Raw genomic sequence first — 72,089 nt, 5'->3', positions numbered from 1 at the left:
AGTGACCCCGTGACCTAGTTTTTGACCGGCATGACCCATATTCAAACTTGACCTATACATCATCAAGATACAACTTGTGACCAAGTTTGGTGAAGATCGGATGACATTTCGGGACAGACCGACCGACCGACAGACCGACAAAGTGACTCCTATATAGCCCCTATTACCAATGGTAATGGGGTATAATGGAGAATGTTTTTATGAAGATAGGATACATTCAGCAGTCTTTTGTAAAACTGTATTTCTGAATGCGGTTTTCTGTTACGTAACTTAGCAACCACTCACAACAAATATATATTTATAAATCAGTTATATAGTAAATTATCAGGAGAATGAAGATAATCATTCAAACTGCATGGACAAAACATCGTTCAGTTGGTACGCATAATGTATCTGTGTTTGGTTTAAAATACTTTACATTAACAATATCATAAAATAAAATATCTTTGTCAATACAGATTCGATAGGCATTTGATAGGAACAATTTAGGAACAAAAGAGCAACCGTTAAGTCTCACCACGCAGCTAAAAACTCTCCATCCGTATCCTTGGGTTTGTGGTACCCCACCAGATCGGAACTTGGCGCTGCTCTGGTGACATGGAATATCTCCTCTACAAATTATGAAAAAATATAATGTTCTACCATGCAAACCTGTGAAATACATTGTGTTTATAAAATGTGTTACGAATGTTAACAATTTATTGTATACAGGTGTTTTACATAATTATTTTATATAATGTTATGACACACATGTAACATTTTCGGTAATCACGTTGCAGTAAAACGAATCATTTCTGTCGTCAGTTGTCAAACGAAAGTACGGTTGATAATCAGATGCATTAATTTTCTCTTTCTGTGATATTGTTTTAGTATGTTGATGCTGCATTAGCAAATATAAGTGTATATGAAGTGAAAACGCCAAAAATAAACAACGGTTGCGATAGACATCTATAAACATAGCATATACTGTTAGATGCGCATAATATGACTTTAATAATCTCCAAAACATCGAGATTACTTTACGTGAAAATGTTAAATACATGTAGTTATTAAAAAGTGGTAGGGCGTCAGAAAAAATCTTACTTACATGTATGACATGCTTAATTAAAAACGGAACAACATTTGTAATTTGCATGCACTAAGGCATGCTGATATGATATATCCAAGGTTCATTATGTCGAAGTTTTTTCATAATTATTCCGTAACTTCAAAAACAAAACAAAATCACGTCAAACAGATCACTAGCTTTACAGATAGTTACAAGAAAAATGTAAACATAATCTTCAGCCACTGATTGATAAATGCAATTCAAATGCAATAAGTGACACACCTGCAACATTTTTGGTAATCACCACGTCTTCGTCTACCTGCTTTATGCGATGGAGGTCCTGAAGTGTCTGTAAGAGTATTTATTTTTTATTTTCTAGATACCGCCAATTCACAAAACAACGATGTGCGTGTTAACTTGCAAATTTACATGTTTTTTTTTGTATTTGTCACACGAACATGCTAATTTTTCCGATTGCGGAAGTATATGCTGTTATAAAAAAACAACATATAGACGTTAATCTAAAAAGCGTTTTTCAATTATGAAATCGAACCTGCATTGAAGAAAGCTTAAAATGTACTGGTAAATATAATTACTCGAGACCAAAAGCATCAGAGAAAACTCGATTGAGCTAATTATTAACTTAACCTTTATTTTTTCTGTCAATTGGTATGTATTTGCATCCCGTCTCTTATCTTTACTTGAATAAGTCTAAAATAAATATAAAAAATCAATTATTACATTGGTAGAATTATCGTTGTAGAGGTACTTTTGTTGATTTCCAATTGTATTCAAATCGTATGGTAGATGAAAATGGTTAAATAATGTTATTTTTAAAATTCCACATTAATGTTAAAAAAGATGTTAAAATGTTTTTTTAAACGTATTCGTACCCAAAACCCACTTCTGCAGAGCATGCAAGAAAACTTCTCCCCACGTTTAAGGATGACCAGGTCATCTTCTACGCAGTAGGGTTTGAAATGGAAATCTCTTCCCCAAGTACCACACTGCAATTGTTTAAGCGACATTATACTTATTTTGAATATCATAACTTTTGCACACCGTTTCGCTTTTAAATCAATAGCATGTCGTTAAAACAACCAATATCTAGATTATATCACATACCATAACTATTCGGTAAATGATGTTTTTTTTTTTATAAATATATACATAAAATATATTTTGGATGTATAATTGTAACCTTTTGCTCCGCTTCATCTACTGCAAAGCCACATTTCGGACACGTATCAATAAGGAAGTCTGAAATGTTATTTAAACATACAATGTATATCATGCCTCTTGCAAAAAGTTTCGCTTTCAAATAAATAAAATATGCCGTTAAACATTGTATATATATATATATATATATATATATATATATATATATATATATATATATATATATATATATAGAGAGAGAGAGAATACTAGGTCGGTGCCGAATAAAGCAAAGTTTATTTTGCGAGGCTTAGAAAATCTGAACCACGAGCCTCGGCGAGTGGTTCAGATTTTCGTGCCGAGCAAGATAAACTTTGCTTTATTCGGCACCGACCTAGTATTCGATTTATCCCATCAATTTTCTTAGTCGTAAATTATTTCTTTAAAAATAGAATAGGAAAATCGAACTAGACGGAAAATCCCAAAGATATTTTAAGCAAACATTGTTTCATAATTTAAATCGTGTCGAGCCTCATACATTACAAAAAGATCAGTAACTAACCTGTTTTTCTGTTTATCATACCTCTTCGTCCCCGATTTTTAAGAAATATTGAAAAAAAAGACACTAAACAACTGCATCTTTAGCGTGAAACAACTTGCATTGTGTCGTATGACGTGTTAATAATGACGTCACGATTACGCGCACTTAATATTTGTAAATAATGTTTATTTGCTTTTTGAGTTGCACTTTGTGTTAAAAATATTTACATCTTGGTATCAAATTGTTTGTTTTGTTGAATCTGATTCGATTTTACTAAAAATGATTACTTTTTAGTTGATTCCGAGTAATATGAACATTCTTCGCCGCGCGTGACAGCTTTATTTAAGCACTGCTGAAAAAGAGGAAAATTTATTCCACAGTGGTTTATTTCGACAATGCACGTCTGATGATGGGATAAATATATATATTGCAACTTATATCCCTTTATATATCTATAGGGATAACAGCCGCAGAATATATTGGAAATAAAACACTATTGAAATCGAAAAGAAACAGAGACTAACGTTTAAAGGACAGTAACTGCGTCGCTACCGATAATCGCATAGCAGCAAGATCCTCGTTTGTGATCCGTTCCATCTCAGTGAAGCGGCCCTTGAAATGACATACCGCAAACTGAAAAACATGTAGAATAGTGATAAGGCTTCGATTTTGCTCCTCCGTGCTCTCGCAGCAGTACTTTGTAAATTCGTGTTTTATTATCATAAATGTTAAAATAGTCAACAGTTATTTTGTCAATACCTGACGTTAGACATCCAGTTATTAATAAGCGGCTTAAGCATATCGACAATCAGGCATTTTTTCTTATCTGTTATAATCATAATAAACATTTTAAGAATGTTATAAGTATATTATAACCCAATTAATTATTGTACCATGGTTAGCATAAAAGTGTTAATTATATTGTGATACATATGTATATTTCCATTAGGCAATACACTCCGCAGTTGAACGAGTCTCTCTGTGATGCGTGTTTCATATTCCGTGCGCGCCATTGCAATCTAATGTCAGCTTACGATGCGTTTCTGCATCGGGCGATAAAACCACTGAAATTCAACTGCAGCGATTAAAATTACTGCATTAAAAATCAAGATGTGCACAACAAGGATAGCGCTTAGTTTCTACAATAATACTTTCGTAAAAAAGTTGAAACGAAAACCAACATTTAATAGTACATCGGGTTTACTTCAACAGACCCAGCCAGCCTGATTGAATCGATCTCACGCGCTTCTGCCTCCGCCATAGGATTGTAGTAGAAAACTTCTTTTTTCTTTAAATCTAGAATCTATTAAAAACGAAATACGAATATAATATATTGTGTCATATGGTATAAACATTTTTTTTTACAATTTTTTTTCGAACATCGATTAAAATACATAAGGACAGAACATTCAACTCCAGATTTTAATGGTGGATGAAATTCCTTAATGGATTGATAAATAATAACACAGAAACAACAAAAACAAGGGAAAAAATTGTAACAAAACCAGGTTTTCAATTTGAAAAAAAAAGTCTGATAAAGGGAGACAAGTCAAACTGAACTGATTGTTTAAAATTAACCCCCTTTGTTTCAAAATAAATCTGTTTTTAGTCGTGGTGACCTTGAAATTTGAGATAATGACGTAATTCTTTCGTGCGACACACCATCCAATGATGGTGAACACATGTGCCAAATGATTTTAAAATCTCACGATGAATGACATAGTCATGGCTCGGACAAGCTCATTTATGGTCAGTTTTTACCTTTAAACTCAATGTGTGACCTTGACCTTCGAAATTTCGATGTTATTCTTTCGCGCGACACACCGTCTAATGATGGTGAACTAATGAGCCATATGATTTTAAAATCTCACAATGAACGACAAAGTTATGGCCCGGACAAGCCTGTTCCGCCCGCCCGCCAGCCCACCAGCCCGCCCGCCGACATTCGCCGATCTAATAACCAGTTTTCTCCTTCGGGAAACCTGATTAATAATAAATCGTTAAAGGACATTTGTTTCTTGTTGCATTTTATAGCTATTTATTCACGAGTGATCATAGAGATTAACAATTTTGCGAGTGACCCAGTCACGATTGAAGATATGTATTCACTATGATAACGAGAGGAATAAAAGTGATAATCTACCACGAACACAATAATTGGTAAATAAATAAATCTTATAGGCGAATGTTTAACTAGACAATTCATAGGCTGATCTTAATCTGAGTAACGTGCGTCCAAAAACTAGGTCACCAGGCCAAATCTTAGCGAACAATTTACAAGTTAAAAGTCTACAGGTCTTGATAAAACTATCTAATAATGTTGAGAAAATGAAGTTCATATTTGAAGGTCATGTCTTTAAAAGTGAGCAATAGTAAAAAATAACGGTCTTTTCTTACCACAAGCGTATAATGAGAGCGGCGATAATATGCCCCAATGGCATGAACTTTCTGCGTATATAATCGCCCTCTGTAATCAAACTCGTTGCGAAAAAAAAACGGATGAAAATTTCCATTATTATACGGTTGTTAGCCATTATGTTATTTTAGTGAATCAATACAATATCATAATGAAAGCTTAAAAAAAATTCTTGGAAGTTTTACTTTAAGGCACCTTCAACTGCATGGTTAACAATCAATTCTACTCCAATATACTGATAATGTCATTTGAAAAAAAAACAAGGGACAACATTGTCACAAAACCAGGTTTTCATTGTGGAAAAAAAAATCTGATAAAGGGAAAAAACTCAAACTGAACTTTTGAAATGAACAAACAAAATTAACCCCCTTTGTAAGTTTGTTTTAAAAATAAATCTATTTTTAGTCGTGGCGACCTTGACATTGGAGATATTGACGTGATTCTTTCGTGCGACACACCGTCCCATGATGGTGAACAAATGTGCCAAATGATTTTAAAATCTCACAATGAATGACATAGTTATGGCCAGGACTAGCTCATTTATGGCCATTTTTGACCTTTGAACTCAAAGTGTGACCTTGACCTTGGAGATATCGACGTAATTATTTCGCGCGACACACCGTCCAATGATGGTGAACAAATGTGCCAAATGATTTTAAAATCTGACAATGAACGACATAGTTATGGCCCGGACAAGCTTGTTCCGCCCGCCCGCCAGCCCGCCAGCCAGCCAGCCCGCCCGCATTCGCCAATCTAATAACCAGTTTTTTTCCTTCGGAAAACCTGGTTAATAAGTGAATAAAAATAATTATTATTTTGTTTATATCAAACACATTCAATGGTTCGCGTTATATGTAGAAAGTCAAAATATGTTTGGAATTGAGTTTTGGTTGTCAACGATCACAATTACTTTACTTTCATTAGAATGTGTATAAAGTCATTTCACTCACTGCTCTACACAATATACAATAAATTGCTACTGTACCGCGAATGTTGGTCTGTGAGTCTCTGCACCTATTATTAGGGTTTCCATCGTGGAGCTCATCAAGTGCAGGACTTTTCCTTTGCCTATGTCAAGAGCGGCCAGTCCATGCAGGACTTTTCCTATGCCTATGCCAAGAGCGACCAGTTCATGCAGGACTTTTCCTATGCCTATGCCAAGAGCGGCCAGTTCATGCAGGACTTTTCCTATGTCTATGCCAAGAGCGGCCAGTTCATGCAGGACTTTTCCTATGCCTATGCCAAGAGCGGTCAGTTCATGCACAAGGAGCTTCAGGTAAGCATCAATGACCTCAAACGAAAAACATGATATTAAGAAACTTAATATTGACGTTATCAAAAACTACAATAGTCCTATATATTCAACTTTTTCCATTGTAAGTTATTCCGTTTTCATTAATAGTCGAGAAGACAGAGACGTCGTGTTAGTAAAAGTTTAATTTATAAAGAAAACAAGAGCTGTCTCCATCGGAAGACATATGCCCCCCAAAAAAACCTTTTTCGAAACTTAAACGCAGATTTCGAAACCTTAACCCGGACCCTAAGTTCAAGTTCAAGGTCAAAGGGGTCAAAATTTGTGTGCGTATGGAAAGGTCTTGTCCATATACACATGCATACCAAATATGAAGGTTACATCCGAAGCGACATAGAAGTTATGAGCATTTTTCGAAACCTAAACGCAAAAGTGCGACGGACAGACAGACAGACGGACGGACAGTGCCATTTCTATATGCCACCCTACCGGGGGCATACAAGAAGTTAAGTTTCGATATAGGACACTTACAATCCAACATGCACAACTTCATAACACAAGGAAAAATTGTTTTTCGATGATTCAAGGGCCGTATCTCAGGAGTGTCTTAGTCAATTTGACTGATTATCGAACTTGACCTAGATCTTATGACCTTACACATTTTCATGTAGTAAGGCGGAGATCCTATGTGCTCGAGCTATTGAGCGGAAACGAGAAAAAACAAAAATTTTCGATGATTCAAGGGCCGTAACTCAGGAGTGTTTTGGTCAATTTGGAAGATTATCGAACTTGACCTAGATGTTATTGCCTTACACATTTTTATGAAGTGCGGCGAAGATCCTGTGACAATTGCTCGAGTTATTGAGCGGAAACGAGAAAAAAACGCATTTTTTTATGATTCAAGGGCCGTAACTCAGGAGTGTCTGGTTCGATTTGGCCGAGTATCGAACTTGACCTAGATGTTTTTGCCTTACACATTTTCATGAAGTGTGGCGAAGATCCAATGACATTTGCTAGATTTATTGAGTGGAAACGAGAAAAAAAACAATTTTACGATGATTCAAGGGCCGTAACTCAATAGTGTCTAAGTAAATTCGGCCGATTATCGACCTTGACCAAGATGTTATTGCCCTACACATGTTCATGAAGTTTGGTGAAGATCTGATGACAAATGCTCGAGTTATTTAGCGGAAATAAGAAAAAGAAAAAAATTACGATGAATCAAGGGCCGTAATTCAAAAAGTATCTGGGTCAATCTGGGCGATTATCGAACTTGACCTAGATTTTATTGCCTTACACATTTTCATGAAGTTTAGTGAAGATCTGATGACTATTGCTTTACTTATTGAGCGGTAACTAATCCGGACGGACTAACTGACTAACTAACTGACGGTGCGATTTTAATATGCCCCCAGAACCTATGTTCTGGGGGCATAAAAAGCCAATCAGTGATCCACTAAGCCATATTACTACAGAAGCCTCGCAGATATACTTCATTCATTTATTAAATCGCATACTGTCAACCTTTCACCATCTTTATTTGCTTTATTTATGTTTTAAGCCACGTATTTCTATGTTTCCCAATTTTTAATTTTAATTGCTCTTTTTGCTCGCATGTTAATTACTTTATTACAGGTTTATTTTACGACACCATAAAGTATTGCATATTTTCAACCTCAGCTTGTCTTTGTAATTGTTTACTGTAGATGGTATTCTTGTGCTGCCTTTGTTTTTGGTAATTCTTTACTGTGTTTGATATTCTTCTGATACTTATGGTTCTTCAATATTGAAAATTTTGAAAACAATACCTTCCACAACAACTGTGTCTTTTGACATCTCTGTGCCAACATGCTATGAGCGTCTTCTGTAAGAAACAAAACAGCTCAAGTTTACCTGTAAGGAAATTGCTATCTGGTAAAAATAATATGTGCCTCTGTTGATATGGTGAACATTTCGTGTACCCACAATAATGACCGCTGAAGCAGCAAAAGATCATGTAAATCTAAATTAAATTTTGTTTTAAACTGTCGATTCTTATTATATTTTAATTCCTTTTATATTTTTACTTTTAACATTACATTTCAATATTTCTTGGTTACGACTTGGAAAATATAAATTATCTGTATTTATGCCAAACCTTTTAGTTATGTTAATATTAGGGGTGTCAACGAATATCCGAATATTCGGTCCCGGACCGAATATTCGGATACTATTTTCCGAATCGAATATTCGGAAGAAAAAAAATCGAGTAATTTCAAAGATTTTGTATTCGTGAAATTTACTTCAAACATTGTTAAAAAAGTTGTTCCTCGTGTCATAAGGTTTAGTCCGGTAGGCGCGATAATGCGTCGCTATGGTGATGACAGTATACCGGTAACAAATCCCGCTAATTGCCTAACAAGTACAGTCACGTTGTGTCAAAATTATGATAGGTGCGAATCGCAACGGCAATCAAAACACCGACCTGCACTTGATCCAATGACTCAAATTACATTTAAATGATCGAAGATTAAATGAGTTAAGGAAGTGCCGACTTGGTGTAAAAAAAAACAAGATTGTATGGTTATAATCACGTTGTTCAATAAAAAACGCTTTTTGAAAATAACTTACTCAACCTCTTATGAGTATTTGCGTATCGTATGGTCCAAACTTTAATTAATTACTCAATATTCAATCAGGTATTATACTTAAAGAAATGTGCTTGGTATTTCGCCCTTATATCATTTGCTTATGAAAATGGAGCCAAACGCTAAATCTCTTGACTGGTGGAAACGTCACGAGAGCGAATTTCCGAAAGTCGCTTATGTTTTAAGAAGTGTTCTTTCTGTACCTGCAACTTCTGAGCCACCTGAGCGCATATTCTCAACCACTCGATTGCTCATCAATAAACTAAGAAATAGACTCGCCAGTGATTTTGTCGACGCAATCGTGTTTTTAAATAAGAACAATGTTCATGTGCCCAGTGACGCCGATCCGTGTGACTTTTAAATGTGGCAACGGTGTTTTGTTTGCACGTGTTCGCTATGTACATAATACGTTTAAGTTCAGATTAAATTATTTATAGATCTGTTTTGTACTCATGTAAATATTATGTTTCTCGTTCTATTGTTGATGTACCATATTAAAGCACGTGTTCACTATGTAAATACTACGTGTAAGTTCGGCTTAAATTATTTATCGATCGAACTGTTTTGTCATGTAATTGTTTTGTCGTCATGTAAATACAACAGTTTAAAAACAGTTTTCGTCATTCAAATTTAAAAATAAGCGACGGCAATGCTGTGTCAATATTTATTCACTTCAGGTGAACTTCCGGTAAAAACGAAAGTAGAATTCATGGAGTATTGGTACGGTACAATCTCTTGCACGACGGTTACATTACATTCACCTCTGTGTTGGGCTCAGAACGGACTAGGTTACGCATGCGCAATTAATTTCCTTCTATATTACATATAAAATAGTTGAAGTTCGATATCAATTTTTACCATGATCAAGCAATGACCCACTATATCATCATACATCATTGGAAAGATAAATGCATAATCTTTTGAAAAAATGGATGTCATTAAATTCTATACATTGTAACTCAAAATATTCACCTTAGAATAGGCAAACCGGTTTTGACAGCTGTGCAGGCGACCATTTTGGGCCAAATAGTATGACCTACTTTCAAAGCCGGGAACCATCAACAGAAAAAGTAGAGCACAAAAATGGCTTGTTTTCTTATTGCTTACAAATATACCTTCAAATTGATACCAAAACATTCCATTTGCAATGTATTTTCCAAATCCTATGCAGCATGCACTGAACAATGTGTGCTAAGTATCAAACTGACTGCATGTAACCCTAAAAACAGGAGTTCCGGTTTGGGGTTATGTGACCACTATTGTTATGAAAGCGTGTCATTCATGTCATGATCATACCAAGCGTTAATCATCGAGGTTACAGTATACTAAACAATCTCTTGCACGACGGTTACATTGCATTCACTGCATTAAAGAAAACCATCTCATACCATGATATCTTATATCAGTCTTAATTCATTATTATAAAATTGATATGGTTTTTTGTTGTTAAGAAACCAACATACATACACACGTCGAAGCAATTCCTAACGTCACTCAATAAACATTACAATAAACATTTCTTTCCTAAAACATCGAACACAAACTGTAGTGGTTGAAGGCCAAAAATCAAACTCAGCCCCAGTCATGTCAGGTGTACCCCAAGGGTCCGTACTGGGGCCCTGCTTATTTCTAGCCTACATTAACGACCTTCCAGACTCCTTAAAAAGTAGGGCACGGCTCTTTGCCGATGATACAGTGGTCTACCTCACCATTAATAAAGAAAATGATTGTTACACACTCCAAAATGACCTACACAAACTAGAAAAATGGGAAGATAACTGGTCCATGGAATTTAATCCTGATAAGTGTGAAGTAATAAGAATAACTAAAAAGAAAAAGATAATTAATTTACCTTATAAACTTCATAATATAGAACTTAAAACAACATAAAAAGCAAAATATCTCGGACTAACCATAAGCAATGCTCTCAACTGGAAAACGCATATAAATAACATAACATCTAAAGCTACTAACACATTAAAATTTATCAAGAGAAATGTCAAAACAAATAACAAACAAATAAAAGAAACAGCATACAAAACATATGTCAGACCGCAACTGGAATATTGTTCCTCAATTTGGCATCCATGGCAGAAAAATCTAACATATCAAATAGAAAGAGTGCAAAGATCAGCAGCCCGTTATGTGTTAAATGACTACAATTACACCCATAGCGTTTCACATATGATAAAGACACTAAAATGGCAAACTCTAGAACAGAGAGGAATAAACTCATCCTTGACACTACTTTATAAAATTGAACACCATCTAATCTATGTAGACCACCAACATCTTACAACAACAAGACATTTAAACTTCTTGGTACCCTTCTCTAGAACAACTTATCATCAAAATTCTTTTTTCCCAAGGACAATCAGGTATTGGAATGGCCTGCCATACAACGTTAAGAGCAGCACCAGCTTCAGTCAGTTTACTGCAGGCCTGGCCGCTGTCCCGAAATACATATAAGTATCTTGTTTTTATACTTGTATCAGTAGTCAATGTAATAACTTTACATTGTTCGTCACCATTATATTTTGTATGTCAATTAACATCACTTCCATGTACATACTGTATACATATTTTTAACACGTGACTTTTAACATTCTCTGTCCCCCGACAGACGCCTTCCTGTCATAGTCAGTAATTGACTGTAGGAAGTATCGAGTAGAAGTAGAAGAAGATTATGTTCAATTATTTACATATGTTAAGTGCGTGGAATGATTCCATCTGCGTAAATGGGCAATAAAATAGTTCCAAAGAGTTGCATTAAAACTCGCAAGTATTTGCACGATTTATCGTACATTTAAGTCATATTTCTTAATTTAATGCATGCGATCTTAAATATCCAATCAAATATACATTGAATGCGTTTGTTCGGTTTTAGCTATTTTATAGACAAAATGGCGTGCTGAGCCTTTTGCAGAGTTGTATGTGAGAGCAAGGAACGACAACTCTGCGTGGAGATTGGGTACGGTAAACAAAGTTGTTTTTTCCAACAGATGTTGACCGAATATCCGAATATTCGTTCGGAAGGATGACCGAATATTGGAATACCCAAATCTGTATTCGTTGCCATCCCTAGTTAATATATTATAATAAAATATATGCACCATACTATTTTGTTATCCTGTATATCAGCAGTTTAATATACGTAGACTTAAGCTTTTAACACGTTAACATAAGGAATCATCCGTATTACCGAAATGAAATCGCACGTTTTTTTTGCGCCTAAGTTTCAGTGACCTTAGTATTTTTTCGGCGTAAGCTGTATTAAGCCAGCTTTTCACCTTAGCCTGACCTTTGTTAGCGTCCAATAGAATTCAAATAAAACTTCCCGCGGCCAAGTACAGATGAAGTATGACTGTTTCAACTATGTGTTATGTAGACCACCTTAAAAACATGCGTCAATTTATCTGAATGTGAAACCTTTATAAAAAAACAATTATTTAGTAATTATTAATTAATTTGGTTGTAATTATGAATAGTATTATTGTAAGTAGAAATATTATTTCAAGGCGAATGACTTAAGCTTGAAATTACTAAATGTTATAGCAAGACTATAATTTACCGTGAGCCCGTTGCAAACCTTTATTACCTGGAAAATGAAATTCCATTGCACCGATCTTTTGTTCATCATTGTCGTTTATGTAGTTGGCTGGGTTCCACTCTGGATTTGCATTTTGAATCATTGCAATGGCCTCCGTAATCATTGCAGTACTTTCATTTTCGGTGATAAAGGCTGTAACAATCTGATGGTCGACATTCGTTTTTAACGCAATGAAAAAAAGCGGCAGTGCAAACCTAGATGTTTTATAGGTTGAGTCGAGGAGTACCATTGTATTTCCATATCTGCATCTCCGGCGTTTGGTACACCTTTAAAAATGACTGGAACACATACAATCAATAGAAGCTCCGCAGGTCAAAAATAAAATAAATATGATATATTCATCGAGAAAATATTGTCTGAAAGTCAAAAAGGCTCCTCAGGTCATAATTAACATTCATATGTTGTTAAATGGTAAGATTAAACAAGACTATTGCCAAGCAATACATGTCCCCTACAGGCTCCACCATTGTCATTTAAAAATAATAATAAATATATTTGTATCCATAGCAACCAGATTTTTTGACATAGGAACAAAATGAAATTACGTGCATAATGTCCATATTGCCACCTATCCATGTTTCAAGTTTCATAAAAAAATATGAAGAACTTTTAAAGTTATCGCAGGATCCAGAAAACTACCATTTTCAGCAGTATTTCTAGTCTTTTTGTTGCCATAGCAACCACAATTTTTGACGTTAGAGCAAAATGAAAAGACGTGCATAATGTCCAAACTGCCATCTATCAATGTTTCAAGTTTCATGAAGAAATATGAAGAACTTTTAAAGTTATCGCAGGATCCAGAAAAGTGTGACAGACAGACGGTGAAACCGGTAAGGGACAAAAAAGTAAAATCGCTGGGTTGAGCTATTATTGTTGTCAGATGTCCGAGTTAAAAAAATAATCTGAAATCGCTGGTTCAGCCATTATTGATGTTAAACATGCATGTGAAAGGGCTTTATCGCTGCTTGAGCGATTTTTGATAACAAATGTCATAATTAAACCGTGTGAAATCACTGGTTTAGCGATTATTGGTTTTAAATGACCGAGTTAAAAATGTGACATCGCTGGTTGAGCGATTACACATATTAACAAGTCTTGTCGAGTATGTGCAGCATTTTGCCAGTCGTGTGCCTACTACCCGCAAACATTCAATATGTCAAGCAGGCAATATATTGTCTATTTTACATTTTAATTTCATTTGTCTGGTCATGTAACTTTCATGTGTTTATTGTTAATTGTATCCGCCTGCCACAGTGCGGAAAATTTAGTTTTCAGGGGGAATGTATGGGCTTGCGTACTTATTCACGAACATCCATCTCTCCAAGCTAAGCTTAGCGACAATTACTCAACACATTTGCTGTAGTGTACTCATGGCTACATGAGAGGCATCGTTACAGTTCTTCCTGGTAATTCAAGGTCTAACTTAAAGGTAGAAGCGAAACCACAGGGAAAATCGCTTGAGTGTTAAAATGTCATGTTTATGAAAAGGTCAAATGACCTTGGTCGATTATTAGTATTATAAAGACAGGTGAACATATATTATATTCTGTAATGAATAAACGATTACTGTCAATGGTTTAGCGAATATTTATGAAGCAAATATAGTCTAACAAGTGAAAACTCATTTTATCAAGGTATTAACTGATTTTTTGTTTGCCACCTGTAATTCCTTAAAAATGTGAACCAGTATATTATATGATTACAAGGGCCACATCGCCACATTGTGTCACATACTTAAAAAGTCCCAGAAATTGCAAGCAGATCAAGCTTAGAAGTTGAAGATATTGGTGTTAACAAATTTCCTTTAAAAAATAAGAAGGGGCACTGAGCTTGCATGCAATACAACATTTGAAACATGTATTCAATTTCCTTAAAACTCATCTTTAAAAATGCTGAATCTGTTAAATAATAGCAGTGTTTTGCAAAAAAAGGTTCTTTATCAACATATATGAAAAATTGATACTCAATAGTTGAAGTTATGTTCAAACGTATGAATGTTAAATGCCCGTAGCGTAGCTGAGATATAGCCCTTAAAAGTAACATCATACAACAAGATGTGTTTGTGAAACACAATGTCCCCCTATATGATGTTTGACCTTGAAGGCTGACCTTGACCTTGTGAAGGATGACCTTGACCTTTCACCACTCAAAATGTGCAGCTCCATGAGATACACATGCATGCCAAAATATCAAGTTGCTATCTTCAATATTGCAAAAGTATTCATAAAATAAGCGATTTGGGCCACATATATTTGACCTCTGACCTTGAAGGATGACCTTGACCTTAACCTTTAACCACTCAAAATGTGCAGCTCCATGAGATGCACATGCATGCCAAATATCAAGTTGCTATATTCAATATTGCAAAAATATTTATAAAATAAGCGATTTGGGCCACATATATTTGACCTCTGACCTTGAAGGATGACCTTGACCTTGACCTTTCACCACTCAAAACGTGCAGCTCCATAAGATACACATGCATGCCAAATATCAAGTTGCTATCTTCAATATTGCAAAAGTACTCATAAAATGAGCGATTTTGGCCACATATATTTGACCTCAGACCTTGAAGGATGACCTTGACCTTGACCTTTTACCATCCTAAATGTGCAGCTCCATGAGATACACATGCATGCCAGATATCAAGTTGCTATCTTGAATATTGAAATACTGCAAAAGTGTACATTAAATTAGCGATATTGACCCATATATTTGACCTTTTACATCGAAGGATGACCTTGACCTTGAGCTTTCACCACTTAAAATGTGCAAATCCATGAGATACATATGCATGCCAAATATCAAGTTGCTATCTTCAATATTGCAAAAGTTATTGCAAATGTTAAAGTTGGCGCAAACAGACAGACAGACAGACAGACCAACCAACCAACTGACAGGGCAAAAACAATATGTCCCCCACTACTATAGTGGGGGACATAAAAATAGCAAAGGGCAATAACTTGTATTTAAGAAAGTGTAGGGTTCTGGTTCTAGTGCAAGTCAATGCTCCTCATTGATATATATATACACCCATGAAGTTTCATGTTTAAATCGTGTATTATATCTGAGGTATAGCCCTGAAATTTTACATCATACACTAAAAACAAAGGGTAAAAACTTTTATTTAAGAAAGTGTATGGTTATGCTTCTTGTGCATGACACTTATCCTCCTTGATATATATACACCCATGAAGTTGCATGTTGCTATCTTAAAAAGTTTCTGAACAATGGCTCTTAAAAGTTTGTGACACACGGACTGACAACGGAGAAAAATAAAAAACACCAGAAATGCAGGCGTCTTTTTTCCTTCAAACTTTTTTTTGCATCTCTATTATCCTGTATATATTGACAATTTCGTGGATTGTAAAACAATACCAAAAGTATTGTTTCAAATGAGTGACATACATATAACAAAATCTGAAAAACAAACCCTACAGATTCAGCATCTTTAAAACAAAACTCTTAACTCTCAGAGCAAAAACAATATGGCCCCCACTATAGTGGTGGGGGACATAAAAACATAACCCATTCATAATTTTCAAACAACCAACACAACTGGCACTGGAACTGTAAAATTCTTCTAAAATTCCTCACTTTCCCCATTTGCAATTGTTTGTTTTCGCCTTACATAAACAAGTGCATCTGAACGGGCATCTTTGGTTTCATTAAGCTAAATATATAATGTATCGTCATGGAATAAGCCAAACTATGAGCATATTGTTGATGTACAAAACAGAATATTTCAATAACATGCACATCATTATAAAGCATTCTTAATTATTTACTAATCACACAATATCATCAAGGTTAAGACCATGCTCGCAATCCAAAAAAAATGTTTCTTGAAGTGAGTGAAATTGCAAAACTTTTCAGCTGTGAAGAGAGGAAAACATCCTACATGTGCGTCTTTGGATTGGCAGAACATTTAAACAAAAACTTACCATGTCCAATGTGAAGGGTCATTTTGTGCTCCTGTTTGATGAATCGTTGAACAAGAAAATGCAGGAAAAACAGATGGATATCCACATTCGGTATTGGGAGTCAAACCAGCAAGCTGGTGTGACAAGATACTTTGGTTCATAGTTCAAGGGTGAATTCCCCTCTAGTCAATAAATTTGAAATGAAGACATTTTGATCATTAATATGAATAGAAAACATCTAAATATAAATATAAATATAAATTCAAAAGAATATAAATGAAAAACAAAAAGGAAGACCTTATTAACTTAATACTGGACAAGTACAGTAAAGTCACTAAACCTTTTTATAATAAAACACAATTTCTGAGGCCATCTGTAGAAAAAACATAAGTGTACTGCTACCTAATCAAAACATGGCCTTCAGTTTGTTTTTTTGGCTTTACTGTAATTTTTGGGAGGTGGGGGTCTCCTTTTTGCCTATTCATAAAATGCAGTGTGATGTGTTTCCACATCTTATGATGCATTAAATATTATGAAGTGAAACTCCAGCTGCTGGAGCAGTATTGCATTCTCATTATATACAATTAGTTGGTCCTTTATTTAAGGAAAGTGACCATTTGCCTAAACAGTACAAAACAGCACAATACAAAACAACATAAACACATAAGAATAAAGTTGGGGTCACCATCTTGGAACGGTCAATGCTAAGCATTGGGTGTTTAAAACATATTCTCAATGTCATGGGTAGAGGCAGAACGAACAAACAGTTTAGTCATGTTGGCCTTAGTTCAGAAAGATTCCTCTGTGAACCTAAAACTTTTGGCATCTTATAGATATTGGTTCATACTGACTCAGACCAGGACTACACACCATGCACAGTGCCTTCAAATTGGTGAAAGTAAGACTGGTTGGAATGTGTGTGAAATTGTTCGAGCTACGTATGACTTGTTTAGAGACTCGCCTTCACGTAGGGAGAATTACATGTCTTGTGGTGATGGATCCAGCCACATGATGCCGTTGAAATGTTTCTCATAGATGTTTGGAAAATGTTCCTGTTTGCAAAAATAACCTTGGGCCATGTTCTTTTAGCCCTTCATTGTAAAGTATGTAGAGAAGGTGAAAGCCAAAGAGTTCAACAAACCCAACTGTAAGTCATTTCAGGTGGTAATAAATGATGCGAGTGATTGTATTTTTTACTTTTGACCTTAAAGAATGACCTTGATCTTTCACAACTCAAAATGTGCAGCTTCGGATACACATGCATGCCAAATATCAAGTTGCTATCTTCAATATTGCAAAAGTTATCGCAAAACTTAAACCAAGGTTAAAGTTTTGGGACAGAATTACAGACAGGCTAAAAACAATATGCCCCCGATCATTTGATCAGGGGGCATAAACATGTTTCAAAGGCTCCGATAATCAATTCATGGACTTCAGAATGGACTGTAAAAACTTTATTATTGAGGTATTGAAGAAATTGTTTGAGAAATCACCACTGAAATACTCACTTGTGAGGCAGTTTGCCTGCTTTCATCCAAGAGAAATGGTAGCTGATAAGTCTAAAGTGCTACTCCCAGCTAAAAAAACTGTTGAAATTATTGCTTTCTTTTTAAAGATTGAAATGTGAAGAAGCTTAGATTATTCTGCAAATGAATGAAAAGTATTTGGGGTCTCACAAGTTTAGTGGATTTAAGCCGTTCGGTGACACAGGTGAAAGAGTTCACACTTTCTTAATGAACACAATGGACGAGTTAAATATGCAGCTAAAGAAAGTTCTGAAACTCTTATTCCTTCTTTCCCATGGGCAAGCAACCGTTGAGAGAGTTTTTTCAATGAACAAGGAAATTAAAGTCGACAACATGCAACAACAATCTAAAGTAGCCCGGAGGTTTATTTGTGGCTGTGTTAATAGTGTAGGAGGTATGATGCCAATAACAAATCAACTTCTTGTTAGCGCAGCATCAGCAAGGCAGAAATATGAATTGTATATGGAAAAGGAAGTCAGGCAAGAACAGGCTGAACAGCTGAGAAAAAGTAAGCATTGATGGACAATGAAGAAGTGTACAAAAAGCAGAAGAAACAAATGGAAACAGACATAGAACACCTTAAGAACTCTCCAGACAAATTGGTTGAAAAGGCAAAAAGGAAAGGAAAAATGCAGTTTGTCTGTGAAGCAAATTTATTCGGACGTACAGCAAAAGAGAAAAAAGTTGCACTTGACACATTGTCAAACAAATTAGATGACATTGTGAAGACGCTGCAATATGTTTAAATGAATGTAGACTTTGAGTCTGAACATATACCCTATTGAATCTATAACAGATTTTACATGTACATGTTGAAGAAAATTACTTAATAAGTATACTTTTTACAAGCTTCAATTCATAATGGCATTTAATATTATGATTGAACTAAACTTAATTAAAGGCAGTTGTGAGATTCTGTACGTTTGTAGATTTCTATGTTTTCTTTAGAATTAATTTGTAGCAGATATATGTCTTTAAAGCTTTGTAGCAGCTATATTATATCACGGGAATATCTGTTATGAACATTTAGAATACATATTCAATACAAATAAGAGGTTTTATTTTGGTATGTGTAGTGCCTTTGGTCAATTACTTTATCATAATGAAATATCTTACTTTTGATTAAACAGTTGCTATTGCAGCAGCTAGGGTAGTGCAGGATGTTGTAAGTCACATAGAATGTTAAGCAAGGAGAGACCAATTTAGCGAAAATGTTGTTAGTTTTGGAGACAGAATAATATAGTTTTCAGTAGGTCGGACTTTTGCCTTGAAAAGTGCTTGAATTTCATTAGAGAAAAGAGATGTTTGTTAGAAACAATGCCTCCTATTGCACCGCTTTGAAGCCATATATTTGACCGTTTACCTGGAAGGATCACCTTGACCTTTCATCACTCATAATGTGCAGTTACATGAGATACACATGCATGCCAAATATCAAGTTTCTATCTTCAATATTGCAAAAGTTATAAGCAATGTTAAAGTTTTAAGACGGACGAACAGTTAAAATGCTATATGCCACTCTACCGGGGCATAAAAATCTGTATGAACCCTATTAAACTAGAGTATGAAAGTATATCGGTGTCTTTAGCAACCTGCACTCACATTTTCTTACTAAAAATATTCAATTTATTTCAAAGGGACCATGATAACATCAAAGAAGTTAGGGCAGGCGAGTTTCATGGATTCCCTGTGCAGCAGAATGGCCGCCAGTCAACTGGTCATATTGCTCAGCTTAAAGAATCTATTCTCTGGCACATGGCCAGGTATCCGGACTCTCCAATCCTTAACTGCACTGCTGTCACAAGTTTGAACAAGAGAGATCTTTGTCAGAAACACAATACACCCGTATGCGCCGCTTTGGATATTTTTTTACCTTTGACCTTGAAGGATGACATTGACCTTGACCTTTCACCACTCAAAATGTGCAGCTCCATGAGATACATGCATGCCAATTATCAAGATTGAAGATCGAAGATCGGTATTGAAAAAGTAATGACCAAGGTTAAAGTTTTGATTAAAGTTTTGGGACACACACACAGACACATACAATGACAGACAGGCCAAAAACAATATACAATCGATCATTCGATTAGTGGGCATCAAAACTGGTCAACAGACCAGAGGAGAGATTCATGGTTTTCACAATGCATTTGGAAGTATATTTTTGTCTTTTTAATGTTCAGTTATGTTTATTTATTGGCAGATTTTGCATGTTTTAATGTTATGTTTTTAGATAATGTTTAATGCTGCTTTCAGATTACAACATTGTGTTGACAGTATTATTCCATTTCCTGGTAACATAACGAAAACGTACATAGTTTTGGAGAATGCTGATGCAGAGGTGGACTAGATTGACGGTGAATGGCAACTTCTAAAGAATCTTGTTTTGCAGAAAGTGCAGCAATGCTTTAAATTACAATTCAATATTAATTTACACACATATTTCATGTAAGCATTTTTACAATAATTAATTATTCATTCTTGTTGCACTTGTCTTTTTTTACCTAGGTTTTGAGGAAAGCTTAATTATGGATATGACTTGGAAAGTCATTCATTGCCTAGAGGGCATGGGCAACTGTCTGTGTCTGATTATTCTTCTGCGATCACTCCCTCCTACATCCGTGAAAAACGAGAGCTCATTTTCAATTATAAAGCTAACGAAAGGAAAGAGGAGGCCGAGAATGAAGACTTCAACTCTCAATGACCTCTAAACAGTCAGCCTTTTGTCGCCTGCTGTTAATGCCTTTGACCCTGGGAAAAGTATTGAACACTTCCTGGTCAAATTTTTATCTTGCTTAACCGATTAGTATAAGTCTACTTATAACATAATCATTGAAAAAAAATCTTGTCAATTATATATAAATGTTTTAAATGTAAATACAGTGAAATATTTTAAAATTGAAACAATTAGCGTTTTGGGCCAAAACGTCAAAAGCAATAGGTTGTTTATTGGAGAATAAAAAACCCTGAAAGTAATGCACTTTTGGGGCAAAACTTATCACTTATAAGTGCATGTTCATTGAAGCTTTAACTACTAATACTTTCAGGCTTCTTCCCAAAAACCAAGGCGTATAGATGAGTATAAAAAGACAAAATGAAAGCAATCTGTCAAAAATCCAGTCATCATCGTGGAATCTGATACAGAGGATGAGGTTCAGTCCGACACCGAGGCACTTTTGCAAGTTTTTAATAATTGGTAATGTTATTTTTTTACATGTAAGTTTGAAAGCTTAGTGACAGTTTTTATATGATGTACTTTCAAGCAAATACTTTCATTTTAACAGGTGGATTAGGATGCGCTGGTGAACCAGGTAATATCCAAGGAATTCCGGACTGAAGACACGGAATTCTGGACTGCAGATCAAGTCGAAGATGACGAGGAGGATACAGAGTACTCTGCCATCGACAGACTGCTTTTCATGTATGGCAGAGAATAAATTGGAACGAATTGTTATTTGCAATCCTTATCAATTACACCCTACCTGCAATAAAAACTATCCAGAACTGTCCAAAATATAAACTTCTTTTAAAAACATGTGATAAACAGTTAGGGATAGTAAACTTTGGTTGAGGCTAGTGAAAATTCCATCTGGTTACCCGAACGGGCTAGTGGTTTCAAGAGGGAAATTCGCATACTACACATACATAAGTTATAGTTAATTTATTTCATTTCATATTATGTTTAATCTAATGTTTTCATTTATTGATTAATAAATGGCCAGTGACAAATTGGCACAAGGTACAACTAATTTAAACAGTAATTTGTGCTAATTGGTCGCTAGCCATTAATTAAATACCAAGTCTGGTGGTTGAAGGGATTTCTATATTTCACCTCATTGTATTTGTTATAAATCAAGAAAGGCTCTATTTAAATTTATCATAAGAACTATGATTTGCAGCTATATGCACTGCATGTAATAATTTAACCCAGGAATACATATTTGTTATCCTTCTCTATAAGACTCCGCTTCAACCGTTTCCTATTTTTTTCTCCTTCAAATTTAAACTGCAAGCCATTTGTTCATACATTAAACAAAGATCTATAATTACATATAATATATCAATGCATTAAACAATACACTTAAAATGTTTGTTAATTCAGGTCATATTTTCACTCAGGGCACTTGACAATAGCTTTTGAAGAAATATTGATGATTGAATATATAAAAATAGATCAAACAACATTACATACACTGCACAGTAAAGTTAAAAAGAAATCACCAGAAAACTACAAGTACATATAATTTCAAATAATAGGCATATCGTCGGCTGTCCTAAAATCGCTAGTACGTAAGATTGCAGCCATCTTTGTTTTCTTCTTGGTCTCGCGAGATGTCACGGCAGGTGCGTGATTTTGACGTGATCTCATTTGCATATACTACAACACTTGCAGACGTGAATATTTTCCGGACAAAATGCGGTTTAAACAGGTATTTATTGTTGTCACAAGATGTTTATCCTAAAACAGATGTATTTTTTATGCTAAAAATATCCCCATGGAAACAAGCCCACATTTGTACTCAAAAGTGTTCACATTGTTTACATTTGCCTTAATGAATGAAGGTCACGTGACTTCATCAGAATTTTCGTAGTAAGGCCAAGCAAATTTAAATAAGTGTTTTTCAGTGCCTTGGTTGTTATCTTCTAAATTAATTTTTATTAAATTTCTTTTGCTTTTTTACAGAAAAAAACACAGCCTATTCACAGCAAACACAGATTATACTCTCCCTCTTCGATGACAGCTGCTTTCAGAAGTTTAAAGGAAGATGGTATGCCATTGTTGAAGGCCTCCAGGGTGTATCATGTTCCTGAGACCACGCTAAGAGACAGGGTTCTATTGAAAATTGACCCAGATACATGTGTTATGGGGAAAGTTCCTATGTTTGACCAGTTCCAGGAGGCTAAAATTGTTGAACATTTCAAGAATATGGCAGCTCTGATATGGATACACGCAACAGGAGTGTGTGGATGCTGCAAGTATATATGGTGTCCAGCTTGGTATACGCACCAAGGATAATACCTTGACCATGAGTTGGATGAGGGGGTTTATGAAGAGATGGCCAGAAATCCAATTTACAAAGGCGAGGGGTTGGAGTTCGCTATAACAAATATGTCAAATGAGAGCACGGTGAATGTGTTTTTTGATAATCTTGACAAGTGTCTTCGAAAATATGATATACTGGACAAACCAAACTTGATTTACAATGCTGATGAAAAAGGTGTAACCATCGATCACAAGCCTCCACATGTCATCTCTAGTGAAGACTTTAAGCCGCAAGCAGTAACGTCAGGAAAGGGTCAACAGTTACTATTATAGGCTGTGAAAGTGAAAGTGGAGCATCGATTCCGCCGTTCTTTGTATTCTCTGGACAGAGGATGAATCCTGACCTTTTAAAACGTAAAACTCCTGGTGCTGATGCAGCCATGTCAGACAGCAGGTGGTCGAATCTTGACGTTTTCACTCGCTATCTTACTGAACACTTCATCATATGTGTCCCCAGTAGAGAAACACATCCACTGATCCTTCGTCTGGTTGGGCACAGATCACACGTTTCTTTAACACTTTCAGAATGGGCGAAGAAGCAAAACATTTTGTGTATTATGCCAGCTCACACGAGTCACTTATGTCAACCACTAGAAGTTGTGTGTTTTGGTCACTTCCAGAAGATGTACAACGCACAAGGTCACAGGGAAACCAGCGCAGCTATTACGCGTTACAACATTTGTGATATCTCCTGAAAGGTCTATGCTAAGGCGTTAAATGTTACTAACCTGCAAACCGGTCTGTAGATCTGCCATAGTCATTAGCACTTTTTTTATGGAATTCCATAGAAAATGTTATGGAATTCTACGGAAATCGATGGAAATCCATGGAATTTGATGGAATTCCATCCACTTGCCAATTTTCCATCTGAAGCTGTTATGGAATTCCACGGAATCTCGACTAAAATTCCATGCATTTCCACGGAATGTATGGAAAACACCATGGGAAGTTGGACTTAGCCATTTTTTTCAACGGAAATCGTTATGGATAATAACTTACACATTTTCTTGGATGGAAATCAATGGAAAATAACTTAGAAAATTTTCACTGGTTGTCTGAAATGTATTTGTAGTTTAATACATGTATGAATTTATTTGCATCATGTATTTTGTATTTCAAAGAAAATGCAATAAAGATAATTATAAATTTGTTCTAGAAAATGGAACAGTTCTGGAACTGTTCCATATTTGTGTTCTAAAACGTATGTTCTGGCATTGTTCCAAAACAGTTCTTTTAGAATAAATCCAGAACATTTGTGGAAAATGGCTTAGTACTGAAACTGTTCCAATAATTTCAAGAACCTTTTTAGAACATTTCAAGGACAAAATATGGTCGAGAAATTTCTAAAAATGTTTTAAAATGTAGTTCTAGAACAAATCTAGAACGCTTTATAAACCAGTAAGTTCTACAAAAGTTCTAATGGGGAATAAGAACACATATAGAACACCTTACACTTACAAATAGCCAAATAGACTTCATAGTAGCGACATCAGCAGAAGAAGTAGTAGTAGTAGTTGTAGATGTAGTAGCTGTATTAGTAGTAGTAGTTGTTGTTGTTGTAGTAGGTGTTGTTGTAGTAATTGATGTAGTAGCAGTAGTGTTTTTTATATCAGTAGAGGTTGTGGTGGTAGTAGTAGTAGTAGAAGTAGTAGCATTAACAGTTTCTGTAGCAATAGTAGTAGCAATAGAAGTAACAGTAGTAGCAGTTGTTGCAGTAGTAGCAGTTGTTGCTGCTGTTGCTGATGTTGTTGTTGCTGCTGTTGCTGCTGTTATTGTTGCTGTTGTTGTTGGTGGTGGTGTTGTTGATGCTGTAGTAATTAAAGTAGTAGTTCTGCAGAAGTAGGAGTAGTTGTTACTTTCAAAGCAATTTCTACAAGTTTAAATTCCTTAACCCTGTCCAAGTGGTATACACACTGTTTTTTCTCAATATCAAACTCAGCCAGTCCAGGTTGTCACATAACAATCTATCTGATAAGCCCAGCGTGTGTTGTGCATCAGATTTTGGGTATGTTTGCTGAAAATCTATTGGTTATATAATATAACAGCCTTTTCTAATTGGCTGAATTCAAATACAGAAAGTTTACCTGTTAGATTGAAACATGAAACATGGTGGACAATGTACGGGTTTAACTTGTTAAAATAAAGTTAAAGACATTTAACAAACAGAAGAGTTCATTAGTTTTCCCATTAAAAACACTTTCTTAAAATACGTATGTATTTATATCATTTGGAAAGTGACATGAACTATTGCTAAAGAGTGATGCATACAGTGTTTGAGCAGTCTGTCTAGGAATAGAACAACAACTGAAGGTTTGTGATTTTTATTATTTCTAAATATTCCTTTAAATTTAATCTTCTTATGACATTATTGTAGACCTTTTTATGTGATATTTGAGGTTTTAGTATGGCAAATATTAGTTTAAAAGCAGCTGTCACCCAAATTTTCACTTAGTGGAGTTTGCAGGTTGAAAAAGGAATTAATAAGACCTATGTGGAGAAATTAATAACATTCAATGTAGTATCGGAATTTTATCATGCAAGGTTATGGAACTGAGGCTAAGGAAGTTTTGTACTGTGCATGTTGAGCACTCAAGGCTCATTAATGGTGTTAATGTTTATTATTATCCCCCGCCATAGGCGGAGGGATATTGTTTTCGCTTTGGCTGTCCGTCCTTCCTTCCTTCCGTCTGTCCGTTCTTACGAATCGGGGCTTGTGAGACTTTGTGTAAGTATGTTTAGTCATTATGTGACTTTTGGTGTTTTTGAGACTAGTCTCATAAACCGATTTTTTGGTGTGTATATTTGTGCACTATGTGACTTTCTAAAGTCATCTAAGGAAAGGTCACATAAATTGACGGATATATTAAGTCCAATGTCCATGCCCTGTCCATGCCCTGTCTGTTTGACAAATTATACGGTTGTTTACCTTTGTCCAGATAGCGCGCATTCTATTGTCGGAATTTGCCGAGTGTGTTCCGATTGACACGGTTCCGGTCTGCTCGGTTTTTCGGGTTGGAACCGGTTTTTCGCACATGCGCGATCGTGATTTCCTTTCCTTTCGCGCCTTTCCGAAAGATATTGAGTGATTAAACACATACGGTAAGTCCATTTATAGTATACAAATGTTTTTCGTTGACTTTAATTTATGAGGCACATATTTTTGTGGCTTTTTTCCGTTCGTATTTTTGTGGCTTTTTTTCCGTTCTAAAGTACTCTACGTATTTGAATAAAAAGTTACTAGTTTTCGCGATATTGACACGTGTGTTGCAACGGGGAAAATATCAGTTTCAAGCATGGAAATTGACAATATATTGTTAATTGTTGTCGTCATATTTCTTTTTATGATATTGTTGGCTCTTATAATCATCGCAGTTGTTGTTCTGTCAATAACTCGGAGATGGGACAAATTATTTCATCGCTGGAACCAAGATTTGTGTTAAGAGTAAACATCGGGCGCCGGTAAACAGCTGTAACTAAATATGTGCACGATTTTTGTTCAAAACTCTATTTCATTTCGTACTATGTTAGCTGAAATACTTTCAGCTCCACTGTCTTGTCATTTGATAATAGAAGAAAGTGATGATATAATGATTTTAACCACAGGATTTAAATTTTTTTCACTTGCTGCGGCAGAAGAATTTGTGGACAAATGCAAAAGTAAACGTATTAAGTTTTATGTGTGTTTCGACTGGTGGTAAAGGGATATAACTATATTGCAATCGCCAGCTGACCTTATGGTAAACGCAGCATTTTATTTAAGTTTGAACTATTTTGGTTTATAAATCCAACCTAGTCCAACTTGTTGACGTCTTATGGTAAACGCAGCATTTTATTTAAGTTTGAACTATTTTGGTTTATAAATCAAACCTAGTCCAACTTGTTGACGCTCTCAAATATTAAGCTACTTTTTATATGGGTAATATTTGGAGCGTACAACGGGCGAACGATTCAAAATGTGGTGGAAAGTTTTCCTTCTTTGTCTATATTGATGCGCAAGGAAATTGGTGCGCAACATTCAAGCCCCGATATCAGACCAGTTAATATCAACGGATTACAATAATATTTACATACCTGTGTAGATAATTCATTTCTCGATAATGTTCCGTAAGAATTATGTAATGACTCTTTCAATTTTGCACGCCTGACCAATTTAAATCAACACACTACTCACATTTTTCATTCGACTCGCTGTGTCCGCTGTATACCGCAGGTAGATTTTAATCGATAACGCCGCCTATTACACCGTAATGCCTTCTTCTGATTGGTTGATATTTCAATATTTTATAACATGGCGAGAGGTCAGTGATTGTATTGCGATTTAAGCAGAAGTTTAACTGAAACAACTTATGCCTTTTAACTTCAATTCCAAGATATTTGAGGTAAAAATGGATTTCTGAACTAAAACTGTATGAGTTGGTAATGTTATTTTGCAATTTTAAGCATATTGATGAAAATTTAAACTTTATGATATCCACCACAAATTGAATCGTTCGCCGTTAAGATGTTCCAAAGAATTTAGGCCGTATAAAAAGTATCTCTAAATTCTTTGCAACGTCTTATAAATAAGACTAAAATCCGACCCATTTGATATAGCATGTGTCAGAATTTTTCATTGTTGATGAAATTTGACTTGTTTTCACCGTTTTCTTTCGTTATAACTTCTTTAAAGCCTTTGAAAACCATAACCAGTTTTAATAAAGAATATGTTTTTTGATTTTCTGAGAAAAAGACCATGTTTATGACAGAAAATCGGACCGTTTTGAACTAAAAGTTGTGTACATTCTACTCCTATAAATATACTGTCCATACATCGACCTTATCGTTTAATGTCAATTTGCAATAGCATCGTTCTGACAGAAGGCATGTGGGAAGCTTAAGTGGTTACAAATTCATGTAACCGCAAATAATTATCGTGCAAGAGTAATTCTTTATAAAATATGAACATTATTTTACTAATGCAATAGAACAAGGTTATTAAAAACTTGCCATTAATACTTTTTCAAATCCGAAAACACTATCACTGTTAAAAATCATATATGATCATATGTAGCATAAAGTCGGTTATTTTGACAGTCGTCAAATTCCAACACAATTTTCATAAATCATTTGCAGTAACTGCACTTTTCCCGGCACTTTTAGATTATGTAACGATTTCGTCACTTAATTATGACGTTTGTTAATATATGACGTCACAGTATCATCTTGTTCAAGCAACATATAAAAACAGTCATGTTTCTGCATCTTTCTCGCTACTGATTGATACCCATTTATGTACAAGAATGACATTTATCATTCCCATTTTGATACTGATTCTTTCAAATCTATATGCATTTATATACAAGCAAATTTCTGATTCCATTACCCATATCTATACTTAGATGCTCAAAACCATACCCATATTTATAATTTTAGTCGAAAAACACACCCCAAAAAATCGGCACACCCCTGTATACCGTATATAGGAAGTTAACCCCTGGGTCTGGTGTGCACCTAATTACGTTCAGAGTTATTCGTTATTCAAAGATTGAAGGGAGGTATATAGAAGTTGGCTTTAGATTGTCCGTGTTAAGTTTCCAAATTATAAATTGGCGTCTGATATTATTTTACACTTATACTTGATTTCAACAATAACTCACTTGATGATCAGTACAGTTACACACGTTATGGACATGACAGTTACATAGATTATTAAAATTAAAGTCACACAATTTATGGACATGACAGTCACTTAGGTTATGGACGTTAAAGTCACACGTCACACCTGCGTTATGGACATGATAGTTGGCCAGTTTAATAAAATTAAAGTCACACAATTAATGGACATAATAGTCACTTAGGTTATGGACGTTAAAGTCACACACGTTATGGACATGGCAGTTTAATAAAATTAAAGTCACACAATTTATGGACATGACAGTCACACAACTTACGGACATTACAGTTACTTAGATTATTAACATTAAAGTCACAAAATTTATGGACATTACAGTCACCTAGGTTATGGACGTTAAAGTCATACAAGTTATAGACATAACAGTTACTTAGTTTAATAAAATTTAAGTCACACAATTTATGGACATGGTAGTCACTTAGATTATGGACAATTAAGTCACACAACTTATGGACATTACAGTGACTCAACTTACGGTCATTACAGTTACTTAAATTATTAACATTAAAGTCACACAATTTATGGACTATTAAGTCACACAACTAACGGACATTACAGTGACACAACTTACGGTCATTACAGTTACTTAGATTATTAACATTAAAGTCACACAATTTATGGACATGACAGTCCCTTAGGTTATGGACAATTAAGTCACACAACTTACGGACATTACAGTGACACATCTTACGGTCATTACAGTTACTTAGATTATTAACATTAAAGTCACACAATTTATGGACATGACAGTCACTTAGGTTATGGACGTTTAAGTCACACAAATTATGGACATGCCAGTTACATAGTTTAATAAAATTAAAGTCCCACAATTTATGGTCATGACAGCCACTTAGGTTATGGACAAGTAAGTCACCCAACTTACGGACATTACAGTCACACAAGTTAGGGACATATCAGTTACTAAGTTTATTAATATTAAAGTCACACAATTTATGGTCATGACAGTCCCTTAGGTTATGGACAATTAAGTCACACAACTTACGGATATTACAGTGACACAACTTACGGTCATTACAGTTACTTATATTATTAACATTAAAGTCACACAATTTATGGACATGAAAGTCACTTAGGTTATGGACGTTAAAGTCACACAAATTATGGACATGCCAGTTACATAGTTTAATAAAATTAAAGTTCCACAATTTATGGACATGACAGCCACTTAGGTTATTGGCAATTAAGTCACACAACTTACCGACATTACAGTGACACAGCTTACGGTCATTACAGTTACTTAGATTATTAACATTAAAGTCACACAATTTATGGACATGACAGTCACATAGGTTATTGACAATTAAGTCACACAACTTACGGACATTACAGTGACACAACTTACGGTCATTACAGTTACTTAAATTACTAACATTAAAGTCACACAATTTATGGACATGACAGTCACATAGGTTATGGACAATTAAGTCACACAACTTATGGACATTACAGTGACACAACTTACGGTCATTACAGTTACTTAGATTTTTAACATTAAAGTAGTCTTGCACAGACAAGTTACTTTAAAGTATAATCAGGGTGTTTACTAGACTCAACCTCAAGGGTCATTGATCCTTTGACCAAAATGTTTAAGGGTCAAATTAAAAAATTGAAGGGTCAAATTCAAATATGGGAATTCAGTAGTTTCAAAACAAATTGACATGTTGACATTTTACTCGTTAATTTAATATATTTTAATAACAATTGAATATACCGGTAACACAGAATATGTTGTCCCGTGTTTTTTTTCCACCATTTTGGGAATGGGTCGGGTCCTTGTGGATTTTGGAAAACTTGCGGCATTTTGACTAAAATTGGGCAATTTGTATTTTTGTTGTTTGCGAAAAATGCTTCAAAATTGACCATTCAAGTGTTTTCAGTATTATATTTACTAAGGTTGAACTTATATGGATGGGAGCTGAACAAAATATTGAGATCTAAAAGATTTTTTATTTGTTTAGAACCTTTCATCAGGAATTTAAAGCTCCCATTTAGGAAAAAATTATACTTTTTTCAATTGGGAATTGGGAATTGGGCCGATTACTGTATACTACTGCGTATTAGGCGCAGCCATGTACAACACGCATCCGTTTTTAAATGTCAAAAAGGAGGGAAAAAAATATTTTTTGAAGACATGAAATCGGGCTGAAAATGGACCCAATTTTACTTTTGCGCAATCAGTTAATCCGCGTCACTGGAAAGCTTTATTTTGTATTCTAATAAGAAGCGTTTATATGAACCGGAGCATGGGTTGCATACCACTATGATTATATGCGGTGTAGTTTTCTGGAAAAAAATAGCGGCTATTATGATAATTTACGATTAGATATGAATTTTTAGCATTTTAACAGCCAGGAAAGCGTTGTATCAATGTATTACGCGCACCAACTTTTTAATTTGAAATTTAAAGGTAAAATACTGCGCGTTATACAAAGGAACGTATGGTACCGAACGCGATTTTGAATGAAAACAACACTGTTGTCGATCCCACCAAGCCCATTCAATTAGCAATAGTTTATATTTAGCAATTTCAACTGATTACCTTTTGAAGAATTTCAACACATTATCTTGTATATATTTTATTTAACAGGCGTACAAAAGGGCAGGTAACTTTTCAAAAATATCTTCAGGGATTTTAAATTTTAATTGAAGCAGAATTCTGCATTTTGATGCATGCAAATTGCAATTTTGCGTATTTTTTTACTCCCAACAAAAAATAGCCTTGAATCATTTTGACACATTTGTTTTCCATAAAATGCAACATTAAAAAGGCGTGAGAAATAGTTTTATTTCTTACACCAATGCTTTTTTATGCCCCCTTCGAAGAAGAGGGGGTATATTGTTTTTGGCCTGTCTGTCATTCTGTCCCAAAACTTTAACCTTGGTCATAACTTTTGCAATATTGAAGATATTTGGCATCCATGTGTATCTCATGGAGCTGCACATTTTGAGTGGTGAAAGGTCAAGGTCATCCTTCAAGGTCGAAGGTCAAATATATGGGGGGCATAGTGTTTCTCAAACACATCACTTGCTTGAAAATATTTTATCAAATATTATGATACCGTAAATAAGCTATTACAAAACATTAAACATTGTTTTCAAAATCTACTGAAGTCCCTGTACCTTGTCACGTTCAGAGATATACTTGCAATGAATGAACTGTATTGGAGCAGCCTCCCGGGACTGCCCAAAAAACTAAAATGGCCTGTGAAGGTTACAGACTGGGGTGGGGGTGGGGACATTATAACGGTCTACTGCCGAAGTGATGATGCAGTGTAAGTATTAACTATTTTTCGATTTTTGATTCTTTGAGGTTTTTTTTAGAATTATGTATTAAAACCACAATTATTTTAACATTTGAGTATCTAGAAAACACAATTGTATACAGTTACCATAAACCCCCTGTTTACACAATTGAGTTAACAACACTAACTTTGTTTTAGAAAAAACTAAAATATAGCCCCAAAATGCACATGTGTGTTTGTCAGTTGTATTTGTACAATATTGCCTTTAAGTATCCAAAAATAGGTATTCTAGTGGATTTTTTAATGGCAGTACACAGTCCTTTTTAAAAGATATCCTGTAAATTAAATTTAGTTTCGTTGCTCCCTGTTTTAAAATTAATTTGGTTTGTCCATCTTTAACATTCTGTTTGCAATAACCGGACCTAAAGTTTGAAAAGGGTAGGTTGGTGGTTTATTTTTTATGATTAATTTGTATCCACTTTCAAAGAAAAAATATGGAGGCTAGCTATTGTCATGACACACTAAAATTCATGTTGTCACAGTTATGCACTTTTCATATGTTTTTGTTAAGGTCCATATCTCAAATACCATCAATGATATTAATCTAAAACTTCCTATGCTTGTTCACTATAATGTGGGACCCACAATTAGTGTTGTTATTGTTCTTCCTCCTTTTTTACTAAGAACTTTCATTGTATGTTAACCTTTTTATTGAGGTACGTATATGGCAGACACAGTCACTGATATTTACTTTAAACTTCCTATACGTGTTCACTATCATGTGGGGACTACAAATCCCAAGGGCAGGTAACCTTAAAATTTTTTTAATTATTGTTATGCTCCTTTTTCAACTTAGCCATTTCATTGAATGTTTACCTTTTTGTTAAATATCAGGAGCCCAAACAAATCCCAAGAGACCCTTTTAAAATGGGCTGGTTGGTTTATTGCAAAATTATTTTCAGCTCACCTGAGTCAAAGCTAAAGGCGAGCTATTCTGATAGCTAGGTGTCTTTTCTTTGTCTGTCAACAATTACCCTATGACCACTCCTCTAGAGGTCACATTTATAGCCTGAACTTAATGGAACTTTGTCAGAATGCTGGCCTTGATAATCTAGGTCAAGTTCAAAACTTGCCCATTCTTCAATAAGGTATTTGAGCAAATACTCTGTTCCTATCCCTGTATGATATTTAGTTTTAGAGTGAAGAAGTCGCAACTAGTTCCATTTGAAAACTCAATCTTGAAGGAAAAGGGGATTAGTAAGTTGAAAAGAATTGTTCCTGTTATTGCAGTTTCATTTTTAATCGTTTTTTGCAGTTAAGGTCTGGACAATTCTTAAAATGTTCACTTGTCATGCCAGTTTATTTTGCATTAATTCATTTAACCATTGACCTGTAAAAATCTTGCTTGTCCTGACAAGCAGACAAGTGGAATTTTGCAGATCTCCAGTTTTACGCAGAGTCTTTTAGGTTCATTTGAGCATAGCTCTATGGATCCTTGGACTTCTGGTGGCATCCATGGTATGTCAACAATTTGACAGGCTTGTAGGGGAATGAAATGTTTGAGAGCAAATTCTGAGACATTTATAAAAAAAAATGAGTCAAATGCTAATATTCTGGCTAAATTGGGATTTATTCTTAATTGTTAACTAACATGCAGGTGAATGCCAGAAAAAACCTTGAATTGTAGACAAGAGTACATTTTTGACCCAATCCATTATTGTCCTCAAACTTGCTGAAATTTTGAAAATGTAAGTGTTTGTAAAATCTAGGCCATATTTGAAATGGTGTCAAAAAGGTCACAAGGGTAAGTCATAAACAAACTTTTGAACATCAAACTTGCTCAGAATGTCATCTTATAAATTTCAACCAAAGTCAATCGATAAACATAGTCTCTGAATTATCAATATGTAAGAAACTGAGATGCATAATTTAATGTAATGGAATTTTGTATCTTGGGAACTGAATACAAAATGTTGGTTAGAATCGTTTCCATGTTTCATTGTTCAGCTTTTGTTTGGTTACTTTGTTGTGTTTTTGCCATTGTTGCTTTGTTTACAGAACAGGTACATATTTTGTCTCATTAATTTTTCAAATGTTTCATTTTCAGCTTTGAGACATTAGTTTAAAATGACTCAGTGTTAAATGAAACAATGTCTCATTACTGTCTATTATATAATTTATACATCAGAAGAAAATCTATTTTTTTGTCCATAATAAAGTGGCTTTCCAGTCACATAATCTTAAATACTTATTTAAAGACACATTATTATGGACAGTGTTAATATTTGTGAAGCTGCAACGAGTTTAAAAAGATAAATAAATGTGATAGCCTTTTTGACCATATAAATATAGTGGCTTTCTAGTCACATAATCTTGGACATGCAATTTAAGACACATTATTATGGAGTATCCAAATTTGTGTGGCTGCAAAAAATGATGTTTATTTTAAAGTCACATGAATTAGTTTCAACATCCATAATATAGGGGCTTTCTAGTCACATTATCTTGGTCATGTAGTTAAAGACACATTATTATAGACAGTGACTGTGTCCAAATTTGTGTGGCTGCAAAACCATTTTTAACAGATCTATAAATATTTTCATATGATAGCTTTTGTGTCCATGATAAGTTGCTTTCTAGTCACATTATCTTGGACATGCAATTAAAGACACATTATTATAGACAGTGTCCAAATTTGTGTGGCTGCAAAAACATTTTTAAAAGATTAAAATGTATTCATATGATAGCTTTTGTGCTTATGATAAAGTTACTTTATAGTCACATCATCTAGCCAATAAAATATAAAGAAGTGAAACTCCACCTGCTGGAGCAGTATTGAAATCTTATTACAAACAATTAGTTTGTCCTTTATTTATGGCAAGTGACCGATTGCCGAAACAGTACAAAACAGCACAATACAGCACGAGACACATTATTAGTATAAATGTGTGTGGCTGCGAAAATAAACGATTAAAAAATGTTTTTATAGAGTCACATCAATTAGTTTCTGCGTCCTTTACATCGGGACTTTGTAGTCACATAATCTTGGACATGTAATTGAAGATTCTTTGGTATGGAATGTGGCTAAATTTGTGCAGAAGAGTTGAAAAAACAGTACAAGTATATATTCATATTATATATGTTAATTAAAGACCATGTAATGGACAGTGCACGGAAGTTGTGCTTTTCAAAAAGAAAGACGTACAGCAAAACTTGCTTAAGGAACTTTGATGTAGCAAAAACAGGTTTATTCCAAACAGCAAAATATATGACTTCTGTCTACATGTAAGCAATTTTGAACCACCAGCCACAATCAATTATGCATTAATAGAAACAGATTAAACTACATGTAGTCACTTGTCCAACAATATAAATCATGAAATTTTAAAGCCCTAATTACGTATCACTAGCCCTGGGCTGTGGGGCTGGGGTTAGCATGAAGACTGGTCATTACCAGTAAAATCCAGCTAAAGTCAAAGGGGTAGGGAAAGATCTAGAGCAAAATAGGAGGGTGCTGCACCCTGCCCCACTTTGTTTACACCCTCCTGCCCCTCTGGGATGGTCAACAAGGACATTATGAATATCTTTTCAAACGTTATTTCATTTTGCCTAATCTTCAATAACAAATTAAGCAGATGAGCTAAAAACCCTTAATTGCATGCATTTGACTAATGGATACCATGGATATAGCTGATAACAAGCAAATCCCATTGTCTGATCAAAATTTCAAACCTGCTCCTTTTTATATTAAAGCAGTATGTACCTTTTGGGATTCTAGATCTTTCCCTAAAGGGTGTTTCACTTATCACTGAACCCTTTAATGTGCTTTTTCCTTAAAAAATGATATGATTATTTTGACTGCAACAGGCAGGTCATCTAATAAATTGATATATACATGTAATTCTCTTTTCAGTTGCTCTTAAAAATAGAAAGGGAACGCTACAGGCATTTAAAGATGACATCAAATGGGCACAAGATGACATCAAATGGGCACAAGGCACGTATAAATATTAAGCTTTTTATTAATGCGTCTTCAACAAGTTCTTTAAAGGATATTGACCCTTGTGGCTGAAGGGCTGCCTTCTATGATAGAAGCATCAGAATCAAGTCACCATTTATCCTTGCCATGATCGTAAAAGGCGACTAAAAGGATTTTACAATTTGGAGTCAAGGCATCTCGTAGCTCCAGCACGTGAGGTTGTTTTGACCCTTGGTGTTGCTTTCAAAATTTGTAACAACCAAGATAACCCTAATCATCTTTCATTTTAGGTGCCGTAAAACCATACATACAAACTTGTCAAAAAATGAATATGAAAAATAGGCCCTTTCTACATGTAGGTCAGGTCCATGCCCCCTGTCCCTTTTAGGGTCTGGTTCAATCACTGCAATAAGTGTGCACAAACTAAATTTGCAAACTTCTTTCCTTTTAAGTAATTAAAAAAAATAATTAGGAAACTAGAAGAGAGCTGCAGTGACTCTTGTGTAAACAGTGTAGTACATTTTATACATTTTACATAAGCCCTGTTCAGTGGTTTTAACCAGGTTTTCTGAAGGAAAAAACTGGTTATTAGATTGGTGAATGTCTGCGGGCGGAACAAAGTTTGTCCGGACCATAACTATGTCATTTATCGTTAGATTTTAAAATGACTTGGTACATTTGTTCACCATCATTGGATGGTGTGTCATGTGAAAGAAGTATGTCGATATCTCCAAGGTCAAGGTCACACTTGGAGTTCAAAGGTAAAAAAAGGCCATAAATGAGCTTGTCCGGGCCATTACTATGTCGTTCATTGTGAGATTTTAAAATCATTTGGCATATTTGTTCACCATCATTGGACGGTGTGTCATGCGAAAGAAGTACGTCGATATCTCCAAGGTCAAGGTCACACTTTGAGTTCAAATGTCAAAAATGGCCATAAATGATCTTGTCCGGGCCATAACTATGTCATTCATTGTGAGATTTTAAAATGACTGTACATTGATTTTCTTAACACTCATTGGACGGCGTGTCATGTGGAAGAATTCAAGAGTGCAAAGGTCAAAATGGCCATACATGATGATGGCATAATAATTCTTAAAAATCGCCATAATTCGCTTCTCTTGTTTTGTGAAGACAGCATGCAAAATATTCCGTGTCAATGCCGCATGTGGGATATACGTCACGTTTGTGACAAAGCTCTAGTTTAAACTAAACTTCGACACCAGTAAAAATTAGTCAGCAGAGAAGCTGTTTCAAATTGAAAACCTGGTTTTGTGACAATTTTGTCCCTTGTTAAATTTGCATTAACAGGGGTTTTACTGCCTATTTTGGGCAAAGGAGTCGGACCAAATTGGAAAAAAAATTATTGACAAAATTGTCCATTTTGGGAATTTTTGCTTCGATGAAACGGCTCATTTTGGGAAAACATTGTGAATGTATCATGCTTAAATAAGTCAGTGGTTAAACAAATAAATTTGTTTTTATTTGTTATTTTGTCTTCTTTATATATACACATGCAATATTGGGCATGTTCAAAGTTTATTTGTCATATTTGAATGTATTTGATGAAGATTGAACTTTTTCTGAGTCGCTAAAGGCTTTATTACGTCGCGGATGAAGGGAAGTCACTCTTTCGATATAAATTATGTTTACTTTTTACGATTTTGAAGAAAAAAAAAATTGGGGGGAATTGGGAAATATGTAATCAAGATCCAGTTGGGAATGGGTCCGTTTGCTTTTGGGAATGCCTCCGTTTCCCGGAGGCGCAGACAGTGCAGAAAAACCCCTGATTAACATGCAGGAATTTCACAAATAAAAATAAATTCAGGCTAGTATGCTTCAAACAAAGTGAAATGATTGGGTAATTATGAATCTTTCCACCTTATTAATTTATTGTCACTTGCAGATATGTCCATCAGATAGTACCTGAAGTCACTATAACATGTCCTTTAAGAATTCTAATAAACTTGTGCCCAAAATCATTGGTCTTACATATGCTTGCCCTTGAAGGTTCAGGAAATGAGGAACGTCCCTGTAAGAGTATCCCTGAACGTGAACTCCACTCTGAATCAGAGTTTGAGCCTGAGCCGGAACAAGAGCAAGACCCTGCATCAGACCATGTATCCAACTCTGGCAGTAAGTAAAAACTTCTTTAAGTAATCAAGAAACTGAGATCTGAAGTGACTGTGTTAATAGTTTAGTTGAAACTTACATCCTTATGGTCTCAACATCATAATCACTTGCAGATTTGTCAATCTGTTGGTACCTGAAGTCACCATACCATGTCCATTATGAAGTCTCATAAACTTGTGTCCAAAATCATGGGTCTTACATATGCTTGCCCTTGCAGGTTCGGAAAATGAGGGACCTCCTTGTAAGAGTATACCTGAACGTGAACTCCACTCTGAATCAGAGTTTGAGTCTGAGCCGGAACAAAAGCAAGACCCTGCATCAGACCATGTATCAAACTGTGGCAGTAAGTAAAAACTTCTTTAAGTAATCAAGAAACTGAGATCTGAAGTGACTGTGTTAATAGTTTAGTTGAAACTTACATCCCTATCGTCTGAACATCATAATCACTTGCAGATATGTCAATCTGTTGGGACCTGAAGTCACCATAACATGTCCATTATGAAGTCTCATAAACTTGTGTCCAAAATCATGGGTCTTACATATGCTTGCCCTTGCAGGTTCGGAAAATGAGGGACCTCCTTGTAAGAGTATCCCTGAACGTGAACTCAACTCTGAATCAGAGTTTGAGCCTGAGCCGGAACAAGAGCAAGACCCTGCATCAGACCATGTATCCAACTCTGGCAGTAAGTTAAACCTTCTTTAAGTAAACAAGAAACTGAGATCTGAAGTGACTGTGTTAATAGTTATGCCCCCCTTCGAAGAAGAGGGGATATATTGTTTTGCTGGATGTCGGTCGGTCTGCCGGTAGACCAGATCGTTTTCGATCAATTACTTGGGAACAGATTGACCGATTGCAGTGATTTTTTTTGTCCAATTGGGAAAAGTACCGGTCCAATAGGGAAAAATGAGTTGTGAAAACCTCAAAATTGGGGAAAATCGAATCGTGAAAACCTCAATTTGGGAAATTGATTTTTTGCTCCCAAATACTTTAAAATTGATAACTAAGTGTTTTCAAGCTGTCAATATTATATTTACCTAGGTTCAAGTCATAGAGCTGCATAGGGAAAGTAACAAAATGTTGCATTTTCCAAAAAAAAATAACACAATTTTTTTTTTTTTTTTTTTTTTTTTTACCTTTAATTGGGAATTTATTGGACAGCAAGTGGGAATTTTGTAGTTTTTTCGTAATTGGGAAAGTGCCGTTTACCGGTTCTTTATAAAGAAGGAAACAAATCGCTGGATTGTCTTGATACCTTCCATGTGCATTGGCCTTGGACAGTAGATGACCCCTATTGTACCTATCTGGGTCTTCGCTGTTTGCCTAGGCCTTTTTTGTAGACGCAAGGCATAAATGGGTTAAATTGAACTCGTATGCGTGACAATTTCAGAACACATTTTAATTATTTAATGACTTCAGGTTAAAAGACGGACACTTATTGAACATCCTTGCAATATTAGCTTGTCATTCATATATTATTGCTACAGTCCAAGGTCACTGTAACAATAAGTGTGAAAATCGTTTCCAATCATTAACTCGTTTATGAATTGACCGATTGACTTGATACTTCACAAGTGTATTGGCCTTGGACAGTAGATAGTTTTACTAGGTCAAAAGGTCACTGTCACAATAAGTGTGAAAATTGTTTCTGATCAATTACTGTCAACGAATTGACCGATTAACTTGATATTTCGCATAGGCATCGGGCTTGGACAGTAGATGACCCCTTTTAAAATTTAGGTCACTAGTTCAAAGGTAAAGGTCACTGTGACACAAAAAATCCTGTGTCAAGGCCCTGTTTGGGAGGGCAGAAGGTTCCGACCATCTGTTGGTACCTGAAGTCACCGTAACATGTCCATAATAAAGTCTCATAAACTTGTGTCCAAAACATTGGTCTCACGTATGTTTTCCCTTGAAGGTTCAGCAAGCGAGGAACATAGTGACATGGAGCAGGGCAGCGATAATAGTGATGATGATGCAGGATACTCTAAATCTAAGAAAAGGGGGGAGGTAACAGATAATGACATTTTGAGGGACTCTGAATACCCAGAAATATATATCAGAAAGCAATTAAAGAAAGCAAACTCAGTAAGTGGACAAGCATATAAGAAGAAACATTCCAGAGTTTACAACAACTACCATGCATGTTACTATTGTAAAGAGTTGTTCTTGCACATTCCTGTTCACATGAAAACACACAGGAATATATCGGAAGTCAGACATGAACTAAAGAAAACCCAGCCAGACTTTTCATCCCTCAGAAAGTTGGGTGATGACCAACACAACAGGGATGTTGTTAATCAGAAAAAGGGAGAGCTGATTATTGCACGAAAATCTAATGAGAAAACATTGGACATCACCAAGTATGGGCCATGTGTGAATTGTAGAGAATGGATGCTTTTATCGGGATTGAAGAAGCATTTCAGAACATGTGCAAAGGGAGAGAAAAGAGGGATGGGAAAGAAAGATCTTGTGATCACCGCTCAAATATTAGCTGGTCATGTTGTAGGAAAACCGTCCAAAATGATGTTGGATGAAGTTTATAGAATCATGAAGGACGATGAATGCTCTAGGACTGCCAAAAATGACGTTCTCATTCTAAGTCTTGGGGAAAGTTGGCTGCGTCGAAACATAGACAACAATGAAAAGAGAAAGTACTACGCCAGCGGACGTATGAGGCTTTGTGCCAGATTGCTGATTGCCCTTAAAGCTCAACAACTGCAAACTAAATCAGAGGAGAATGAAGTCACTTGTGAGACTATGTGGGACTTCCTAATGCCTTCAAAGTTTCATGACTTTGTAACTGCTTCTCTAGCTGTTGGTATGCCGCATATGGATGATATGGAGGATTTGAGAGCGCCTTCAAATGCAATCAAGCTCAAATATGACATTAGAAGACTTCTAAATGCAAAGTATGCATATCTGCTGAGCGCAAGTGATGTGGTTTCCAATGAAATAAAACAATGTAAACGCTTCCTGAAAATAATGGAAATTGAATGGGGTGAAAGGGTTACAAAGTAGCAAGAACAGTTCTCCAGACAAGAAGACTGACAGAAACAAAGGAGGTACCAGCCCCTGATGATGTGGAGAAATTAACAAGACATCTTGTAAATGAACTTGAGAACACGAAAATGACCCCAGAGAATTATGCGAGAATAGTCCAACTCTGCCAGACCAGACTTCTGTTGTTTAACAAGCGGCGCTCTGGAGAACTAGAGGTCTTGAAGTAAGTTTATAAAATTAATAACCCATAAAGCATATTTTTGAGTTTAAGGTTACATAGGGTTGATGATGGGATAAGTTTTTCAGATGATGGTATGTGATCATTTTTATTTTTTAGCTTTACTTTTCAACGAAAAAGTCTTTGTAATTTTTCATTTGATCATCTGCATGGTGTGTGGATGTTGGCTTAGTGTTTCAAAAGAGTCATTTTCCAATACTATTACTTTTTCCAAAATTAATAGTGTTTTGCGCAACCTGGATCTGAAAATGTTTTTCTCCGAGATGAATATTACACAACAATTAAAATAGTTGAGTATGCTGTAAGAGATACCTTTTGTTCACTCAGCTTGGACAAAAATAACTCTTTTGTAGCCTCCAAAGCTACCTACAGAGAAGCAGCAGTCTAAGCGACTTGGATGAGTCCATCTCAAAAGACCTTACGGAAGTTGAGAAACACCTTCTCAAAACCCAAGATCTTGTGATGATCAGAGGAAAGGTAAAATGTAAACCTTTTGTATCAACATGGAAATATGTAATACCAGCCTTTGAAGTTCCATTGCAACGTATGAGGCAGTGCTTGAAAGACTTACACTTAACTATGAAAACACACCACATTTCATTTTGCATTTTTGTGTATCTATATTTTTACCTGCTCATTCTGTGCTACAAATATATGTACTATGCAAACACTATAGATATGCTATTTTGTTTAGTCCAATGACAGCCTATTTACATTTTTTCTTGAAATTTTGTTATTTCTTGGCCAAACTTTATAATGTAGGCATTCAATAAAAATGCCTTGGAAAGACAATTCTGATGACCAATACATTTTCCATTATGATTCTCCTTCAAATCCTTTGGTGTGACCCCAATTGATAATCTTTCAGAGAATATGCCTATGAGTGGTCATGTCAGTAAGCAATAAGAAAGAAAGTTGAACACATGTACTTGAGTCCTTTTTTGTCCTGTTTAATTACTCTGCTTCTATGTTATATTTTATACTTCAGCGGGGGGCAGCCGTGCCAGTCATAGTACCACAGGATGCCAATAAACCACTGGAATTTATCACAAATGCGGAAGTTAGAGAGGCTGCAGGGGTGCAGAGATGCAACAAATACCTGTTTGCAAACAGAGGTAAGGACGACTTGGGTCAAAAGTAGGTCCTGTAGCTCAGTTTGTAGAGCATCAGATAACCAATTCAGGGGTCGTGAGTTCGTTCCTCAGCTACATGCTTATGTGGTGATTTGGTAACGAAATAATTTCTAAGGCCATTCACCCCCTACCTCTGAAAATGTAGGGCAGCTGTCTGTTTCTGGCATGTGTATGTGCAAGTTGTACTGGTTAACTGCTTAGATGGGCTAAGCTAGCACAGGAATCTTGTGCGATGACATTAACTGACCACCGTAATATGACAAATACAGTTAAAAATGACGTAAAATCCAGACCGATAGGTCATTAGGTTAAATCTTTCGTAAAAGTGTTTGTTATATCCAATAGCAGATACTCAAAAAAACAAACATCTCTGTCTGACAGGCTAGGAAAATTTGTCGGGCATATTGTCTGGTGTCTGTAGTATGGTTTTGAGATTTTTGCTTTCCAAATAGGCTATCTGTAGTACAGAATTTGATAATGATTTCAATATGAAAAACTAGAAAATTGAGAACAAACTATTAGAGGTCAGAAAAATTACCGGATAGCCGGACTCAGTCTTGACAATTTTGCCGAATGGAAGTATTATTCAAGGTCTAACAAACATGTTGGTCCAACACATGTCCGGTGAAAAATGTGTCGGACCGGCATATTTTGGAAAAGTGCCGGTCGAACTAACTGGCTCTTTTTGAAAGGAGTTCTTAGTTATTTTTGGATTGGCATTATTCCCAACCTGCATTATTTTATAACTTTTGTAAAGTCTGTACTGTAATACAATGTCTTTTGAAAGGCATGTTTTACAATGTCTTTAAGCAGTAAAAACAAAAATTGTCCTTTCTTTTTCCAAATTTACTATTGTACCTTTGTCAATTATCTCAGATAAGTTATTTAGGGTCATAATGGTCATCTTGTCATATATTTTTTCTCCAATGAGTATACTTAATAAGCATTCTTTTTTCCCTAGGTACCCAGTATGTGCGTGCATACGACAGCCTTAAAAGTGTATGTGATGAAGTAACATTGAAGGCACCTGCCAGAATAACTAGTGTTTCGATGAGGAAATACATGGCAACACTAACACAAGTAAGAATTGTGTGTTATGCCTTTATTCAATTGTTATGCCCTTATAAATCTTCAGCAGGTGTTAATTTTCAGAATTCATACCCCATATTTTATCTCGATTTAAATGGGATGTTGATCCAGAAAGTTCTCCTGATTTGTGCTATATGAACTATTTCATATTGCAATGATGACCCACCTCAACGTAGGATTTTGACAATATTGTTATTGTTTTTCAGCTCATGGGTCTAGATAAGTACCAGTCGGATTGGGTATGCAAGCACCTAGGCCATACAAAGTCAGTCCACAACACAGCATACAGACAGATGTCTGGCATGGTAGAAAGGGTCTACATCTCAAAGCTTCTGATGATACAGGATCTGAATTTAACAGGAAAGTTTAAAGGAAAAAACTTGGAGGACATTGATGTATCCGGTAAGATTTTTTTTTAAAACCCTAGCAGTCATGGGTCGACAATAGCAAACAAGCATATTTGTTATTGTAGCCAGTTAGTTTTTTCACCATTGGGGAAAGGTGGCGGGGCCCATTCGATGGGGAATTTCAAGTCAATTGTGGGAAATATTTGTATATTCAGGATAACATCTTAATGTTCTATTTTGTTATGAAATTAAAAAATACTTTGCTACAACTGATGAATTATATTATTCTCAAACTTAATTTGATGAAACTAGCTGGAAACATAACAAAACTTGCAGTTTGGTCAGTTTTTGTCCAAAGTTAGTCAACTTTTTTTTCAAATAGAGCTTACATTGAGAGGGGAATTTTAGAGTTATTAAATGGGAAACATATATACCTTTTGACCATGGGAATGGGGCCGAATTTGGACCCAAATAAGCCCTAAATAAATCACTTGTGGCTTAGGCAGAGACATTTTTACAACCGATCAATCTTTGATTTGGGTGATATAATAATTGCCCAATCTGTTTTTCAATATTTGATTGACTGTCTGTGTCAAAAACCTTATTGTTCACCATGACATTATTTGCATTTTTACAAAGACTTGTATAAATAATCTTTACAAATCTCACAAGTTGGTAGATATCATTAACTAAAGACCCTTTACCAAGTTTGTTCAAACTATGACCCGTATGTAAGAAAATCTTATCCTCTTTCTCAGAACTGCTAGCTGAGCATCAAAGTATGAACCAAGAGCCTGATGCAGTCGCAGAGTCAGATGCAGTGAACTGAAATGACATCGCAACACCTATAGAATACAACAGTGGAAGTGAAGTTGAAACAGGATAAGCTGATTCGCCATCTGCTGTAGGCAAAAAACTTATTGTTAAAAGATCCTTTAAAAATAATGTTACCCTCTTTACATTGCCCCAAATAATTTTTAACTGGTGTAACTCCCGTTAAGACATGCAATTTGCCGAATGTTATGTACTTTATGCTCGGCTTTATGAAATAAACTCCAACTCGATCAATCAATGCAGTATGTACAGGTTACTAGGACTTCATATGGACAATTTTGTGTATACTACATATGACCTCAGGTAAACAATTTTGTGAGATTATTGTTTGGGACCAGGTTTACATAATCCCAAAAGCAATGATAAATGTGACTCCAGATGGACAATTTTGTGATACCTGTTTAGCAGGGCAACAGATAAGATTTTGGGTCAATTAGTTTTCACTGCAAGCTTTTTGTTATAATTAGTGTGTTTTTTCCCTCAAAACTAGTAGTCAATTAGTTTTTTGTTTTTTTTTACAAATTGATCAAAACGTACATATGTTTCTGGATCAGATTAGCGCTTCATTTTTGGATATTGATAATTCGCAGCAATTTTTATTCCAATTAAGTCGTTATAAATTCACAGTGACAATGGTTGTTTGTAAATATTAGAATTAATTATATGTTGACAAATTGATGATGGAGTCATTTTGTTTCAACCAGTTTCAACACTCCTGCCTTTCAGTCTCAGAGTAAAATCACATTGCCAAACCCTCTCCATCAATAACAAGCCAGTTGAAATCACAATGTTATTGAGATACGGAATCGCAGCAGTGTTTTGAGCCGAATATTTCAGAATCTGTCACCACCCGCTTTCTGATAGTATACTCTTCCCAATGTCTTTTTCCAACGGTTTGGGTCTCGTTACGAATTGTAAAATATTGGGCGCGCACGCCGTTAATGAAAGTGTCCTAACCCGTCCGCGTTTGACAGAGAACATTTTCCCGAACTTATTTCGGCAGAAGTAACTTTTTATATTGAGACAGGCCCAAAACGGTTTCTATAAACTAAATGAAAATATTACCGCCGCACTAAATGTTTCAATTCACTTATCATAATTAAACGCGGTACGGCAGAAAACAGAAAAAAACTAAAACGACGAAGAATAGATTCCAATTCGTTTTCCAATTTCATAATCGTTTTCTAAACGATTGATTTTTAATTTCAATTCGTTTTCTGTCAAATACAAATCGTAAAAATGATAAAACGAACCTTATCTGTTGCCCTGGTTTAGGCAAGGTTAAAGAGACTTCTAAATGGACAAGTTAAGGTGACTAAGGTGGAGAACCTGTTTAGGCAAGTTTTAAGAGATTTCTTAATGGACATGTTAAGGTGACTCCAGATGGACAATTTTGTGATACCTGTTTAGGCAAGGTTTAAGAGACTTCTAAATGGACAAGTTAATGTGACTCCAGATGGACAATTTTGTGATACCTGTTTAGGCAAGTTTTAAGAGATTTCTAAATGGGCATGTTAAGGTGACTCCAGATGGACAATTTTGTGATACCTGTTTAGGCAAGGTTTAAGAGACTTCTAAATGGACAAGTTAATGTGACTCCAGATGGACAATTTTGTGATACCTGTTTAGGCAAGGTTTAAGAGACTTCTAAATGGACAGGTTAAGGTGTCTCCAGATGGACAATTTTGTGATACCTGTTTAGGCAAATTTTAAGAGACTTCTAAATGGACAAGTTAAGGTGACTCAAGGTGCAGAACCTGTTTAGGCAAGATTTAAGAGACTTCTGAATGGACAGGTAAAGGTGACTCCAAATGGACAATTTTGTGATACCTGTTTAGGCAAGGTTTTAGAGACTTCTCAATGGACAAGTTAAGGTGACTCCAGATGGACAACCTGTTCAGGCAAGGTTTAAGAGACTTCTTAATGGACAGATTAAGGTGACTCCAGATGGCAATTCTGAGAGACTTTTGTGACACCAGATAAACATTTTTTATGAGACTTGTTTCTGACCATTTTAAAGTATAATGTGACTCCATTATGGACAATCTTTGTGAGACTGTTTTCAAGGTGACAAGTTAATGAGACTTTAGATGGACAATTTTGTGATTATTGTTTTGGGCCAGGTTAACAAGACTAAATTTCAATTTTCAGGGAAAACGAATTGTCTTCAGATGACAGTGAAGATGACACCCCGCCTAAGAAGAGAAGGCGTGTGGTCAAAACCAACACAAGACAAAAATGGAGTGTAGACGAAGTTGCTGAAATAAAGGAGTATTTTAAGACTTATTTGGATTCTGGCATAACACCTAGAAACAAAGAAGTACAGTTGGCCATGGCAAAAAGCAGGAAGAACAACGGCATTCTTTGGATGAGAAAAACACATCTCATTATTAAGAAGATCAGCAACTTGAACAAAGACAAACGATAAATGTCTGTTATCCATTGTTTCCATTCATAGGGTATCAACATTTACTGTGATTTTATGCCCATCTGTGTCTGTGAAACATTTCTAGTTTCAAATTTGAAATACAAGCCACTTGAAGCATAGAAGGCTTAAGAAAAACAGCCATATGGACTAGCTTATATCCAGATTTGTTACACATTTTTTTTATGCTTTTAATTTCTATAACATTTTACTGTTGTCTATGTATTGTCATTTGATATTGAGACATATTGGAAATTATAAACTTATTGTGAAAGGTAGACCTATCAGAAATTACACTATTTATGATAACATACAAAACACGCAATAATGCTTAAAAACAAGAATCCTTTAACGCATTTTTTCATATCAAAACTATCGAGATAATTTAAACTTTATATAGAGAAAATGGGTTAGTGTTGTTGTTGACAACAACAGAATAAGTTAAGTTTTTGATGTTATTTACTAAATTGTTCAATTGCTTAAATATAATTTTTGTATAATATTCATTTAAAGTGATAAATCGTTTGATTCTTTCTTATAGCTGAACCTATGGTTCTGCAGTCAAGCACTGTGTCACTTAACCAGGGAGGATTGATTGAAATAGATTAAGAGTTAACACATTTATATTACTGATAAAAAAATGCTCACAATTTAAACAAACATGATATAAAAGCAGGAAGCTTTTTTTCTTTAAAAAATATAATTTATTGTATAATATACATTTAAAGGGACAAATAGTTTGATTCTTTCTTAAAGCTGAACCTATGGTTCTGCAGTCAAGCACTTTTTCACTTAACCAGGGAGGATTGATTGAAATAGATTAAGAGTTAACACATTTACATTACTGATAAAAAAATGCTCAAAATGTAAACAAACATGATATAAAAGCAGGCAGCTTTTTTTTCTTCATTTTTTTTTCAAATTATTTGAATTTATACTGGGGGACATGTTTTGCCCTGACTGTTGGTTTGTTTGTTTGTTGGCTGGCTTGTTTGCTATAACTTTTGCAATATTGAAGATATCAACTTGATATTTGGCATGCATGTGTATCTCATTGAGCTGCACATTTTGAGTGGTGAAAGGTCAAGGTCATCCTTCAAGGTCAAAGGTCAAATATATGGGTCAAAAGCGCTCATTCAATATACACTATAACTTCGTTAGAACTTCTTTCACATACTTAATATCTCATATGTAATGTATCTCATACAGCTGAACGTTTGAAATAGTGAATTGGTAACTTCAATGTCACCCATCTAGGTCAAAGGTCAAGTTCTTCTACAAACTCAAATACTTCAAATTTAATTACAGAACTTTCTGTGTCATTAATACTATAATAGGCATGATATGTGTATCTGAACTCCATCACTAGTGTATCTTTTATCCCTATTACCAAGGCGTCTTTTATTACATTATACCATAATATCCACAGCCTGTCGGCATTTATTGTTTATAATGTATGTGACTTTAAAATTAACAAATTTAAAAATGTGAGCAATTTTTATGTCCATAACTCGTGTAACTTTAATGTCCATAACCTAAGTGACATATTCTAAGTAACGGTAATGTCCGTAAGTTGTGTGACTTAATTGTTCATAACCTAAGTGACTGTCATGTCCATAAATTGTGTGACTTTAATGTTAATAATCTATTCTAAGTAACAGTAATGTCCGTAAGTTGTCTGACTGTAATGTCCGTAAGTTTTGTGACTTAATTGTTCATAACCTAAGTGACTGTCATGTCCATAAATTGTGTGATTGTAATGTTAATAATCTATTCTAAGTAACAGTAATGTCCGTAAGTTGTGTGACTGTAAAGTCCATAAGTTGTGTGACTTATTTGTTCATAACCTAAGTGACTGTCATGTCCATAAATTGTGTGACTGTAATTTTATTAAACTAAGTAACTGGCATGTCCATAACTTGTGTGACTTTAACATCCATAACCTAAGTGACTGTCTTGTCATAAATTGTGCGACTTTAATGTTAATAATCTATTCTAAGTAACGGTAATGTCCATAAGTTGTGTGACTGTAATGTCCATAAGTTGTGTGACTGTAATGTCCGTAAGTTGTGTGACTTTAATGTTAATTATTTAAGTGACTGTCATGTCCGTAAGTTGTGTGACTATTAATGTCCGTAAGTTGTTTGACTGTAATGTCCATATGTTTTGTGACTTAATTGTCCATAACCTAAGTGACTATCATGTCGGTGAATTGTGTGACTTTAATTTTATTAAACTAAGTTACTGGCATGTCCATAACTTGTCTTTAACGTCCATAACATAAGTGACTGTCATGACCATAAATTGTGTGACTTTAATGTTAATAATCTAAGTAACTGATGTCCGTAAGTTGTGTGACTGTAATGTCCGTAAGTTGTGTAATTCATAGAGCTGTACATTTTAAGGGGTACAATGTTAAGGTCAATGTAATCATGAAAGGTCAAAGTTCAATTACAAAGGTCAAAATCTGTTATTTTAAATACCGGTATGCCAAAAAGTCGGTACCAGTTGAAACAGATTCTTCATATTTTACATGCATGTGTAACTCATACAGCTGAACATATTCATCTGTGACATTTCAAGGTCAAGGTCATCCTTCTAGGTCATATGCTTAAAATTGGCTATAACTCTGTAACTATTGTACCTAAAAAATTTGTATGCATGTGAATTTCACATTGCCTCTTATTTTGCGTGGTGACATTTCAAGGTCAAGGTCATCTTCCAAAGGTCATTGCTAAAAATTTCTCATTTTAAAACCTACTTAACTTTTTGCTCATTTGAAACATGCTATAACTTTTTAAGCATTAAGGTAATCGCTTAAACTATAAGGTCAAATACTTTAATGTCAATGTACCGATCATACATTTAGGTCATAGACCAGATTATTTAAATTGTCTAAATAATTGCATTATATGCTATATAGCACTTATAATTACAAAATGTCACTCTTGCTTATTAATGCTTGTTTTTTTATTTTTGCCGAGTCCTCAATCTGTAATAAAATGTTGTTATTGTCATCTTTGTTCTTTGCATTGACAGTTTAGTACAGTCAATGACATTTCCAATGCCAGTAATCATAAGTAAGCCAGGGTATATACTGGGGGCATAGTGTTTCACAAACACATCTTGTTTTATGTTGGCTTTATGCATATTTAGGTGAACGCCAAGCATTGCTTAATCTTTGTTTGAAATTACGCAAGTTAAAAATCTTTACTTTTAAATGCCGGTCTAGCATCTTTTAAACAGTATCGTGTTTTTACATAAATGTGACGCGTCAAGCTTAAGTTACCTTTTGGGTGTATTTTTCAAATTTTTGATTAAAAAAACAACAATGAAACAACACTATTATAATTATGAAAATCTCTATTTTAATATTGTTGCCTTGTGTTAATATGTTCAAAGTTTGCACTTTTGTTCAAATTGTTAAACAATATTATTGTTGATTACTTAATAAAGTTTATGAAAACAATTGATGTTTTGTATCAAGTCTATCAACTATCACAAATTATTCAACTGACAAAGCTAACAGTTGAGTATGTTGTTTTTTGCGATCATTATGTATTTTCTCGACTTTTCGATGAAAATGAGAGCTTATACAATCAATAGATATTTGGCGGCTTTTCCGAAAGGTGAAAGTGTTTTTATGCCCCCTTTCGAGGAAAAGGGGGAATATAGTTTTCGCACTGTCTGTCAGGCGGTCAGGCTGTCGGTCTGTCACACTATTCGTGTCCGCTCTCTAATTCAAATAGTTTTCATTCGATCTTTACCAAACTTGGTCAGAAGTTGTATGCAGACAATATCTAGGTCAAGTTCGAATATGGGTCATGCCGGGTCAAAAACTAGGTCATGGGGTCACTTAGTGCATTTTAAGGATTTAGCATAATGTCCACTCTCTAATTGAAGTAGTTTTCATCCGGTCTCCACCAAATTTGGTCAGAAGTTGTGTCTAGGTCAAGTTCGAATATGGGTCATGTCAGGTCAAAAACTATGTCACGGGTTCACTAAGTGCATTTTAAGGATTTAGCATGGTGTGTCCGCGTGTTCACTTAGTGCATTTTAAGGATTAAGCATGGTGTGTCCGTCAAACTCTTTGTGTCCGCTCTCTAATTCATATAGTTTTCATTCGGTCTTCAACAAACTTACTCAGAAGTTGTATCTAGACAAAATCTATGCCAAGTTCGAATATGGGTCATGCCAGATCAAAAACAAAGTCAGGGGATCACTTAGTGCATTTTAAGGATTTAGCATGGTTTCCGCTCTCTAATTGAAGTAGTTTTCATCCGATCTTCACCAAATTTGGTTTGAAGTTTTGTCTAAATGCTATCTAATTTTAAATGTGGGTCATGCCGGGTCAAAAACTATGTCACAGGTTCACTTAGTGCGTTTTAAACATTAAGCATGATGACCGCCTCTCTAATGCAAGTTCTTTTCATCCAATTTTCACCAAACTTGGTCACAAGTTTTATCTTGACAATATCTTGGCCAAGTTTGAACAAAGAATCATGAAGATTACCCATCAATCTGCACAGGCGACTTCATCATTAGGGACCATCTTAGCATGATGCAAGAGATTGGATTCAAGCAGCATGTATCTGGCCCAACCCACATGTCTGGTTCATGCTTGGATCACCTTAACAGTAGACATTTCCTAGATATCCATACCAAAGAAGTGCCCTGTTATTACAGTGGGTAACATCATGTGTTGCCAATATACACATGTGAAGTACATATATTTACTGTAAATAAATTATTCAGATTGAAAACAAGTATAATTATTCAGATTGTGAAAGTTGAAGACCGGTTTCATTGAGGATATTCAGGAGCAGCCATGGAAGTACAACGCTACTTTCGCCCCAAGCACTGCCTTAAGCGGTATTCAGCAGATATTGACACATATTGTGCGAACTTAAAAGTTTTCTGCACCAGAGAAACATACAATTTTCTGACTACTTTGATCATCAAGTAAGCAGTGCTCCTATTGTTTCTCCTATATCTCTTTTTGTCTACTCCAAAGCAGTATGTTAATTCTGAAAATGTAAACAATATGAAAATATAAAGAGGGTGATATATAGAAAACACGATAGATATTTTTAACAGCGAAAAAATAATCTACTAACTGCAGCAGATGAGATATGTAACAAACAACAAAATTTAAATATTGAACACCTGTTATGCAGCAAACTAATAGTTTAATAAAATGTAGGCGTTGTATTTCTCAAAAACATTTACACAGTTATACTTTTATGTAGTGACAAAGTTGCAGTTGGGGGCATCCGTGTCCTGTGGACACATTTCTTTTTTTTTTTTTCAAGTTTAATATACTTTCGAAGATTGGAATCATCCAGAGGGGATAACTCTCTGTTCTTTTTCCTGAATTTAAAGAGACTGATCTCTTTTACTGATGTCATAAAATTAGTCTCTTTAATACCGAATTTAAAGAGACTGGTCTCTTTTACTGATGCCTTAAAATTAGTCACTTTACTACCTATTCGTGAGAACACGTTTAAGAGCCACATAAATTCACTAGTCACATAAGGGTCAAAGACACATAATTCAAAGACACTTAAGTGCCGTTTTGTGGGTCCGTCCGTCTTTCCATCCGTCCGTAGCCATATCTTAAAAGTGCTTTGGCAGATTTCAATGAAACTTGGTATGAGCATGTATATGGATAAGAGGATGATGCATGCCAAATGGCATTGTACACCATTTGTTAATAACAGAGTTATGGCCCTTTGTATCTTGAAAAAATGCTTTACCACAGCCACTTTTTTCTTGTGTGCATTTTTGGTGCGGGATGCGGCGCTACATGATATGCCCGGAAAATGTTCTGACGGTTTAATAAGGGGGGTGGGGTTTTAAAAAAGACCCCCCCCCCCCCGCTAATTTTGCCGGGCGTTTTATTTTTCTGACAATAAGGCATTTGATCGCTACATGGATGGACATAAAATTTACATTACAATTTTTTGTATAAATAGCAGATGAATGCTTTACTGAGTCTAAGAACGTTCGTTCGCAAACATGTCGTTGTATCAGAGACTTCAATCGTTTAAAAACAGGCCTTCCCATTTCGGCGTGTCAAAGGAAGACCTGGCTAGCCAAGGGTTCATCTACGACACTTGTGTAATCTCCGAAAATATTGAGTGTGTTCGATGCGTGTTTTGCCATGTGCACATTTCCATTTGGAAGATGGATAAAGAAGATGTGAGACTTAGGCATCGACAGCTGTGCCCAGTTTGCCCCTTTGTGTTCGATTGGAACTTGAACACAGAAGAAGAAGTGAGACTCAGTCAGCGACGGTTTCGCCGTGCTTGTCCTTTTGACAGTGAGTTATTCGGTAGGTACTTGCAAAAAGAGTTTGAAAAGCTATATCGAGTTTATCAAAGATTGAACTATGGAATTGTGGAAACAGAAAGCGATAATTATTCTAGCGATTATACCCAAAGATGTTCAACAAAATCCGTTGATAGCCTTCAAACTAAAGGTGACCAAAATGATGACGAATACGAAGATTATTGTGATTTGGATGAACTGCATACGGCGAATATTAAAAAGACTTGTACTCGTACCCGCCCCAATTCTCATCGAAAACAAACGGAAAAGCAGCGTAAAAAGGCTGAACAAAGGCGTTTGCAAAGGCAACTTTCTAAACGAAGAACAAAAATACGCAATGCAAAGCGAAATCAAAAACAAATATATTGCCAGGACAGAAACGACGATGATAATTACACAACTCAAACAGTTTCCAATGATCGAGATGTAAAAATACATGATCGAAAAATGTGTTGGGTTTGCAGAAGCCGTGATATCGATGATATGATAGAAGATCAGTTTTTGCAATCTTACGAACGTTTTTTGGAGGAAAAATATAAAGAAGAATTCGACAATTGTTTTGCGGACGAAATCGGTGGCGTCGATGATGAAGAACAAAATAAAATTGAACATCTACCTTATGTTCAATCGCCATATGACTATTTGATTGACAAAAAGCTGGATGAAGAGGCCCACCATATTTATTTTTCTGATTACGAGGCATTCGCGCAATACATCGAAACGCGGGACGAAGAGGCCGACCATATTTATTTTTCTGACGATGATGCATCCGATGCGGCATTCGAGTGATACATGATATAAACACATAGATGTGTGACTCAATAATTAACATTTTATGCATGTTTGTTTTGTTGTGTTCGATTGTATATGTTAATAAAAAACCTTGAAACAATTGTGCGTGTTGTTTGTTATTTGAGTATGTTCTGAACAAATCACGAAAACACAAGCTATGATACAATACGTTTTATTGAATATTCTTCATGGACATTTTATTGGAATATCTTGTCATCGCATTCGCGCTAAACATTTCAAAAACGTGCTCTGTTTCAAGAATATCTTTGGCAATATCTTTTGACTTTTCAGCACCTCGAAAATCAATTGCACCAAATATCCAGTTTTCGGCATGAATGAAACCATACAATAAATCGAATCTACACAGGTTCGCTTTCGTAGCAAGAACGTTTAAAGTTTCTTTTGTCACATCTTTGATCAGAAACGACCAAACTGAAAAGGTTTTCCTTGAAGTACAAGAGTCCATCAGCGCATGTTGAATCTTGATTTTGCTTATGTTTGTTTTGCTGCAAACGAATTCAACAATTTCATCAAATAGACACATTATCAACTTCGTTGGTTGTAGAGAAGCTTTGAGTCTTGCGTACGTTTCGAATTGATGTGCAAAATGTTCTCTTGTATTTATTTCTACATGCTGGAAATCTGTCCACAGACACATAGGAATGCTATTTGTGGTGTAAACCATGTGAATGACTGGAAGACAAATAACTTCAATTTGTTTGTAGAAAATACTTATATAGGAACTTTCCAAAATGACAATGCATCAAAAACTCGTCATGTATATGTTTGTGCATATAGTCGCCCTGTTTTTTCCCTTAGTTTTACAAACAAATGCGTTAGGACGTCCTAAACCAAATTTTTATGAACCGTCTTGTTTGAAGCATGTACAGGACAAACCGATTGACGTTACGAATGGTTTATTTTATGTGTTGATAAACGTAACCTATGAGTATTTGTCATTATACGACGATGTCAAAGAAAATTTACAATTTTTCAACAAATGGATGAACAACCCAGAGTTTAGTTTAGAAGGTCATGAGCAACAATGCAAATCCATAGGTCTATCTAGATGTCCGAACAAGAAAAAAGCGTTTTCAAAACCGGTATACAGTGTAGTTGATGGTTTTGTAGCGGGATCAATGTTTATCACTTACGACTTACCCAGTCTTTTAGTTAGATTGCAAATTGAGCCGAAAACGTACTCTATCAGTGAGTTTGTGGAATCTGTGTTTACTGAGATTTACACACACGCTTGGATACCTTTGTTTCCATACAATTTTTCATTGACCTATGATGGAAGTGAAATTTGTGCAAATGGGATGCACGGTCATGCCTTCATCAGATTTAATACTGAGCTGTGTACAACGTTCGGAACATGGTGCGATGTAAATTTAGAAGGTGCTAGTCCCGAGAAACAGGATCATGCGTTAACACGAATCAAAAATGCGTTATTGAAGAGAAAACTGAATGATTTGTCAGTCGCCAAGTATATCAAAGAATATGATCTAGGTTTGGAAATAATCCCTTCTAAGTCCAAAGAATTGCAAGACACAATTACACAAATAGAGCAAGAAATGAGTGAGATCCGCTTAAAAATCGATGATAAGTTTGACTTTGACTATGATCAATCTGACGAGGATTACTCTGACGAGGATAACTTTGATGAGGATTACTCTGACGATAATTTGCATGAAAAGCAAAGCGCTGAAAATGTTCCAATTATCGATTTTTCTGACTTTTTTTTCAAAAACACTAAAGTTCTGTCAGTAACAAACAAACCTATCGTTGACCCTATCGTAAGCCAAAAAATTCACGATATTCAAAATGCCAATACTTTCGTTAGCCAAACATTTTACGATATTCAAACTTCTACCAACAAGCCAAAAAACAAAATAAGTCCGCCAGTTAAAAAAAATACTGTTGTTAACCAAACTTCTCACAAAATTCAAAATGCTCTTAACAAGCCAAAACTCAACGTTAGTCTGCCAGTTAAAAACGATAACATCGTTAACCAACAATTTCAAAATATGCAAGATGCTATCAACAAGCATAAAATGGGAATTAAGCACAACAAGCAGACCGTTGCAGAAGTATCTACGTATGGATTGCAAAATTGTTACTGCCTAACATGTAATCGTTCTACTACAATCGGCAAAGTACATAACAATCGTTGCTATTTCATCAACTTGGATTCATCATTCAAGATTTCCTCTAATACGCATTCTTCTCCATTTCGCGAGTACAAACTCTTGATTATCAACGAACGTGATCGTGCTTTACATGAGATACTAAGTCAAACAGTGAAACAAGTGAGTAACGAAGTTATTCTCGCAAAAAAAACCTCATCATATCAACTTACCGTCTACAGCACCAAAGATGGCAAAACTGTTGAGAGAAAATGTATGTCGTTATTCAGAAATACATACCATATTGAAAACTGCACCGAAAGCACGAATGCTGTGCTTATAGCGATACAGGGACATTTCTTTCGCGTTCCACGAATACAATGGCCTAATTTTACATACTGCGAAATTGGTGCTGTGAAAGCGAATGATGGCAAATGTTTTCGGATTGATGAAAATTGTTCGCACTCAAATATTGAGAGTGTTTACGATTTGGATGATAAGTTAGTTTCATATTTGGTTAGCATTACTCAGAACACTGCACACAATATGAGTGAGGCAAAGTTTCAAATAAAAAATATAGATGACAGTTCTGTCACAAGCGAACACTTCATTGTGTACAACAAAAGGACGAACAGTGGACAAGAATGCACGTATGTCGATATGCGATCAAAGACCATTTCAATCGAAAAATGCAAACACAGTCCCACGATTTGCGAGGTTTTGTTGGGTAAAAGTACATTGAATGACGAACCGGGACTAAGAAAATTAACGTTTTGGGAAACTGTCGCTGTTTGTGTTGGTGGATTCATTGTGCTTGTGATGGCTGTTATTTGCTTCATAGTTGCACTGCACAACATCGCTAGTCGTAACGATAATGTTTTAAACTGATGACATATATCAAACCGTTTGTATCCGTTCTTGTCACAACTCACAATGACTTCTTCGTATGAGGACATGTATACGATTGAAAGCGAGACCCAGGGTTACATTCAAGAATTTTGGATCCATGTTGATGAATGCATCTTGTCACAATTTACAATGTCTTCGTATGAACTGCTCGAGAGCATTTTTGAAACCATACTAGACGATATCGGAGACGAAAACGTGTGCATATTCGACTTGACAATCGAGTTTTGTTTCACAAACGTTAGTAAAACGTTACATCTCAGTCAGCTCAATTCGCAAAACTGTTCGGGTTTTGACATTACGTTGGCTATGCAAGAACAGGGAATAAATTTCACGGTACCAGCTGATCTTCACGTTTGCGTAAAAAAAGGCGTATAAACACATTTTTATTCACAATCTCGAAATATCGAAATTTGTATGGATTACAAAGTTAAACAATGTAACGGTATGCGTTGCACTTTATGTTCTCAAATAAAGAGTGGAAATAGTTTTCAGTTTAATTGTGGTTTTGTGTATATAGTGGAAGATGGAGAGAACTTAACTTGTAAATCAACAGATGTTATATACGTACTGAAGTGCAACACTTGCTGCGGTGAGTACATTGGAGAGACCATTAATCTGAGAAAACGCATTCATACACACAACTCTCATATTCGAACAGAGCAGCATTTGTGTCGAGCTACTGACCATTTGATAGAATGTGGGAAACACTTGTGCGATGTTAAGGAACGGTACACTGTATTCGTTTTGGAGACAGAGCGAGACAAGCACGTGCGTAAAGCCAAAGAGGCGTACTACATTCGATTATTCAAGCCAATGATGAACAAGTAAGGCGTGCATTATTTTTTCACACGTATATATATTGATGCGTTTAACGAAATAAGCACACTCGCAATAACTTTCAACGATGGCACAACAAATGCTGAACAACCGTGAACGAATAAATGAGTTTGCAAATGCTGTCCTGCAACACGGCGTGAAAAGGAATTGGGTTTCTGAAGTCGAGCCAGGTGTCTTCGTGTCGCCTAACTATAGTTCGAAGTTACAAGACCTTTCTAAGAAATTACAACAGATTGATACCAAACTAGCGCAGTACAGACGCCTCAAAGTAAGAACGCAGCATCTGATAAAGGGCATCAAGAAAACAAAAAACCTGCAAGACGATGTTTTGAAGACTGTGAGCTCCAAGGTTTTCGATCGAGTTCCAATTGATGTGCTCAACAAAATACTCGGTTCTGGGGAAGACGAAACCATGTTTTCTTTGAAAATCTGGTGAAAAAAAACTGTTAAAAAACCGAAAAAGGAAAAAACAATACTCAGTGATCTAGAATTGAGCGATGATGACCAATGACTACGTTGTTGCAATATTGTATGATTATGTTGACTTGTATTTGTCATATTTTCGTATATATGTTAAATAAATTGTACCATTGAACTGTACACATGTGTTTCTTTATCAATGGATATCGATGAGGATTTGATTATTGACGAAGACGAACAGTTAGCTCAAAACACCTACTTGTTTTCACCCATGTACTCGAGACATCACAACGGATGTTCGCTATGCATTTTGCAGTACATAACAGAATACGAAGAGCAAATACGCACATTCGAAATCAAGCTAGTAGATATTAATTCGAAACTCGGGTGCGGAATTCAAACGTGTGTCACGATGGTTCTCAATGAGTTCAAAGACGATGCACGCATGTCGCTGTTCACGAAATTGACAACTAGCGAAATAACAAGTCATTTTGACTCAGTGTTTGGTTATCCAATGTGTGGATACAACCGACTGAAAGCTTACAATTTTTTCTCTCTGTTTGACGAAAGTACGGTTAACAATTCCACATACATAAAGTTAATTTACGATACATACAAAACTTCGAGAAACACTTCACTCTGTCCTTACTCGCTTTTAGGCGTTTATGTTTTTCTTGTTATGATTAACACTATAGGATGTGATTCCCAGCTCAAGAAAAAACATGACTTTTTGTGGATGTTCAACTGTCTATACAATCACAAATTACGGTTTGGAAAACTGCGATAAAAATCTATTTAAGGTTAGTTTTTCTATAGAAACACTCAAACCACACACAACCATGTCAACCATGTCAACCATAAACGTTAAAGATATTAAACGGGTCACTGACACCGAAGCCACTAATCGCTTGTTCACTAAACTGAAGTACGATATTGGTATTGAAATCTCGTCAAAGCTCATTCAGTCGCTTAAACAAAGCAAAGACAGGGTTGTATTTTATGTGGGCAAAGAACAAAGATCATACCCAGCAGCAATTGTGAAAATGTTCACTAACGTTAAGACAAATCATGTCAAGATTCAGCCGAAGTACAGTGTTCAAGAATTGATGAACGTGTTTGAAATTCTCATGAACCTGTCTGAGTACCAATGTAACGGTCTCACGCTAGATTACTCGGATTGGCAGTCAATCTCTAGTCTGGTAAACATGATCGAACTCGCTGAGCACCTAGGCATGACAGAAGTGGTGATGTTTCTTAAACGCATTCCACAACTTCTTACATTTCACAACAAAACCGCGTATGATAACGAATTGCTCAGAAGAGAAAACGAGTCTAAGGAAAACCTTCAACCGAAGTCTGTCAACGAACTTAGTGAAAACGATGAAAAACGTTCAAGGCCTAGGAAGAGAAGCTTTACAAAGGTGTTCAGTCGTAGTCTGAGTCGAAAGCGCAGAGAAGAAAATGTCATGACATAAGTGTAGTATGTTGTATGTTGTAATTAAAAAACAATAACAGTAAACTTGTGTGTTTGTTTTATTCATACAATAAAAAAATAAAGGAGATATTAAAACGTTTCATGTTCAAAGCATTGTGATGTGTAAGCATTTTGTCAGATACTGTCGAATCGAGTTTTTCAATCCATCGAAAACTACATTACTCAAATATACTACTTCTTCCCAAACTAACAACGAACACATAACATGCATTTAAACGGTTTATGTATCGATACTATAAAAACACTCAAAGTCATAACTTCTAATCGGTCCAATAAATCGGCGTCCAACCGCACATTTCACTTCTACATACAGCGCATTTGTTCCCGTTCATATGCATGCGCCAGCAACAGTTTACGCAAAACAAGTGCCAGCATGCTGTTACCACACAGGTTTTCTCGTCATTGCGACAAACTATACAAGTTCGTGAGTCTTTCACCGCTTGCTCTTTCTCCAGCTGTAGTTGAGCCATACGTTTTTAGCAGACTTTGCGATGACAGCAACTATTTGCTTGAAAGCCTTCACGAAGTTCTTTCATAACCTGTATGTGTTCTTTTCGTATTTTTCTATAAGAAAACCACCATCGCAAGTCTTGAATACAGCTCACCGCTAGGATTGTAGCAACAATCATGGCTTCTTATTATTGTCAATTTTAGTCTTTTTGTGATCCCAAAAATCGGGGTTTCGTTCTTCAATGATGAATCGAATAAGCAAAATGCCAAGAAATAGAGTCGCGAACATCAACAAATGAAATGAAGCTTACTTTTTATGCTGCGCTTTTATATGCAAATTTTGTAACGATCTATTTCACAAACCGTTTCACTTTGTCTGTAAACGTTGCCACATTGGTCACATTTTAGAACATGGAGAACGTTCAATGCATATGCTTCAATGCTCGTTCGAAAACACCAGAGCAGAAACGTATACAGAAAAGAAAATGGAAAATCAAATCTCAATCTGCTGCGAATAAGTTGTGGGACATCATATCAAAGCATATGAGCATAATATCCACAGAGGAGCCTAGGGTGAAATTGTTTCGCATGTCAAAATCTGAAACATTTGAACCATATGCATTTTTTTCTCCTGACTATGAACCTCAACCCGAGTTCGATTATCAGATCAAAATCACATGCTTTGGACTAACAGTTCATTTGAATGTGTATGTAAGATTGGGTGAAGATGACGACGAGGACGACTTGATGCTTGTTATGGACAGACCAGACGATACAAAACTATATTTCAACATTTTTGACCGCGATGGCGTGGTTGAGAAGAAACACAGTTTTCTAAAAACCAATGGTTCTGATATGTGCAAAGAAATCATCGATATGATTGGTCTCAAAGACATTATCGATGAGTGTGAATTATTCGAAAATTTGGCTTCAAACATATCGTTATCTGTAGAAAGTGAAGTTGAATGTGAAAGCGATAATGAATAAAACAACCAAAAACGTATTTTTCTGTTTTCTACTTTTTATTCAACAAACATGTTTACAATAATGTACAAATGCATTCCATTTACCAGGTTGTTTTTCAACCCAGTCATTTAGTCTATACTTTCGAAAAACGTCTTGAATCTTGACCAGGTGGTAGAAGCCTTCAAGGTTGTATTTCGATCGTTCATGCACGACGGCAACAAACAAAACAAATGCAGTCACAAACACATCCCAGCTCAAACCACTGTTCAGCTTTTGTTCAAGCAATTCGGCGAAATAGTCTTCATCGACACAAGAGTTTATCAAGTCATATTTCGTAAGAACATGCATCGTAACAGTGCTATTTACAAGCAAAATCACACATTCGACAATGTCACAAAGAGAGTCATTTGAGTCCTCAAACTGCTTGCATTCCAAATAATTTGCTACCATCGCAGCCACAAACTCACAGCTCAACATTTTTTTTTCGTTATGACAACTACTGACTTTGCGTGAATGGTCTTATACCAGAATTAGGCACTCGTTATTTGAACTGTTGTAGTGGTTCGTACACGTCGAGATCGAAATCCTTGCAAAACATACACAATAGCTATGACAATACCCAAAGAAACAACCACAAATGTTAGTGCAATAAATAAGACCCAAAAGCTGTTTATTTTAGAATCATCGTCACTCGGTGAATCCAGTCCCATACCAGGAATTCTAATCTGACACAGAGTTCGTTTTGTTGTACAATCTTCATACGAAATAGATTTTTCATTCACGTCGATATACAAGCACGTATTGTTCTCATCATATGACACTCGCGAATAGACTATCGCGTAATCGTTTAATTCGAGCGTTTCGTTCAGACTGTCAATTTTGAACATCAAATTTTGAGATATTGCATTCACCTTCGGGTCGTGCGTTCTGTTAATCAGATAGTCAAAAGCGTTTTGAAACTCTTCTTCTGTTTGCAGCACTGCTGGTAAGCACTGGCCATCTTCATTCACCACGAAACAAGTTTTAGGTGATGTGATCGACGCTGCTGCGTTTTCGTCAAATGAACATGTCTTGTACGCACGCGGATTGAAAGGTGACACAGTCACAAACTCTCCTCGATCCGCTTTTAACAGCGCTACGTTAGCCGTTTCGCATGAAATGCCCAAATATTTTCGTTTGAACAAATGAACGCATTGAGCAGGCCTATCTTTGTTGTTGAACAGCGCTATCTTGATAGAACCTTGAATGTTGTTCAAAATAAATTCGTTGCTTACTTGAGTGAAAACCGTTTTTAGATGAATGTTTTTTTGTCCAAAAATGACCACATCGTATGCATTATAGTCGGTACTGTTTACAGTTTTACGTACATTGACGTGCGTTGAAAACTGGTTTCCAACTTTGAACTGTTGCTCAATACTGATAAAGTAGCAAGATCCATCATATATTTTACCAATACTTTTAGTCGGATCACACACATTGCAATAACAGTTTTGTAAACCGTAAGAAGAAACGCTTTGAACTGTTGTGTTTGCGCGGACAACAATGAACAAACACAAAACGATAAACGACCGCATGCTTGGCTTAGAACATCAAGAATGACAAGATCCGTTTGTATAAGTGTGTTTTATATTTATTTTAGTCCCTTGTGTTTTTTATAACGTTATACACAAATCCTATAAGTCCAAGAACGATTGCAAACACGGCTAGAATGCAAAACACAACTTCGATTATAACAAGGACAGATCCTGTTTCGCTATTTTCGTTAGCCTTTGTGGTTGTTGAGCCATTATTTGTGATATTACCACTCGTTATGTTATGGATTTCACTGTAGTTTTGTCGTGTGCTAGTTTCGTTTGCAACTCTCGATGTGCCAAGATCGCTATTTTCTTCAACCTTTGTGGTTGTTGAACCATTGTTAAGGGCATTGACAACTGATGTGTTAAGGTTTTTACTTAATGTTTTAGTTGTATGTTCGTGTGCAACTCTCAGTGTTGCTTGCGTGCTTTTTTTGTTAACCTTTGTGGTTGTCGAACCATTGTTGGGGATATAAGCAAGCGTTGTGTTTTCCATTTCGCTGTTTGTGTGTGTGTCAATTTCGTTTGAAACTGTCGATGTAACGAAATCATTATCGCTACTGCGTTTTTCGATGTCTGCAACATGATTAGATGTATAGTCTGGTACCAAGAATCGCGATAGAGAATCAGTAGCTAGCATCCTACCTATATTCGCGGTCAAAATCAAAAAGAGTTTGCCTTTGATTTGGAAACAAAACCTGTCCCTGTGATTATCAATGGTCAAATAATTGTCTTTCACGCCCAAATTTTGATTTATGACTTTTCGTATGGCCTCGAGAATATCATATTGCGTTGTGTACATTCTCTCAGGAATATATACAATTTTGCGTAACTTTTCTAGCGCATCATCATAGGAAACGAACGAGAATACCCCATTGTATATACCCAGATCGCGCTCTGGCGATTTCTTGAAGCAGTTATCGTTACAGCTACATAGAGACACAAACAAGACAAATAGTATGAAGCGCAACATTGCTGGATTTTATTTCATTCATCTAACAAAACACATGTAATAGCTACATAACAAAAAATTTGCACACAACAGACTACAACACAAAATCTGCAGGAATGTACAAAACGAGGCCGTTTGTCAGCAATTCCTTCGACACACAAAATGCGACAAAGTTCGGTGGGATGTGAATGTTGGGAATGCATGTTCTAACCGCTTGAGAGAGCATATCTTCGTGTTCTTCGTTTTGACACTGATTGATGAAATAAACTTTACATGGGTCTTCTTCGGGCAACATATCGCTTACGGGCATCGGGTTTTCTTGTACCTCTTGTTCTGGGGTGAACGTTTCCACGATTTCTGCTTTCACGACTGCCAAATCGACCGGCATACTGATTATCTCATTTTGCTCCGAACATGCCTTCACATCAAAACAAGGCATTTCATTTGTTTTGCAAATTTTGCAAAGCATCTTTTTGGGGAGACTCGACTGATCCTTTGGATCTTCAACAAATTTGCGTTTGCGATTAGGAATAGCATTGACTAATCTACCTTTTCCCCCATCGATCAGCTCCGTTTCAATGTGAAGACTGTTGATGTGCTTGCGGTACAAAGGATGCATCACAAACAAAACCTCTAACGCCTGACACAAATTTGTATTTGGATATCCATATTTTGGTTGCAGTGAGTATACGTTAGCATTCATCTCTCTCATTTCGATGCCAGTTTGCAACGCTTCGTATATTTCACCACAGCTTCTCACAATTTTCAGACCTATCGTGAGCTCCTTCTGTGTGCTTATAAGCTGAAAGTTTTTACTCGGTAGCACTCCTTTTTTCACCAATATTTCCACGATATCGTTTTCCGTACAATCGAGTAATGTCATGACTGCTCGAAAGTAGGTGTTCAGCTTCAATCGTATCTGTGTCCTTTCCAAAGATAGGCAAGTGGATTTCACCGAATAGACTTTGCTAAACTCCTCGATTCCGTGCAACTCCAACACTGGTATTATGCATATCGGCAGTCTGTAGTTTAACGTGGGATTCGACTGCATGTATCTACCCTTCTTTATGCGCTCGTTTAGAGTTGCGAAATGTTCTGGTACTAATGTTTTCAATATTTTGAAGTAGCACATATCAATCTTTTCATCGGCAACAGAAAACATCAAGTCAACATATCGTTCAAACGCAGCTAGTGTCGGTTCATCGAGAAACACATGGTCCAGCGTTGGCTTGTAGTTCAAGTAGTCATACGGACTGTTAGTTATCGACGTAAAACGCAGTCCCTCGACATCTGTGAAAGGACATGTAACGCTAAACATGTACTTCTTCTGGAGACCATTCGCATTGAAATTTCTTTTCTCGCGAATGAATTTTTCGCACAATGTTTGGACGAACATGTTGTCGCTTCGGTTGTCAGATTGTAAATGAGACGCATTGAATAAGTTGCATGGCTTTATATACAACCCGTCATGTTACAAAGTTAGTGTTATAAGCTTGAAAAAGTAGGTTTTGAAAACAGATATGGCTCGTTGCATCGAACGGAAAGGCGAAAGCAAATTGCATGCACTCATCAAATCAAACCAACCCGAGTTGTTAGCAACACACATAAATCAAAACTTTGATTTTGATTCATCGTGTTACATTGTTATCAACGAAAAACATGTTTTGCCTGTTGATTTCACACAAACAGATCTAGAACAAGTTGTCATTCATAAATCAAAATCTGAATTCATACAGTTTGTGAAGCTCAGGTTTAGTGATTCTCAAAGCAATGGGTTTGATTTTCTGCTGTGTGAACAAACCGATTACGAAGATATGTACGGCAATGAGGTTCACCAGTGTCACCTATATTTTTCAAACACATGTACAAAAGATATGGCAGCTACAAGCTATTACTTGACAAACGCGTTGAGTATGATTGGAGTACTTACATTTTCAAAGCATACACATGACAAACTGGCTTCGTGTCTAATCAAACGTTACGGTCAAACACTCGTACCCAAATGCACTACTGAGTTTTGGAACAAACAACTTGACTCATTTCGCACAAAAAACATTCGTGATAAAATAGATCAGGTCTCACAACAAGATGACTCAACAACACTTCGTGATGAAATTGCGCGTTTGGTGCAAACAAGGTACAACTTTGTTTCTTGTCAATACAATACTGCCAACGAAATTCTCAATATTCTGTTCACGAACACAAGTGACAACAACTTTGGGTTAATGGTTCTCAAACAGTCGCTGGGTTGGATATAAAAGCGCTACATGACTATTGATTCAAGTCATTTTGATCAAAACGCCAAAGCAACAACATGTCTATACAATCAACTAAATTTCGAGTTCCACAAACTGAGAATTGGGACCTAGAGATAAGCCAGTCCGAGATGAAAAGCACTCCAAAAACCGAAGACTGGGAAGCTGAAATTGCGGTGGCGAAACGTCCTCCATTCTTTCTCAGCGTGGGTAAAATAACACAGCGACGTATTAACCGAATGCACCGATGCTGGACCTGTCACTGCGTGCCTGTCAATTGTCGATGTGCAAAATATTGAATAAACTTGTTGAAACGTTAACATGTGTTTGTTTATTTGGTAGAAAATGTTATATAGGTAGTAACTTGAAAATTGACTCTATACACCTAAACAATGCTAGCCGTTGAACTCAAAGATTTGGGATTTTTTCGACATATGTTGCGTTTGAATATTGAAAAGTGGAACAAAGCTGTCGAAATGTACATCATGGATCTCTATCCAGATGTGAAGTTTACATTTTCGACGCGAGATCAATGTTGGAAAGCGACAGATACGGAAATTGTGTACTATGCCGATATTGAGGTTATTCTGATTAATCCGAAATATGATTTGTGCTGGACACACCAAGATCCCACAAAACGACTTCAAACCATTAATGGGATTTTGTTGAGCTCAAAAGCCAAGAGAACAAAACTCGTAACGTTTGACCAAGAGTATTTTTGATTGAAAAAATATATAAAGATGTTGAAATAATCAATTGCATGTGAAATAAAACGCATATCATAGCATGGATGATACCGACGCTTTGTGCACGAATGAAACAAGTATGTTTATGAACAACTATATCGACAGACTGAAAACGTTTGAGCATTGGTCTCCCCAAATACAACCAAACAAATACCAGCTTGCTTCTTGCGGGTTGTACTACTTGGGACAACACGACCGTTGCAAATGTTTTCGTTGTGGCATTGTGTTGTATCATTGGAAATCTACAGACGATGCGTTCTTGGAACACCATAAACATTCACCGAATTGCCAGTTTTTGCGAATGGTGGGTCCAGGAACAAGACTATTGATAGACACATGAGTAGGTTTTGTATGATCGTGTTGTAAATAAATATCATGAACCGTTCAATTCGTTTTGTTCTTATTCTTGTAGTAACATATACTTATTCATGCAACTACCAAACGCAAAGTTGAAAAACAAGTACTATTGTGTGCACGAATGTTTGATTTCGCTATTGCGTTAGTTATTGATATAACCCAGTGTCGTATGTTTTCTAAAACTATATTATCCAACTCTAATCAAAGCAAATACAAACAACTATGTATGTGTAGTTTCAAACGATTTTATTCTGCAACAATCAATATTTCAAACATTCAATCTTTCGCAACAACAACGTACAACAGTTTACATAGTCCACTAGATCAGCCCACATAGTCCGCTCGATCACAGATGCAAAAGCCTCACTCCTCTGTTTTGGCCGTAACCCTGAATTTCGCCACACCATTCGCAGCGATCGTCGATTCGCGTACATGACACACAGCTGAGGGCCTCGCATCTACGGCAAAAGTTCACCATCGAAAAAAAGTTTTTGCACCTATGACACACAATCACTAACGTAGTGTCATACACAGTTGGCAGCATTTCGCCCATGCTCTTAATCCATCTGTTACAAGCTGCTTTGTTGTTTCCAGCTGACGAGGTATTCTGTCTTTCTAACCACGCTCGGTAGCTCCCGCTCTCTTTTACACTTAACATCCACCTCTCGCATGCTTTTCTATCAGTCATTGTGCGTGTTGTTATCTCTGTGTCAAAATACGAAATGATTCAAACACGAGCGATTCGCCTTTTATAGCCTGCCGTTTTTCAGTTCAACGCTCATTCAAGTTGACACAAATATGTGTATCAACAAGCAAACCCCATTGGAAGTCTGTCTTGGTTAGAGTACCTATAGTATAGATACAAAACTCTTTACAAAACGCATCACTGCATATGTTATTCTGTTTCAATTCAGGTTTTTCTGATCAGTGCCCATAAGGGTATATTTGAGAATTTTGATAAAAATCCCACATTACTGGTTATGGTTGAGAATGATGGAAAAATGTATTTACACAAAAAGTGGAAACTTTTGCTATTTTTGCAGGCATGACATTGTCTGTTTACCAGATTTTATTTGAATGCCCCTTACAGTGTGTGCAAACTAGCAAGCACAACCACAAGCCAATTTTCGGTTCAGATTTGTTTTATTCGTGTCTATAGTAGAGTATATGAGAATTTTTATACATGGCTCTCATAACTGGTCTGATGCAAAAAGAGATTGCCATTCCGAACGCATATTTCAGTGTGTGTGAGCTAGCAAGTACAACCACAAGTCAATTTTTGGTTCAGATTCATATCTTAAGAAGAAAATATGAAAATTTTAAGGACATATAGCCTACATGTACATAACATGTCTGTTGCAAATTGACCCTTACATTCCCTTGTCTACAAAGCATCTTAGTGCATCTGCACTCTTGTTTCAGTTTCAATATTCATGGAGCTTATTATGACCTTGTAGTACCCTGGTATTTAATGAGATTTGACTTTGAGGGGTATTCTGGACATAGTCTGTGTTTCATTTTGTAGAAGAAATAAGCCTGTGTTTATGCCTCCTTTTTGAAAGAGTTCCGCATTTAAGTACACAAAGCCTACATGTACATAACAAGTCTGTTGCAAAATGACCTTTACATTCCATTGTCTACAAAGCATCTAAGTGCATCTGCACTCTTGTTTCAGTTTCAATATTCATGGAGCTTATTATGACCTTGTAGTACCCAAGAACCCAACTGAAAGGAATCTGGTTCTGTTGATTAGAGTTTTCATTTCCAATATTTTTTACGGTTATCATGACCTCGACATTCATCTGTCTTCTGCACTCTTGCTTCAGATTTTTTATCCATATCAATAAAAGAAAGTATAAACATTTTAGTACTCAGCCTGCATAACAGGTTTGATGCAATTGTTGAGAAAAAAAGTATTAAAAGCCCATTTCGAAAGCATGCTTTTCTGTCATCTCATTCATGTCTGGCCACAAAACTCATTGTGTGTGTTATGTGTGCAGTGTAATCAGTTCATTTAATCAGAGTTGTTCAAGAAAGAACGCATTCTGTCACAAAAGGAGATCTAGGTTCAAGTCCTAGCTCTGATATGAGTTTGAGAAATCACAGTGTGTGTGAGTTAGCAAGCACAACCACAAGCCAATTTTTGTTTTCAGATTTCTTTTTTTTCATAGGTATAGTATGATATATGAAAATTTAAGTACTTGGCTTACATAACAACCTTATGCGAAATGACCTTGACATTCAACTGTCTACATGGTATCTAAGTGCATCTGCTGTCTTGTTTCAGTGTCAATATTGGTGAAGGTTATTATGGGTGTGAGCTTGAAAGCCACAAGCCAATTCTTGGTTCAGATTTTTTGTGTATTAATGACTATAGACAAATATATGAAAATTTTAGTATTCAGCCCACATAACAGGTATAATGCAAATGATGAGAAAAAAGTATATAAAAGCAATTTTGGTTCAATGAAGACGCCTTCTCTCGCAGAAGGAAATCTAGGTTCAAGCCCTAGTTCTGATATGAGTTTGTGTGTGAGCTAGCAAGCACAACCACAAGCCATGTCTTGGTTCAGATGGTTTTTGTTTAATGACTATAGTAGAGTATATGAGCATTTTAGTACACAGCCTGCATAACAAGTTCAATGCAAAATGACCTTGACATTGCAAAGGAATCTTACATTGTGTGTGAGCTAGCAAGTACAACCACAAGTCAATTTTTGGTTCAGATTTGTTTTATTCGTGTCTATAGTAGAGTATATGAGAATTTGTATACATGGCTGTCATAACTGGTCTGATACAAAAAGAGATTGCCATTCCAAGCACATCTTACATTGTGTGTGAGCTAGCAAGCACAACCACAATCCAAATCTTGGTTCAGATTTCTTGTATTAATATGTATAGTATAATATATGGAAATTTAAGTACACGGCCTACATAACAGCTTGATACAAAATGACCTTGACATTCATCTGTCTACAAATTCATGTGATCTAAGTGCATCTGCTGTCTTGTTTCAGTGTCAATATTTGTGAAGGTAACTATGTGTGTAAGCTAGCAAGCACAACCACAAGTCAGTTCTTGGTTCAGATTTTTTTGTATTAATGACTATAGAAGACTATTTGACAATTTTAGTACACATCCAACATAGCAGGTATGATGCAAATTATGAGAAAAAAAGTATATACAGGTTATTTTGAAAGCATGGTTTTTTGTCAGCACATTTATGTCTGGCCACAAAACTCATTGTGTGTGTTATGTGTGAAGTGATGTTCAGTTCATATTCTCAGAGTGGTTCAAGGAAGAACGCCTTCTCTTGCAGAAGGAGATCTAGGTTCAAGTCCTAGCTCTGATATGATTTGAGAAATCACTGAATGCAATTTACAGTGTCTGCTTGAGCTAGCAAGCACAACCACAAGTCAATTTTTTGTGCAGATTTGTTTTAGTCGTCTATATGATTAAGAATACAATAATTTTGATACTCGGCTTACATAACTGGTCTCATACAAAAAGAGATTGCCATTCCGAGCGCATATTACAGTGTGTGTGTGACCTTGCAAGCACAACCACAAGCCAATTTTTTGTTCAGATTTGTTTTATTTGTCTATATGAATAAGAAGATGAGAATTTTCATACTCGGCTTACATAACTGGTCTGGTTCAAAAAGAGATTGCCATTCCGAGAGCCTATTACTGCTAGCAAGCACAACCTTCTACTTGTCTGATTGTGTGAAATGGCAGTTTTCAGTATTTTCAGATTCTTTCACTCACAACTCTATGTATAATCATATAACACAAAAACACCAAATGTAAGGTTTAACATAAATTTTTATTGATAAATTGCTAGCCAAACATGAAATAACCTGGTCCAAAACAACCAGTGTGACAATCATATGGTATTTTGCATTTCAAACAAACAATTTGTTCACCAGTGTTAGCACTTACAAATTCCATGTACTTTGGAAGCAATTTAGACAACAAAACCGTGCCCACACTTCTTGCTGAACACTCTAGGTGGATTGCTTTCAAGTTTGCATAGTCTGCAGTAGTCGATTTTGCTGCTGCTTTTTAGATGGTTTGAAATAATCAAATCAATTGCATTGGAAATGTTTGTAGCTGCAGTTGTTACGCACGATGTTAACATCGGCTCATCAATTGGTACAGATTTAACGTACCTTAGCGCCTTATTGAGACTGTCGATTATTATCTGAGCTTTGCCGTGCGACGATTTTAGTATCTCTTGTTTTTTTAAATACTCTTCGAAAAAGTCTTCATGCTTCTTTCAGTTGAAATAGCGTCCTGTTTTGCGTTTCGTTTTGGTTTTTTGACAGTTTGACCGTCAGAATTAGCAATAGCTTTTCGTTTATTCGATGTCGTTGTACTAGTTGAACCTGTTGAGTCGTTGGAACCATTGCTGTGATGGCTGAGCCATGAAATTAGCTGCGGCATCGTTTTCTCGCGAACGATATTCTGTTTTAATTTCTTCGTCAGTCATTGTGAGAAGTGAGTACAAAATTGGATGCTTTCGTATCATCTCACTGGGTGTTAAATGCAATGATGAGTTTCATCATCTACACGAAACACCAGCATTGGTAAGCTGTTTGGAGAGCGCCATGTCGCTTTGAA

General features: G+C 35.8%; 1 protein-coding gene and 1 long non-coding RNA gene across 2 annotated transcripts; one reads left to right on the top strand and one right to left on the bottom strand.

The window, feature by feature from the left end:
- Nucleotides 1-1,944: 1,944 nt before the first annotated feature.
- On the bottom strand, nt 1,945-3,832 carry LOC127877514 (uncharacterized). Its single transcript, XR_008048474.1, has 4 exons — nt 3,678-3,832; nt 3,272-3,380; nt 2,250-2,308; nt 1,945-2,055 (listed from the first exon to the last, which is right to left on the bottom strand). It is a non-coding gene; the product is annotated as an uncharacterized LOC127877514 (long non-coding RNA).
- A 37,397-nt stretch (nt 3,833-41,229) lies between these two features.
- LOC127878471 (uncharacterized) lies at nt 41,230-42,313 on the top strand. The gene is made up of 3 exons (XM_052424997.1): nt 41,230-41,415; nt 41,784-41,907; nt 42,299-42,313. Exons 1-3 carry the CDS (start codon nt 41,321-41,323, stop codon nt 42,311-42,313), a joined length of 234 nt encoding a protein of 77 aa, XP_052280957.1. The 5' UTR covers nt 41,230-41,320.
- Nucleotides 42,314-72,089: the final 29,776 nt, after the last annotated feature.

This window comes from Dreissena polymorpha, chromosome 4 (assembly GCF_020536995.1).
Source record: "Dreissena polymorpha isolate Duluth1 chromosome 4, UMN_Dpol_1.0, whole genome shotgun sequence".
NCBI classification, from domain to species: Eukaryota; Metazoa; Mollusca; class Bivalvia; order Myida; family Dreissenidae; genus Dreissena; species Dreissena polymorpha.
The sequence above is the reverse complement of the archived record's forward strand: the minus strand, read 5'-3'. Positions and strand labels throughout refer to the sequence as shown.

Coding starts and splice junctions, on each gene's coding strand:
- LOC127878471 (XM_052424997.1), top strand. CDS start 41,321: ATGACCCCAGAGAATTATGCGAGAATAGTCCAACTCTGCCAGACCAGA. Junction 41,416..41,783: donor GGAGAACTAGAGGTCTTGAA/GTAAGTTTATAA, acceptor ACTCTTTTGTAG/CCTCCAAAGCTACCTACAGA.